General features: G+C 34.7%; 4 protein-coding genes across 4 annotated transcripts in view; all 4 read left to right on the forward strand.

Annotated features, from left to right (window-relative positions):
- Positions 1 to 8,219: 8,219 nt before the first annotated feature.
- Positions 8,220 to 10,848, forward strand: LOC133174393 (short-chain collagen C4-like). Its single transcript, XM_061309524.1, has 4 exons — positions 8,220 to 8,237; positions 8,469 to 8,617; positions 9,541 to 9,774; positions 10,561 to 10,848. Exons 2-4 carry the CDS (start codon positions 8,476 to 8,478, stop codon positions 10,803 to 10,805), a joined length of 621 nt encoding a protein of 206 aa, XP_061165508.1. The 5' UTR covers positions 8,220 to 8,237; positions 8,469 to 8,475; the 3' UTR covers positions 10,806 to 10,848.
- A 5,995-nt stretch (positions 10,849 to 16,843) lies between these two features.
- On the forward strand, positions 16,844 to 19,510 carry LOC133174068 (uncharacterized). Its single transcript, XM_061309109.1, has 3 exons — positions 16,844 to 16,988; positions 17,737 to 17,970; positions 19,242 to 19,510. Exons 1-3 carry the CDS (start codon positions 16,844 to 16,846, stop codon positions 19,508 to 19,510), a joined length of 648 nt encoding a protein of 215 aa, XP_061165093.1.
- A 2,959-nt stretch (positions 19,511 to 22,469) lies between these two features.
- Positions 22,470 to 39,057, forward strand: LOC133174183 (sodium/glucose cotransporter 4-like). Its single transcript, XM_061309247.1, has 15 exons — positions 22,470 to 22,826; positions 22,909 to 22,980; positions 23,226 to 23,330; positions 23,519 to 23,578; positions 23,867 to 23,971; positions 24,729 to 24,834; positions 30,973 to 31,053; positions 32,804 to 33,009; positions 33,109 to 33,244; positions 33,409 to 33,516; positions 33,988 to 34,138; positions 34,434 to 34,602; positions 36,476 to 36,691; positions 36,937 to 37,072; positions 38,517 to 39,057. Exons 1-15 carry the CDS (start codon positions 22,743 to 22,745, stop codon positions 38,747 to 38,749), a joined length of 1,968 nt encoding a protein of 655 aa, XP_061165231.1. The 5' UTR covers positions 22,470 to 22,742; the 3' UTR covers positions 38,750 to 39,057.
- A 12,166-nt stretch (positions 39,058 to 51,223) lies between these two features.
- The window catches only part of LOC133174252 (uncharacterized), a 22,138-nt gene continuing 1,272 nt past the window's right edge, over positions 51,224 to 72,089 (forward strand). Inside the window, exons 1-17 of the mRNA XM_061309332.1 lie at positions 51,224 to 51,311; positions 51,659 to 52,650; positions 53,405 to 53,537; positions 54,322 to 54,440; positions 55,578 to 55,773; positions 56,823 to 56,965; positions 57,951 to 58,104; positions 62,141 to 62,326; positions 62,582 to 62,710; positions 63,781 to 63,872; positions 66,242 to 66,429; positions 66,779 to 66,886; positions 67,122 to 67,355; positions 67,975 to 68,111; positions 68,490 to 68,624; positions 70,571 to 70,735; positions 71,088 to 71,246. Coding sequence (XP_061165316.1) covers positions 51,681 to 52,650; positions 53,405 to 53,537; positions 54,322 to 54,440; positions 55,578 to 55,773; positions 56,823 to 56,965; positions 57,951 to 58,104; positions 62,141 to 62,326; positions 62,582 to 62,710; positions 63,781 to 63,872; positions 66,242 to 66,429; positions 66,779 to 66,886; positions 67,122 to 67,355; positions 67,975 to 68,111; positions 68,490 to 68,624; positions 70,571 to 70,735; positions 71,088 to 71,246 — 3,248 coding nt within the window. The 5' untranslated portion in view covers positions 51,224 to 51,311; positions 51,659 to 51,680. The remainder of the gene's footprint in view (positions 51,312 to 51,658; positions 52,651 to 53,404; positions 53,538 to 54,321; positions 54,441 to 55,577; positions 55,774 to 56,822; positions 56,966 to 57,950; positions 58,105 to 62,140; positions 62,327 to 62,581; positions 62,711 to 63,780; positions 63,873 to 66,241; positions 66,430 to 66,778; positions 66,887 to 67,121; positions 67,356 to 67,974; positions 68,112 to 68,489; positions 68,625 to 70,570; positions 70,736 to 71,087; positions 71,247 to 72,089) is intronic.

The following is a 72,089-nucleotide window of genomic DNA, read 5'->3' on the forward strand; positions in this document are numbered from 1 at the left end:
TGGTAGAATATTTCCTGAAAAGATTAACTGAATTCTGGTATGGACTCCAGAACAGTGGGGGGGGGGGGGGTATGGATTTTAATTTTTTATTTCTCTCTCTTTCTCTCTCTTTATTTAATTCTTGTACTCGATTTGTTTTTTATTACCTGCTCGTTAATGTATTCATTTGCAGGTGGGGATCTGTGTCCCATTTTTGTTGTTGTGAATTTGTTTATTTTTTTCCAAAAATTATCTTTTTTTAAAGTGTCAATTTCCTGTTTCCTGAAGTTCACCATCAAAAGAAAAATCTTTTAACATGTCTGAAGCTCAAACTACCACATTTGATTCTGTTACCTATAAAATTAATACAGATGAAATATATGGAGATAACGAACAGTATTCAAGCTCAAAAGTCCATTATACAATACAAAATAGGAGCAGAGCAAACACGGACCTCCAAACATCAGAAGTGGGATCAGGTGCCATGGAGGAGTGAGTATCCCCTGCCGACCGGTCACACCCGCCGTGTGCTCCTTATCATGATCGGGAAATAACGGAAAAATCCGTCGACAATTCAGTGTGTAAATAATGGCCTAACAATTAGTATGAAAAACGTCAGTCAGCATTTGACTTAATGATAAATTGTATTTGCTGACAAGGTCATTGTATCGACCATAGAACTTACGAAATGATGACTTTAAACGAGACAGCTGATATTCTTGTTTCATCAACTTATTTGTCAATAATTTACCTCGTTTTAGAAATTGTACATACGAAGAGCATGCTCTTGCGTATCGAATCAACTGAGAGATATATACCCCGTATGCAGGTGATGAAGGTATGTTGCTGCATAAGTAAGGGAAGTTGACGATTGAAAAGTTAAAGTCATCACGTTTATCATAAAGCTTGGTTGTTAGATTACCATTAACGTCTTTTTCTAGTAAAATATCCAAATATGAAACAGATGTGTCAGACTCTGTGGTATCTTTTATCTCAAGTTCACCAGGATATATCGTATCGACATAAGAATGAAAATAGCCATTGTTAATTGACAATACGTCGTCGATATATCTAAATGTCGAGTTGAACGCCACAGCAAGTGTTTTCTTCTTTCCACGTACAAAGATTTTGGACAAATTCTGCTTCATATGAATATACAAAAAAAGGTCTGCTAATAACTGGGCGCAATTGGTACCCATAGGTATTCCAATAGATTGTTGGAAGACCTGGTCTCCAAAAACCACATAGATATTGTCAATCAGAAACTCAAGCATCTTTTTAATGTCAACTTCAGAGTACTTGTGTGTACAATCAGAATGTTTTTTAACAAAATAATTTTGCAAATGACCAATGACAAGGTAAGTATATTTACGAGTTCCATTTTTATTGAAAAAGCAGCTGTCAATGATATCAAAAAGCCTGGACTTTAATTTATCGTGGGGAATGGTTGTGTATAAAGTTGAAAAGTCTTAAGTTTTTAAGCTGTTGATTTTGGTAAAATCTTGTGATTTCAAATTTTCCAAAAGTTCCTTGGAATTTTTAAGTATCCACATCTGATTTACACCACTTCTCGAATATATTGTTGTACAGTACTCTTGAAGTTTCTCCTTCACCACTGTTAATATCTTAGTGAGGAGTAAAGATAGAGGCTTGGTTGAACATTTACTGGAACCCGCTATGTATCTTTGTTTGTAAGGATTTTTATCCAATATAAATATATATCCAATATAAATATGGTAATTCGAATTCATTTTGGTTGTTTGGAATATTAAAAATATTCAAAACTGACATATGATTTTGAAGAATTTCCTCCTTAGAAAGGGAACTATGAGTGTAAGTTGGATTACCACTTGTAGAATTAAATCCAAGTTCCTCTAAAATACATTTAATATAATGAGCCTTACAAACAAAGACAATGTTGTTACCTGCTTTGTCAGCAGGGACCAGTACGTACTGATCATGTAATCTATCTAATTCTTTTTTCACTTCTGGATTATTGAATACAGAAGGATAGATGGTTTTCATATTGCCTCTCAATATATTTCATTTGAACTTGAACAAACACTTCCCAGTTCCATCTATATATATACATGTGATACACTTTAACGGATCAAATATATAATTTTAAAAAGGTTTAGGATTTCTAATTTTTATTTAAGAAAGTACATTTAAAAACATGGAACAGAAAATTTATTCAGTCAGTTGGAACCCGTGGTGGATTACGATAGTGTATAAAGTCCAAAATCATATGAGAAAAACTAAGTTAAACAATGTATGATTGACAGAGAGGTAGCCGTTCAATCTACATGTACCAGTAAATAAATATACACAAATATATATTACATGTACCTATACAGTACTGCACATATTTATAATAAAGTTTTCTATACTATAAATAAATGTTCTCTTGACTTAAAAAAAAAACCCCAGCAAATACAGAATCCTCATTTGACATTACCCATGGTAATCCATGTAAAGAGGTCAATGTTGTTGAGCAGTGCTAAAAATACCTTTTTAAAGCTTCCATATATGATCCTTTTTATTGCGTGGTGGATAGGGATGTAAGAAAACATCAATTACTTGTGATACAAAAGGGATTCTTCCCAGAAGTGTGCTTGTTGTTAACAAGTTTTGTTTTTAAAAAATATAGTATTCACATAAACAATTGACTGAAATTTTAATATCTTTTATCGAGTTAAATTCGTTTTTCTTAAGAGACTATTTGAATCAGATTTAAAAAAAAAAAAAAAAATACTGAAATTGTGAAATCTACATTTAAAGTTAAAGTTTAGAAAATTTTTAATGAGAAACCAATTAATGTAAAAAAAAAAAAAAAAAAAAAAAAAAAAAAAAAAAAAAAAAAAGAAGAAGATATCTGATACATGCATTGCATTGCACAATTTTTCTCAGAAATTTTGCAAAACTAATACTTTTCTCAGGATACCCAGCCTTAGTGTCAGTCAGATGATCAGTTTCCAAGTGTCCTGATAACCCAGGAGGTAGATAATCTGTCTGTAGCCAAGTTCGTCATCTGGCGTGGTCCCTGACAATTGTCCTTATTTGTATTTAATGTCAAGACCATACACTGGGGGTAACTGATGAGTATTAAATGACTTGATGTTTCTATATCATTTGGTGTCTTTAAATGTGCATGTAGTCATGAAAAATAAAGAAATGATGCTCAGGAAAGTTTGTTTATTAATTTTTGGACAGATACAAACGTTTTAGAGTTCTAGGGCCTGGGTAGGTTGAATCCATGACTGGTCCACTGCACGTACTCTCTCTTTTCCCGTTATGCTATTTGATTTTGAGTGCTCTTGCTAGGCAACTCCTAATGAAACATCATAGTGTACTGTAAGTTTACCAGATACCCTGAAATTTCGTTATTTGGATGAAAAGTGTTTGAGGTAAAAGAATGTTTTGTTTTTTTTTAAAAGGACTAAGATCTTTGTTATGATTTTCTGACACTGATTACAATTACATTTTAACACTGATTTATCATTAAACAATAAAATATGGATATGTTCTCTTGCTGGCTCCGCCCTCACTAAAGGTTGCACCGTCTAACATATTATTTTCAAATAGACCAATTAGGTGCTTATAGCGAGCGCAGCCAGCGATGCGAAGCGCTGCTCCCCCTGCGACCTCTAACGACAACGCGTGGGAGAAGAGAAAATTCTGACTTTACCTATTGATCCAAATGATTTTTTTTTCCGCAGTTACCTCGAAACCAAATATGCAACTCGAATGCATCTCGCTTAATTAAAAATTCACAAAAAATAAACTCACCTTGAATTAATAGATATTGCATATACACGTAGATAATACATGTAATAGATTAAACATTCTTTGTTAGCATTATGCACTTTTCAAACTTCGTTTATAGAAATTATGCAGCTAACAATCGACGTCATGTGACGTCACAGATAAGACGCCCAAATGTCTCGTGCGGTTTAAAGAGGCGAAAGTTTATATATCCAGTATTACACAACTGCGCTCGCTCTAACTGTCGGCACTGTCAACATTTTAAATTATTAAAATTTGCAAATAAAATCCGAAACGCTTGTACCAGAGTTCTTAATTAAGCATCTAATATAATAAATTTAAGATGATGTCCGTAAACTATATTGAGATTTCAATTGCATATTAGTTATCACATTTGATTAAGTCGCCCGCGTGGCGCAGTGGTTAGAGCGTCTGCTCTAGAGTCGCGGAGTAAGGAGTTGATCCTTACGTTGTGGGTTCTAATCCCACTGCGGGACGTGGAGACCGGTCCTTCGGATGAGACAGTATAAACTGAGGTCCTGTGTCGCAGTAGGTGCTGGCACGAAAAAGATTCCTCACTGCTCAATGACCCTAAGTGCCGAGTATATGTCAAAATTTGTAAATTTCCACAGGCAAGTGATGGCGTCTCCATATGAGTGAAAAATTCTAGAGAGGGACGTTAAACAACAAACAAATTTGATTAAAATTATACTTTCGTTTTCGATAAACAACCCTGAAATAGTAAGATATGAAGTGCAGTGATGGTCACGATCGGCGGATCTAAGTTATTGGGAGTTAATAATGAAACTGACCACTAACAATCGTTTAATATTTGAACGAACGTCATAACCTATTAGTGAATGATTCAATTTAATCTTAATTTAAGGAATAATTAACTTGTAATAACTGATTAAAAAGCAAACTGTGCAAATCGTTTTCGTTAGTCCCCGATCTTTCAGGAGCGTCTAAAATAGAATCGAACCCGATGTTCAAAAGAAAATTTATCAGTCATTACATGTATATATAGCTTTAATGTAAATTGGCCTGAAAATAACATATAACATTGATAAAACTATAGATAGTGAAAATATGTATATATTGAAGGATTATTATTGAGTTGTCGTTATAAGATGGAAATGTAAACAGAGCATCATAGAAAAGAACCCGAAGAACAATATGTATACAAAAACAAGCATCAAAAATATAATTGGTTACATGTCAAGAGAAAATGCCAATAAATGAATATGTTATTGTTTCAAATATGTGCAGTAAAAGTCGTGTGCACATACCTCCATTCTCAATTTTAACATAGGTCTTACGGTGGGTGTGACCGGTCGACAGATTGCTTACTCCTCCTAGTACTGATCAGTTAGACGGAATATATTCCGTACTCAAATTAAGTATAAAACACAAGGCCTACAAGCAAGTATGAAATATGTCCAACAAAATACGACCCAATGATAGGTTGTATTTGCTAACAAGGTCTATTTTGACGACAATAGAAGTCAAGAAATGCCGACTGTAAACAAGGTTGTTTAAATCCCTGTAACATCAACTTTCAGTAGCCTGCCTCAATTTAAAAAATGATCGTACTCAGAGCATGCTCTTTATTATCAAATAAGTTGGGAGAAATAAAACCATATGCAGATGATGGCGAAATATTACTTCATTTATATGGAAAGTTGACTATGGAAAAAGCTGAAGCCATCTCGTTTGTCATACAGTTTAGTTATTACTTGGCCTTTATCGTCCATAGTCAGTAAAACATCCAAATATGAAAAAACAGATGTGGCAGATTCTGTGGTGTCTTTTATTTCGAGTTCACTGAGATATATCGAGATGACATATGAATGAAAGTAACTATTGTTAACTGATAAAACTTCTTCGATATATCTGAAGTCGAGTTGAAGGCCACAGCAAGTGATTTCTTCTTCTCGTGTGGAAGTTGTTGAATATATTCTTCTTCATATGAGTACAAGAACAGATCCTTGCATTTTATGAAGAATTTTAGTCTCGATTTTATTTTAAAAAATATGCAAAATGTATTTCTAATTTACACAGATGAAAACTTTAAATTATCGAACAGAAATCAAGATCAAAATCCCATAAACAATGCAAAATCAAGAGCAGGCCATATAGGGATCCCAGAAACACCAGATTTTGGATCAAGTGCCATTAAGTAGCAACCATTCCCTGTCCACCGGTCACACTCGCACTGAGCCACCTAAGCAGAATCAAGCGTAGAAAATTAGTACAAAAACAATGGTCCAACAGCTGTAGGAAAACGCCAATCAGCAGTCGATTCAATGACTTGTATTTGCTATAATGCCGCTGTAACGACCATAAAATTTGCGAAATACTCACTTTTACACAAACTTCTGTAACATAAGCTTTTTGTCAATCTCCTGCCACTGGTTAAAAATTGATCGTATTCAGTTCATGCTCTTTCGTATCGAAATCAACTAAGAGCTTGATTGAAAGAAAAAACACAATACATGGGCGATAATGGTACACTTCTACATAGATTAGGGAAGCTGACAATAGAAAAGTGAAGTCATACACCAATTTGAATTAGTTGACTGTAAAACCAATTACATGTAATATTGATATACTTACTTGTAAATCTAGGAATTGTTCAAAATTACAACAGCTAAAACTAACATGAAAGGGAAGAGAGGAATAGTTCACTTTTACTTACATGAAGTCTATATTGTTGTGGATGTGAAAGATTGAAAAATTGTTACTTTGGCCAGATTATATTGCATGCAGGAAACATTCAACATTATTTATAAACCGCTTCTTTTATTATTGGCGATTCTCTTTTGACAATTATAATGTTATAACTTTACTATGAGTTATTAAGTTCAAGTTTTCTTCTTAAAGTGTATGGTCCTTTGATTAACGTTGTTATTCGAGATCCACTGTATGAATAAAAAATCTTGAAAATATCCTAGAATTGTCAAAATCATTTAAACAAAAAACAAAAAAACAAAACAAAACAAAACAAAACAAAACAAAAAAAAACAAACAAAAAAAACAAAAAAAAAAACAATATAATTTCAAACAACCAGTCTCAAACTACAATAGCTACCAGTATTATCTCTCAGGATGATTTTTGGAGGTTTTTCCCTTTGGATAATTAAATTTCTAAAATAGAACCAGACTTTTTGACATTATAGGCAACTTTTTCTTCAATAATCATTCTGATTGTACACAAAAGAATCCTGAAATTAATATTAAAATACTAAATGGAGTTCCTAGTTGAAATATATATTAAATTCTTAGAATCCTACGATCTAGGAATTTATGATCCTTTATTCATCTACAATTTTTATTAAGAAAAATGTATTTGAGATGAAAAAAAACCTTGTAATAACTGTATGACATTTAGAAATAGCGAACACATTGTTTCAATTAACAATAGCCATTTTCATTTATATGTCGATTCGATATACATGTATGCCAGTAAATGCTAAATAAGATACACTACGAATATTCAAGATTCATTACTAACTATTGACGTTGATAAGAAATTAATTATATGTACAAACGAGATTACAAGCTTTTCCTCCTTCAACTTACCTTATTTATTTAGTAATAGTCCAGTATCTCCTTCATATGGTATTTATGTCATATCTGATTTGATAGCAAGAGCATGTCCCGAGTATTGGCCTGATACCATATATGAATGAAACACAACCATCAATTCATAGCTAAACATACACTTTCAAATAATTATTCTGTTTTAAGGTTAACATGCCGTATAAGCAGAAATTTTAGCGAGGATAAAATGTTGGCAATTAATTATTTTAGAGAGAGTGTTGAGATCGCTAAAATTAAATATCGCTAACAATTAATTACTCATTAGAAATTATCGTTATTTTTCTATGCACCACAAAATCGCTAAAATTAAATATTTAATTCTTAAAGAGAGTCGCTAAATTTGCGTCTCGCTAAAAATTCCACTTATACGATAACATATCCTTTGGTAATTTTGAATACATTTCTGTAGGAAATAACAAAATAATGCAAATGAGTAATTGACAGTAGAGCCGCTGAAGTGGCAGATTTTTTTTTTGGACATTGTTTATGAAACTGACGACACTGTACACCCAGAGCCACAAAACTTATGTTACAGGGTGGTTTAAAGATATTTTAATGGAGAATTTCTACCACTTCCATTGAGAGGTACACTGACGAACTATTTCAGGATGATTGTATTAAAAATTAAGAAGTTTCAGAACCTATTACTTTTAAACGATTATTACTTTCAACAAAGATGTAAATCATTTATAATAAAATTGGCATATTAATGAACATGTTAGTCAATTGATCACACAAAAAATTGAAATATTGCTTCATCTGTCAATTTATGATGTTTGAATATTAAAAAATACTGAGGCAACAAAATGTAACAGAAGGAGAAGTCTTGTCTATAAAAACAATTCCATTCTACCCTGGTCAACAAAGATCAAACTACACTGAAGCTGAAGGTAAGAATACTTGGATTAAAAAATCGTTTAGAAGTATTTTTATAATAGCATCAGTTAAAAAATTTTGTTCTTTCTTCAACACTTTACATCAATCAACTACTTTGATGTCAATAAAGCACTCTTGAATTTTTTTTATTATCTAAATGCTAATAATGTATAACTGAAAGTTATAACAGAAACACAATCTCTGTTATTGTAAAGATAAACCCATATTTGTTCATTTTTCATAAGCGTTAAGATGGTCTCCTCTTTTGGCGTGGTGTTGATCCTGTGTGTGGCCATTGTTCAACATGTAGACAGTTGTTTCTCGGCGGGGGGATCCGTGTATACTCGATGGGGTCACAACAAGTGCCCCAGAAGTGCCAGATTAATTTACGCAGGTAGATAGTATGTTCAGAATTGCTTGGAAACGCAACTAAACTGACAAATTATACTTTCCTACGTTTTTGTCATGACTTTGCCGGTGCAAGAAATCCACGGTATGCGTGATATCAAAATGTTAAACCGTTTCTTTACAAAACTCTATAATTAAGAATAAGGTACAGTTTCAATACAAATCTGGCCCTGTGATTTTCTTAAAAATGAAAGTGATGTAAAAAAAAAAAAAAATAAATAAAACTCATGCTTTTTGAATCATTGAATTTCCGTGCAGAAAGATCATATATAAATCATTTATCCCACATGACCTTCTAAATGCTGATTGTGACGTCATAAACTTGTATATTTTTCCCGTATTTTCTTAAAAAGTTCCAGAAGACACCAATTTTCAATGGAATTTTCTTTCAGATAGTATTGTCCACAGGCATCGCCCATAAAGATTTTGAAATATGTGATTTTTTAAAGAATTTTACACAACATATCCGAAAATCAAAGTGGGCGGCGACGGCTGCTGACCCTATTTTCTTGAGGAAAATAACCCTTGAAATTGGTCATTTTGAGGCTTTTTCTTTTTAAAATAGAGAAATGCATCAAATTAATGACGTCATATTTCCAGAATGGTACTCATTCATGCCATATTCTTTCCTGATTTATCACAGTCATATACTCAACTAATATTTAAGACAGTTTCAAAATTTTTGAAAGCATTAAATTTTTAGGGCACATTAAAGCTTAAACCATACCTTCTTCTTAAGCCATTTACATTGTTAGAGCAGAATCGAATTGAATGCTTTAATATTTTTTTTTTTTGCATCAAACTTATTAACCAAATACAGGAAGACGCCTTTCTGCCCATAATAACTAAACTTTCAATGCCCATTCCATAACAAATGATAATCTTTTCTTGTATTTAAATGTTTTGAAGGTCTTGTTGGGGGATCTCATTATTCACATCGTGGAGCTGCAGTGGAGCCACTCTGTTTACCTAAACACCCACAATGGGGACGCCATAACGGAAGAACAGATGCTCCTAGAGGATTCATCTATGGTGCTGAATACGAAGTTCATCGTGACGTCATCCATTCTCATCTTCACGACCAAGATGTGCCTTGTGCCGTCTGTGAGACTCGCAGAGGGAAAGGCATAATAGTTATTCCAGGTGAGTAAAGATGATTACATCAGTGGATATCGAAAGAATGCAGAATTTCATTTGCTTTTGCTCATATCTAATATAGTAAAATAAATGTCAATGTAAATGTATAAGTTTAAAAATATATGTATATGATCCGTTTTTCACAGCAACTTGAAATTTAAAATATTGAAATAATGATATTTTATTTCCATAAGCCAAAAGGAAACGTAGAAAGTATTACTGTATACTTATCGAAAGAAAATTTTCCAGGAAATTAAAAAAATAAACGATAAGAGATAAATCAATCAAGAATATCAGGTTTTGCAAGACGAATGTATCTATTTCTAGATCTTACCATTGTAATCCATATACATACATTAGCATTTTTTTTTATCCATATGATTCTGATACCCACCAAACACTCCTTTCTTTCCTGAAAAAAGGCGGTTATAGGATAGTTATCTATTCATTTTCCGTCCTTGTTTGTATTTTGACACATGTATTCGAAACTTTTTTTAAGAAAAACACCCGCAATTGCATTTGAGTTTTGTTATAAAGTAAAACTATTCAATTGTTTAGTGACCATCTATTTATTTTGATATAATTTATAGTCTCAACAGATAAGGCCACCATTTTTCATTTTTTGGTGACATTGGTAATGTTGTATTCACAGGATTCCTTTACTTACCATGCCTCATTCTATTTTTTCTCATAGAAGTTTTTTCGTTATTCGACATAGAATCAATACTCTGTCTTATAACCTCATTTTGCCTGTTTTCTTTTTTTTTATTATTATATTCCCTTAATTCAAAGCGAGAACATCCTGTTATCGGGGTTGGAGAAAAGAATACTCGGGTTACCTGATGACTGGTAGATATACTCACCCGGCTGCCTCCACCTACTCCTGTGTGGATCAACACGCCCAGCCTGCGGTGGGTGGACATCAAAACCATAACGGGTACCTGTTCTACCTGGTGGAAGCACGCTGTGGTAGCCTGAAATGTCCGCCGTACCACAACGGATGGGAGATTACCTGTGTTGTGTGTTCGAAAGCCTGAGACACTTTATCATTTAGCATTGCAATAAAAATATATCGAGCAATCTTTGTGTCAGACATTGTAAAAGAGTTGCTCATTATTTACATGTATGTTCACCATAAAAACAAGCAATATGAACAAGCATACTGAGAGTATTACATTAGCAATACTAGTCCCCTGCCGGCAAGTGTAATCTGCTTTCCATTAAAAATGCTGTAATTCCGTCAAGAAATCATTGAAGCGAAACATAATGCAAACTTGATCTGTAACTCATCAAGATACACTCACATACCAAAATTCAGCTCAATATCTGCAAGCATTTAGAAAAAAAAGTGCGGAAAACCCTTAAAAATAAAAAATTCCGTAATTCCCTCAAAAATCAATGACGCGGAACGAAATTCAAACTTGATCTGTAACTCATTAATATACACTTACATACCAAAACTTCCGCACTTTAGAAAAAAGTGCGGAAAACCAAGTGGGACAGACTGACAGACAGACCGGCGGACAGAATCAGGGGAAACCGGTAGGGGACTAATAAAATGAATGATAATGAACATGTTTCAAACATATGAACTTATTCGATCATTGTCCATAAAGTTCGTAGACAAATGCTACATATTTCTTATTAATGATCGCACTGCCCAACGTGTGCGATAAAATAGACTATTTAGATGTTTTAAATTATTAAAATTTGCAAATAAACTCCAAAAGGTTAAATTGCAGCAGAGTTCTTACATAATTCTCTGAATCCCACTGTGGGACGTGGAGACCGATCCTTCGGATGAGACCGTATAAACCGAGGTCCCGTATCGCAGTAGGTGCTGGCACGAAAAAGATCCCTCACTGCTCAATGGCCCTGAGTGCCGAGTATTTATTAAAAAAAATTGCAGCTCTCCATCGGCAAGTGGTGGCATCTCCATGTGAAAAATTCTCGAGAGGGACGTTAAACAACAAACAAACAAACATAATCCTCTAATATCACACTAGGTATAAGATGATGTCCGTAAAATTTAGATTATAGATCTCTTAAAATTTAGATTTTAGATATTCATTATCGCAAATTCAATGAAAATTCTACATTCGTTTTCAATAAACAACCATGAAATAGCGAAATAGAGAGTATGGTGGTGGTCACGAGTGGCGGATCCAAGTTACTGGCATTCATAATGAATCTGACTACTAACAATCGTTTAATATTCGAACAAACCCCTTGCTCATTACTGAATTATTCAATCTAAACTTAATTTAAAGATAGAGAATAATTAACTTGTGATAACTTATTAAAAAAGCAGAATGCAAAAAAAAAAAAAAAGCAAATCGTTTTCGTTAGTCCCGATCATTCCGGAGCATCATGAATGGGATCGAACCTGATGTTAAAAAGAAAAATAATCAATCATTACATGAATATAAATATAGCTTTAATGTAAATTGGAATGAAAATAATCATGTTATATTTGAAAAAATCATTGGGCAAAAAGGGATCCCAGAAACACCTGATGTGGAATCAGGTGCCATTAAGTAGCAACCATTCCCTGTGTACCGGTCACACCCGCAGTGAGCCACCCAAGCAGAGTCATGCGTAGAAAAATTGGTATGAAAACAATGGTCCAAAATCTTATGAAAAGCGCCAGTCAACATTCGATTCAATGACTTGTATTTGCTATAATGTTACTGTAACAACCACAGAATTTGCCAAACGCTCACATTTGATACAAAAATCTGTAACATAAGCTTTTTGTCAACCTTCTGCCTTTGAGTAGAAATTGATCGAATTCAGATCATGCTCCTGTGTATCGAATCAACTAAGAGATTGATTGAAAGACATAATGGTACACTGCTACATAGAAAAGGGAGGCTGAGAATAGGGAAGTGAAATACACCAATTTGAATATTTTGATGTAAAACCAATTAAATGTGATATTGATATACTTACTTGTAAATCTACGCAATTGTTTTAAATTACAACAGCTAAAACTAACATGAAAGTGCGTAGAGTATTAGTTAACTTTTGCATGTATGAAATCTATATTATTGTGAATGTTAAAAATTTAGAAATTGTTACTTTGGCCAGATATTACTAGTATATATATATATATATTATAGTGAATTAAAATTCACCATAAAATTACAGTGAATGGTGAAAGAGATATTACATTGCATGCAGTAAACATTCAGCATTATTTATCAACCACTACTTTTATTTTTGGCGATTCTTCTTGGACATTTATAATGTGTATGTATTTACTACAATCAAAGAATAACTTTCATTAGTCTTTTTCGCCAGAACACACTATGCTATGCGTTATTAGGTGCGATATTTGTTCTTAAAGTATATAGTTCTTTGATTAACGTTGTCAATCGAGATCCATAGTAAGAATTAAAAAATCTTGAAAATATATCCTCACATTGTCAACATCATTTAAACTAAAAGTACAATATAATAGCATACAATCAGTTAAAAACTACAATAACTATTATCTCTCCAGATGATCTTTGGAGGTCTTCCCTTTCAATAATTAAATTTATATGACATAATAATGAATTTTGAATGCTGTTTATATTCATTAATTAGATGTCTTGCCAAATTTCAATTTTTTCAGAAGAATTTTGATAGTAAAAACGCAATCAATGTGTAATGACATCTGTTTGATACTTAATTGATTTGACTTATGTTTGCTAAGCATACACAGTCATAGAACTACTTTCAGTTGCTTGTCAGCATTGGAATTTTTAACATAACGATGCAGCATATTTTTGAGTCTCCGGTAATCAGCTACTCTTTTTTTTATCTACTCGTTTTTACAAATACCGAGATATAAAAATCAATAATTTAGAACCTAGAAAATTGTCTGTATAGGTTTCCTAAAATATTACCATCATTTCATAATTTTTGGGGGTCTAGAAAGTCTCTCTTCATTTAGGAATTTTATATATCTCATAGAGTGTAGAAAATTCGAGTTAAAATAAGAGAAGAAGAATTATCTTTTGCCTTCTTAGAGACTCCCAGTTTAATGATACAAATACCACTCTGTTGTAATAGACTCTCAGTTTAGTGATACAAATATCACTCTTTTGTAATAGACTCTCAGTTTAATGATACAAATATCACTCTATTGTAATAGACTCTCAGTTTAGTGATACAAATATCACTCTTTTGTAATAGACTCTCAGTTTAATGATACAAATATCACTCTATTGTAATAGACTCTCAGTGTAATGATACAAATATACACTCTAGTGTAATAGACTCTCAGTGTAATGATACAAATATCACTGTATTGTAATAGACTTTCAGTTTAATGATACAAATATCACTGTATTGTAATAGACACTCAGTTTAATGATACAAATATCACTCTATTGTAATAGACTCAGTTTAGTGATACAAATTTCACTCTATTGTAATAGACTCAGTTTAGTGATACAAACATCACTCTATTGTAATAGACTCAGATTAATGATACAAATATCACTCTATTGTAATAGACTCAGTTTAATGATACAAATATCACTCTATTGTAATAGACTCTAATCTTAATGATACAAATATCACCCTATTGTAATAGACTATCAGTGTAATGATACAAATATACACTCTAGTGTAATAGACTCTAAGTTTAATAATACAAATATCACTCTATTGTTTGTTTGTTTTTATTGTTTAACGTCCCTCTCGATAATTTTTCACTCATATGGAGACGCCACCAGTTGCCGGTGGAGAGCTGCAAATTTTTGACTTAAACTCGGCACTCAGGGCCATTGAGCAGTGAGGGATCTTTTTCGTGCCAGCACCTACTGCAACACGGGACCTCAGTTTATACGGTCTCATCCGAAGGACCGGTCTCCACGTCCCAAAGTGGGATTCGAACCCGCGACTTAAAGATCAGCTCCTTTCTCCGCGACTCTAGAGCGAATACTCTAACCACTTCGCCGCGCGGGCGACTCACTCTATTCTAATAGACTCTCAGTTTAGTGATACAAATATCACTTTATTTTAATAGACTCTCAGTTTAATGAAACAACTATACACTTTACTGCAATTTGCAAGAATAAAAATCGTGTTATTTCTTAATTGCTTACTTCACCTGAATGCCACTTAAATTTCCATATCTTGTGATTGGTCATCAACAAAAAAAACAGTCAGATTCTACACAGAAGTACTCTTAAGTTCATATTAAAAGGATGCTGGAGTAGACTCAATATATCCCAGTGAACTCGAATTTAAAGACACCACAGAGTCTACCACATCTGTTTCATATTTTGATGTTTTATTGACTATAGACGATGAAGGCCTAATAACAAGTAAATTGTATGACAAACGAGATGACTTCGAATTTTTCATCGTCAACTTTCTTTATCAATATAGTAATATTCCGCTATCAACTGCATACGGTATTCATGTCAACCAACGTATTCGATACTCAAGAGCACGCTCTGAGTACGATTAATTTTCAAACCAAGACAAGCTACTGTCAGATAAATTGATGTTACAGGGGTTTTAACAACCTCGTTAAAGTCAGCATTTTCTAATTCTATGGTTTTTATAATAATCTTGTTATCCAAAGATAACCTATAATTGTGTCGTATTTTGGCTGATGTGTTTCATACCAAATGTGAAGCCTTTGATTTGAATACGGAATTTTCCGTCTATCTGATCAATACATCGGACTCACGGCGGGTGTGTCCGGTAGACAGAGAATGTCTCATCCTCCAAGGTACCTGATCCCACCTCTGGAATATATCCTGGAGTCATTCATTATATTCATTAATTAGATGTCTGTTTTATGCCCTGTTTTATGGCATATGATTTATGATTACTGTTTTATGCCCTGTTCCCAAATTTATATTGTTTGTAGATTCTTTAAGATCGATCTCTGTTCGTTATCCTCACCTTTTTCATTTCAAAAGAAAATACAAAAGAAACCTAGGAATGGCCTTTACCAAAAAAAAATTTAGCAATAGTTGGCACTACTGTGAAGTTCACTAAAAAGGCAGTTGATGTCAAAACAAAAAATAACATTTTTTTGGTATGAAAGGTTTGAGAAGAGTGTATGTATCATGTATCATACTGACAGTAGATGATTTTTGGAACCTATATCGACTATATTATTTTCATAAAATAAATAGTGTGATTTATTAAAATGGTGGTGAAAATATAAGACAATTATGCACACAAGGGAATCAATTCTAAATGCTCCGATTGTATTGAAATGTGTAAAATATGATAATGTTTGCAAAAATGACCGCAAAATTATCTTTAATGCAAGAAAATCAAAACACGCACAAAAAACCAAAACAATTTCAAGAACAGCACATATTAACTACGCAGTAGTAGTAGTGAGTTAATGAGACATCAGATAGACAGAACTGGTTTGGACTTCCATGCAAATATCATACGATTAACTTCCAGGTTTTCATATAGACAACCAAAGCACAGTTGTTGGGACCGCAATGAAACATCGAAAAGCACCCTTTTACAATGATGTTTATAATGACTGAGAACATCTACATGTATACATCTACATGTATACAAGCAATCTATACAGAAAAAAGAATTATCATAATGATTGATATTTGAGGATTCAACCGAGTACTTCATACTGATATAGTACTGCATGTACATATATATGTTATAGTGATATCATTCAATGAATATACCATTTGATCAATTAATCATGCAAGAAACGCTTTCGAAGGTACTCTATGTTGATTTACATGTCAAAATAAATATTTGAGTGTATTGAAATATTGGGTGACAGAAGGTACTCACTTTTATATAAAGTCTGGTCTTTGCCGAATTGGTGAAAACTCTTGTTGTTCTGAGATTTGAAGGTAAGGTTAAATTTCATTGTCCTTATGGTAGCTGGCTATTTTTATAAACATCATCACAACTTAAAAGTTTGCAGGTATGAACGTTTCTATGCTCTCGGGATCTTCTTCTTCAATAATTAACATTCTTTAAAAAGAATTGATGAAGTTTTCGAGAGCCTTTTTTTCTATAAGGATTGTTTATATGTGATCATTTCAGTGGATTTCTTCTATACACGTACTTTCAGATGACGGTCCTTTCCTTTTCGTGTGTTGTGTTGATCCTGGCAGTTGCCACAGTGCCAGAAGTAAAGTGTTTCTCGCCAGGGGGAGCTGTGTATACTCGCTGGGGTCACAAGAGGTGTCCAAGAACAGCCAGAATGGTCTACTCAGGTCAGTAATTATACACTGAGGTAAGGAATCAAAAACCTAGTTCTCATGTGAGGAAACATAAACCTAGTTCTCGGGTAAGTGGATTAGAAACCTGATTTTCAGGTTAGGAATTATACACATGGTTCTCTGGTAAGTGAATCATACTATGCATACACCTGATCCAAGGTAAGGGATCATACACCTGGTTCCCAAGTCATGTAAAGAATATGGTAAGGATTAATGCACCTGTAGTTTTTAATTCCTCCTCTGAGAACAAAGTGTATGAATCCCATCCTGCAAACCAGGTATGTGATTCCTTAGCTGGGAACCAGGTGTATTATTCCTTACCAGAGAACCAGGTGTATGATTCCTTACTTGAGAACCAGTTATGAAATTCCTTCCTTGAGAACCATTTGTATGCTTCTTCACTAGAGATCCAGGTGTATGATCCCTTACTAGAGATCCAGGTATATAATTCCTTACATGTACCAGAGAACCAGCTGTATTATTCCTTACCAGAGAACTAGGTGCATGATTCCTTACCTACAGGTGTTTAATTCCTTCTCTGAGAACTAGGTGTATGTAAACATTTTCAAAAGAACTATTTTCTTTGGTGGATACATCGACTGACACCTTTGTATCGTGCTTTGCTCGAAGCCATAAAAAACAGCTAATTTTGCACCTTACTTTTCACTTTCATGTTGTAAAATTAATTATAAAATTTGATCAACATTTCTTTTAAGCAATAAATTTGTACTTATTTGCTTAGGCTTTGCTGGTGGGTCGTATTACGGCCATCAGGGTGGTGCGGTAGAACCACTCTGTTTACCGAGAAACCCTCAGTGGGGACGACATGATAGCAGGATGAGCTCCTTCAGAGGATATATCTACGGAGCTGAATATGAACTTCCGACAAACATTATCCTCTCCAATCTCCATGACAACGACGTGCCTTGTGCTGTATGCGAGACTCGAAAAGGGAAGTCCGCCATTATTATTCCAGGTAACGAGATAATTTTGTTCATACTTTACGAGATGACATACTAGAATACTTCTGACTCATCTTTGTTCTGGTGCTGATTCTTAAGCACATTATCATACACTAGTCTCGATCATCAAGACGCTTCGACTATATCGCGATGTTAGCGTGATAAAGACAAGCATCTGAATGATCAAAACGACATATACACTTCTGGTTGTAAAGCGCCATTTGATTGGAAAGTAAATTCGTTTACACATTATGACTGGTGATGCTTTCGTCTTAACAAGTACAGCTTTTTCAAAAAAGCTTACCGTCTTTAGCAACAACCTCAAACAGTAAACTGACCTAAACCTATCAGGCCGTATAATTCTTGAAAATTTCTGGGCTTTGTATTTCTTCATCAGTTTTTTTCTGACATAAGCCCTACCAAGAGAAAAGTTAACAGATGCTCGGCTGTCTCCGGAAACTTTGACTCTGCTGCAGAGAGCATTCGGCAAACCTCGGCTGATTCTGTCACCTTTGTGATATGTAGATGAGGTACGAATCTGCCGAGGTGTTGCCGAGTGCTACCGAGATTAGAAAGACAGTGCAAAACAAAGGGGAAAAGAATACATACAAGCTGTAAAGCTTGTATGCAATAAAGATCAATTCTGTTAACGATGAAAATATAAAAACATTTTTAGTAATTGCTATAAAAAGCTAGCATGTTATTTCAAATAAATTACTGTCAATTTCCACTGTTCGTTTTGTCATATTTTTTTTTACGATTGAAAATCTTGAAAAATTGTTAAGTCGTACGAAAATTAGATCATCAGAAAATTATCTCCCTTGCCTTGAACAGCATTTCAACCAATGAAATAATTGAAAATTTTCTCATCATGCAATTTCTACCAATCACAAAAGAGAGGAAGTGCATAGTCCGAAGACTGTAAAATACTTCAACTCTGTATACCGTCTTCCAAGGAAGACGGTAATGAGTATCTATCTTCTTGACGTTACATTCAAAATTTGTACAATTTGAGGGTATTTTTGAAAGGAAATTTGTCTTCTTTTACATTATATAATACACGTAGAAAATTTTATTAAGAATAATTTAATAGCTACCCAGGTTATTACCTGGATTAGAACAGTTTATGGTTCTTTTATAAAACACTTCGGGGTATGAAAAGCGTAAACAGTCCAAACCCAGGTTATACGGTATAACTTCGTTCGAGAAAGACAGTTTTTTTTTCTTAACTTAAGGAAAAAACCGAGCGATCTTTAGAATTTAAAAGTTTTTTGATTATTTCTAGCGAGAACAACCTGTTTTAATGGTTGGAGAAAGGAGTACTCCGGGTATCTGATGACAGGAAGGTACTTGCATCCGGCGGCCTCCACTTACTCTTGTGTGGACCAGCACCCTCAGGCAATATTTGGTGGACGGCAGAACAATAATGGGTATCTGTTCTACCTAGTCGAGGGACGATGTGGAAGCCTGAAATGCCCCCCCCCCCCTATAGGAACGGATGGGAGTTTACATGTGTCGTCTGTTCTAAAAGATGAGACACAAACGTATTATTAGAATAAAAAGATACCACAGGAATCGTTTTTCCTCCTTTTTTCTGAGATAAGCTATGTTTTATTTAGTCTTTCACTCGTAGCGCAATATATACTAGACAGAAAGGATAATACATGTAATAGTAACGAGAATTTGGGAATCGTATTCAACAAGTCACTTAGGGAATTTCAAAATAAGGTATATTTTTAAGCAAATGGAAGTTTTTATTTCATTTAAAGATTATTGCTGAAACAATCAAGGTTCACTGAATCTCTGATAAGAGATACAACTTTCACTGGGATATTATTGATTATTATTCCCTTGAAAATACCGTTCACGGTAGCTCAGTCGGTAGAGCGCTCGCTCCGTGATCGGGAGGTCGTGAGTTCGAATCTCGGCCGCGACTGACCTAAGTCGATAAAAAAATGGGTAGTAACTGTTCCTTCGCCATGCGCTCGGCACTTTGAAGTGAAAGTTGCGGGTCCTTCGGATGAGACCTTAAAAACCGAGGCCCCGTGTCACGGCAGGCGTTGGCACGATAAAGATCCCTCACTGCTCAATGGCCCTGAGTGCCGAGTAAAGGTCAAAATTTGAAGCCCTTCACCGGTATATGGTGACGTCTCTATATGAGTGAAAAATTCTCGAATGGGACGTAAAACAACATACAATCAATCAATCCCTTGAAAATAAACTATATATGTACCGTAAGGTTCATTGTGTGCTGAAATTGTTCGGATTTCGAAGATTATTTATTTATTTCGAGCTTATTTTATTTATTTATTTTTTTTGAAAAATCGTGGTAATTAAGGAAAAAAACTTTACATAAGGAAAATGATCTTAAATTGTAGAGAAAAGGGAAAGCATGCTTTTACCTTTTTGTTTGCTTTTATGGTGTACACATAAAGGGATATCACGGTTGTCTGCACCCCGAACACTGTTCATTCTTTGTCAGGTCCTAAGCAACTGTTTGAGCACACATGACACAACATACAACTTTGGTTGCTTTGCAGATTCCTTAATTTTCTTAAATATCATACAAATAATTGAAGAGATTTTTCAAAATAAATAATTTGGGCCACCTTTAAAATAATGTCTTTTTGCCCTCTCCCGACTCAAGAAAAAAATGGGTCGGTAGATAGATGGGCAAAAATTTTCAAATCAATATACATGTACTGAATTTTCAAACCCTGTTAAAATTGAAGGTATTATACAATTAAAATATAGTTGATGACGGGATGAGAAAATTTTGGAATGAATAAAAAAAATATCGTTTACTAGAGGTTTAAAAAAGTTTTGAATCAGGCCATTTTTAGCTAGTCTGTCCAGAGAGGACAAACAGACAATTTTTTAAAGGTGGCCTTGTAATAAAGTATGTGGGCATGGTGTAGTATCAGACTTTCTTTATGAGAGTAAGATTTTTTTCACTCCTGAAATGAAAGTTACCCATATTTAGTAAATTACTGTTTCGAAAAAATACATTCATGTAAGGCTGGAATATCAGAAAAAAAAATACTTTTCTGTTTCAAATATTATTTTTCATGAAAAGTAGTGTTGTCAAATCGGTTGAAAATCATAATCGATTAATCGGCATTATCGGTTGACTCTAATCAACTGATCATCGGTCAATAATCGTATCGGTAACCATTGTATAACATAGGCACTAAATTTTATATAAAATAAAGTTAAATTTTATAATAATGTAAGTATTGTGTATTATACAGATTAAAATTTGCAGTTTGATTAACAATTTCAGTAATACAGATTTTTGCATGATTAGGATTTACTTGACCTTGGTAAAAAATTAAGTATTGACAGAGTTTTAATCAATATTTTATGGTTACCTAAAATATGGAATTAAATTTATTAACTGTTATTAGACATTTAAATTTGCAAATCCATGTGATTTCATACGACATGAAAGGTGATTTTCCCCAAACACTGATAACCAATATATTTTATTTTAATACATGCAGTTTTTAGTTTCTTCAGTTTAGATATACAAATTCCATTATTATCTTACAATCAATTTTTACAAATTCAAACACATAGTTGTACTTGTCTTATCTGTAAGGAAACCTACTTTCATTTTAAACCCTTTTTAGTATGTAAAAATGGTAAATGACAACACTTGGAAGATAAATATGGAAGAGATATATTTATAACAAGAACTTTTTCTTGAAATAAAAGTGAGAAAACAATAAAAAGATAAGTGCTGTAATATACCGATTATAATCGATTGTTTAATACTCCAATCGATTGTCTAAAATCGACCGCCTTTCCGATCGATTATCGATTATAAATCGATCATCGTGACAACACTAATGAAAAGGTTGAGAAGAAGTGAAAGTACATTTATACTTTCTGATGGCGTTACTCCATACATTTCCAATAATAAGTAAATTAAGTTTGTAATAAATTAGAATGAATGTATTGTCTTACCTTAAAAAATTAACCTTTTATCTATCAATTGAAAAAGATTTCTTTTCTATGCATTGGATAGTATTGAAACTTCATAGAACAAATAAAAGTGAATATTCTTAAATGGAAGGGAAGAAATGTTGTTAAACTTATTGAGATAAACATAAATCATTAGCCTTGAATGCTAAAAATTTTCTGTATATATATATATATATATATATATATATATATATATATATATATATATATATATATATATATATATATGACCCTCAATTAGATTCTTAATTCATTAATTCTATATTATTATAACTGTAATTCATGCAGATCTCTGTCACAAAAATAACTGATACTTGTATAACGCACCACTTTGATAAATAAATGCTCATCAACAAAAACTTACTTCATTAATTTCAATATACTTGTAACGCATCACTTTGATAAATAAATGCTTATCAACAAAACGTACTTACAATAATTTAAATGAATTCCTTAGTATCTATAGATAAATTCGTGAAGAGCTTGCCCAATATAAATAAAAAATGAAGGTAAACACAGCAGAGACGCGCGCGTTCATATACATGCCTTACTTATCTCTTTTTTTGCTGATTGTAAATTCAGATTTAAAACTAGAACACAACCCTGGCTCTTCTATCTACAAATGAATCTGCTCCAAATTTCACGGGTTTTGTGCCGATTGAAGTTCCTTCGGCTGCATCCAAGATAAGAGCTCATTTACACCAAGATAAACTTTCTCCGAGGTTAAACTAAACAATTAGTGATTGAGGTCAAATCATGTGCCGAGCTTTATAATACACTGGTCAGTGCTGAGCTAGTCATGGCGTCCCGAGGGTTGGACCACTGGTCGGATATTGTTGTGGTGATAATTTATTTTGTTGGTGTACTGGGAGTAGGACTATGGGTAAGTCAGACATTATTTTATAATTATGATTTTTTTTTCCGTGAGGGAAAGATAATTATTGAAATACGTCCTCTGTTTATAGACCGTTTTCCGAGGGAACAGGGGAAGTGTCAACAGCTACTTTTTGGCGGGAAGAAGTCTGACGTGGTTTCCGGTGAGTGCACGCATATATGATTATATTCATTTAATTAATTATCAAATCAGCCTGCAATGCTTACAGTTGTTCTCCAGACGTAATCTATGAGAAAAAAGTACTACAAGTTGTATTAAAATCCAACAAAGATATGTGTACTTTTCTCGGATATTTTTCATTTGTTTTCTAATCGTAGTAAATTAATTCAATAAAAATTATATATTTCAGTTATCAGTTAAAGTGATAATGCTTATTCTGAAAAACAGGTGGGGGCCTCCTTATTCTCGAGTAACATCGGCAGCGAGCACTTTGTGGGTTTGGCGGGGACAGGTGCTGCTGCAGGAATCGCCATGATATCGTATGAATGGGCGGTAATTATCCAACATATCTGATTACGCATAACTAAACAGCTAAAAGTGCCATGAATAAATCAGGAGAAAAAGCATTGTAAATTTTATGACATTGAAGTCTAGGTGTGATCTAGAGTTCCCATGTAAACTCTATACATTTTATATGTTTATGTTTACTTCTGTTTACTTTGTTATCGATTTGTTTACAGAGTATGCCTCTGGTGTTACTTTTAGCTTGGCTTTTCCTTCCGGTCTACATCTCTGCAGGAGTAAGATTTTTAACATTACAAAGATAAACCATAGATCTAAAGACGCAATGAACAAACATCTAAAAGACTAATGGAGGCGAAATATAGATAAAACACAGCTAACGTATGATATGTTGTCCTTAATATGAAGGGATTTTTACTTTGATTTCAATGTTTAATTTTTTTTAAAGCAAAAATATTTTACTCATTTAATATCTTTTCCTACTTATTTTTTTCTGATGAATACAGGAATACAACTGATTAATTTTCAACAATAATGACTGCATGTGTACTAACATTTCTTCTCAGGTATACACTTTACCCGAATACATGGAGAAGAGATTTGGCGGGCACCGGATTCGGATATACCTCAGTGTTCTGGCTCTTATACTCTATATCGTAACCAAACTGGCGGTAAATTTAAACTTTTGTATAAAAAAATTATAATTAAGCGGTTTTTAGACGCCCGTCTTAAGATGGGACGTATTATGGAATGGCGTTTACGTCTGTCCGTCTGTTAGCTTTTCCGTATCTGACTCATAATTTAAATGCTATGATTCCTATAATAATCAAACTTTGTCAGCTGGTACTTCTTTGGTAGAAGGCGTGTTGCACATTAAAAATGGGACACTATGGCCTTAAATTAAGATGATGTGGCCAAATATGAGAAAATCATGTCCAGCTCTTATGTTGAAAACTATTTCACCTCAGATCATCAAATAATGCATCTTAGGTTGAAGGCTACTATGACCTTTAATTAACTAAAGGTAATTATAAAAAACTATGTCTAAATAGAGATTGTCCTACTGCATGAACTGATGCTTAATTTGAAGTATTTGTTAACTGCAGCATAGCAGATGCACATCAAGCATTGTGAATGGATCTTTGAGAGATCTTTGTACTAAGATTGAAATGATTTGCTTCCATGCACAATCATTTGACGGCGTATCATGTGCCGTGGCGGTGAACTTTATCCATCCGTTTTGTCGACTCGTTGGTCTGCGTATTACACAGAAGACAGCTTGGAGCCAGTTCATTTTTAATTTTGAAATTCTTTGATTTGAACGATTTTGCATATTGCTCGTATATTTCCCATGCAAGATTTGTGTACTGGTTTATACTTTCATATGACAGAAACTCTATTAAGTTTATGATTTTTTATAATATTTAGGTGAGTATATTTGCTGGCGCTCTGTTTATACAGCTGGCACTCGGGTGGAATATGTACGTCTCTATCGTGGCTCTCCTAGTCACCACGGGTATATACACCATACTCGGTAAGTCTACTCGTTTCTTGATCTTTTATACAATGTCTTGTGCATGTAGAAAATGTAAGTCCATAAAGAAATTGTCTTCTGATGGAAGACATTATTTAGGCACTCTTTTGAAGATAATGTTTTATGTTTATAAACCTGTTCAGTTAAACTTGCATTAAAGTTATTTGATTTGAATAAACGTTATTAAATTATGGAGAATTGGTTGAGGCCACACTCGTTCTCGTTTAAACGCGCCTACATGGATAGGTTTAAACGCAGAACGAATTGTCGCCCTAACATTCTCCTTCTCCGCAGTTATCGCCTCTATATTCCTGTTTTGTAGCTATTTGTCATGTTCTAGATTCCACTCCTACTAATGTCATTGTGATTTAAATTCAAGACACGTGGTGTAGGTTGACCCATTCAAAGGTTATAGGGTAGATCCGGTTTAATAAATAAAATTGGTAGTAAACCGGAAATTGCTATAGTCTGTCTCTTTTAAAATCGTGTCCTATGAAAAACCCTTTCTGAAAAAATTTTCATGATTCTAAAAAGGAAGGGGGGGGGGGGGGATTACAATCTACCTAATCTTCGCTTTTATGAAAATTTACGGCGAAAGTTCGAGCTCAGTTGCGAATTTTTTTTTCTAAAATCGCCCATACGCAGATAGAAAAAAATCACCAACCTTTGTTTACCTTCTATGGCTATTTTTATTATTGCGCACAGCGGTTCATACCACGTTTACTTGACAACTACATGTTTACATTTTACTTCGAACACGTGGTTCAGGTCAATTTACGACCCGATATTAAATGGACTGCAAAAACCAATTGAAAAAGAATATTGTTTTTATGAAAACAAAACAAAACAAAGATTAGAAACTAAGAAAGATGTCAGGGGCATTTGTAATTTGTTAATCCGTTGTTAACTAGAAAATGAACATTTCCGTGAATAATTTACCTTATCTCGCTGTAGTCTCGCTATCTCTCGTCAGAGCTACTGCGATTTCATCGGGTATTAAAATTTGCAGAACACCGAAAATAAAAGATTCCAAACTCATTAGTAGGGGGTGGATTCGTTAATCGTTAGCCTCGCGTTTTCGTTTTTAGACGGTGGCTATTTATAGCCACAGGCTATTGCTGCTGGTCTGGGCGATGAATAAACAACAGTGTAAAATCACGGGGACCCTAGCGGCGATTTTTGCAGAGACAAAATAATGAAAGTGGGGTCGTTTCGATGTTCGAAAATAAAATGTACATGGTTCTCAAGTTATTTCAATGACATTTTGTTGATGGGCGCAAAGTTTAATTCCTGATATTTGCCGTTATAATATTTCTCGCCTCATGAATATTCATTAAATTACGCCGACTTAATGTTAATTCGTACAAAAACTGATTCGTACATATGAAGTCAATTCGTATGCAAACTACAGAAGTCAACTCGTACATAAAGTTTGCTGAACATGAAACAAATGCAGAAAGTCAGTTCGGCCTTTTTTACGTTGTGTAAATGTAAAATTTCCATAAAATTTATTAAAAGTAAAAAAAAAAATCTGGGGGAAAATATTTATGGATAATGGTTTCACATTACACCTTACCATCTTAGGAAATAAAATATTTATTGTTAAACCAACACACTCTCGGCGGTTTCTTCGCTGTTGGATGTGAGACAAACGCTTATTACGAGATGTTTCCCAATTTGGTATTCCCTAATTACGAGATACTCCATGCTTGGAAAGCGTCGATCCCCAAATTTCTCCATTTCCGAAAATTCAGTTAACATGATTCGAGGACTGCGTATTCCTTGCTGCAGAACTGCATGAAATTTATTAACGCACACAATTAAACTAAAATTGTCTCCTTTATTCAAACATATTTTTAAAAAAGAATTGAACTAAAGGAATCAGTCTACATAAACAATTTTAGCATGTTTTATTTCATAAATTTGACGATCAACATTTCGATTGACCAACACCCGAAGTTAAACTATGTCTTAGGTAAACATTTACAGGTAATATACAGGTAACATCCTGCGTATATAGGTAGGTATACACAAGCCAGCTTGGTTCCCTCGGGGCTTCACAGCCGTTTCAATTAAGCTCCACCCCACAACAAACTTACCTGAGGAAAACCGACGGGTTGAAAACCTCGGCCTTTAAATGTTTTATTTGAGACGTTTTGTGGAATTTTTATACAATAATACTTATACAGTTTATTGAAATTTTACGTGTCTTTTGATTATTTGAATTTCTAGTATCTGTTGACGATACCTATTAGAAAACGATCTATTTTCGGAATGGAAAAAAAAATCACGTCCTCTTAAAGTTTACATAAAAGAGGGTTGTTGAAGGCAGATACGATGCCATTTTGCAAAGTTTATTACGGTTCTATCTAAAACCAAAAGTCATTGCCTAATTATCTCGGACACAGAAACTACTGAAAGGATGCTAATTTATCAAAGCTGTAATTATAGGACTGTGACGAACAAAAGTTACCCATATATTTCATTTGTATTTGAAAATTCTATCGTGCCTCGAATAAAATTTACCCTTTAAAAAGTGTAAGAAAAAAGCTACACAATACATGTACATGAAATATTAGGATTTTCTTGCGAATTCAGTTGACTTAATATGGGGCAGTCTTCTCCTACATGTGTTTTCAAAACTTGACTAGCGGGGTCAGTGCATATTAAGATATTAAGAGAAATAGAGGGTGAAAGATATTTTGTTATTCTGTTCTTTTTTTTTTCGAACAGTATATATATATCAAACAAAAAGGTAAAACTACTGTACAATTCTCGAAGTCTCTCAACCTTACAGAAATAAGTAAATTACTGGAAATTTGGCAAAAATGGGGATCCAAAGATAAAGTCTATTTCATTATCTTTCAGCATATGATTTATGTCGCACAATCTACAGTACAATGCCAAAAGTGATTCATCATTTCCCTTTTCACCATATATTTTAAGAAAAGTTAGTTTTTGTTTAAAAAAAAATATTGTGAGTTCAATTTTATTCCAGATAAGCAAAATTTGATAATTAACCACTGAGTATAAGATTTTATATGATAAAATCACAATTTCTAACTTCAAAACACCACGATTTCATGACACTTTTTGTTGTAAAATTTAACTTTTTCATTTGATACTTGATATCGCTGAAATGTACGCATGATAATTTTTTTTAATTAAATTATGCGAAGAAAGTACAATGAATTCGGAATTTACTGATACTCGCTCATATCTGCAACTCACAATAGGTTTATTAATTGTTCCTCAAATATCTCAAACAAATTTCTGCTAAAAATGCACATCTAACTTGGAAGAGCTCCTAAATGGAACCACACATGCATGTATAGAAAGCTATCTTAAAATAAATATGATCGGTCACCACATGAATATATTACAACCTTTGATTCCCTTAATTTAACATTTAGGGTAAAATGAATTGTTTTAAGGATTAATTAATGGAAAAAAAAATTGAAATGATCAAGCTTTCGTTTCTGGCATTTCAGCGCATTTTTTTTCTTCAAACATTATTTTATAATAAAACTAAATAAATGTAGAAAAATTCATGCAATAAATTGTTTAACAACTTCAATTAATACATGTCCTCATCATACTGATGCAAATATAAAAATGTTAATTTTACCAGAAACTCAACGAGTACACCCAAATATCTCATTTGGGAACACAATGAATTGTATTTCTCAGAATCAAAGTCACTGTCATCTAGGGTTGACATTACAGTCTAATGGGGGGTGGTCCGAACATATTACAACAATTTATGAGAAAGCTTGCTTACGACTAAATATATTGCGTACACTTAAATATGAATTAAAAAGGGACTTGTTAATCAAAATATATCTATCATGTAGAATATGGGAATGTGATATGGGATAATTGCACTGAAGAACAATCCAAATTACTGGAAAGTGTTCAGGTGGAAGCTGCAAGAATAATTACAGGCATTAGGTGCAATACATCCAAAACTAACCTATATTATGAGTTGGGATGGGAAACCTTAAGTTCAAGAAGGGAAAAGCATAAGCTCACACTGACGTATAAAATCCTTAATAATCTTACCCCTGAATACATGTATAATATGCTTGAAGGATGTATGCCAATTCAGCATAATTATAATTTACGCAACCCAAACTCATATCGTATCCCAATCACTCGAACAGTGTCTTACTATAATAGTTTTGTACCATCCACAATATCTTTATGGAATAATTTACCTGATGATTGTAGAACTTCCCCTACATTGCAAAATTTCAAAAAAGATTAACCTACACCAATCTCATCCAGAAAAATAAAGTCAAGTTGTACAATTATGGGAATAGAATTGAAAATATACTAAATTGTCAGTTAAGAAATAAATGTAGTAATCTTAATGCTGATCTTTTTAAAGACCACCTTAATGATTCACCAAAATGTACAAATTGTGGATACCAAACTAAAGATTCATTACATTTTTTCATGTATTGCCCACAATATGTTCTTCAAAGACAGATGCTGATTAAATATATGAATGAAAATGGCATACCAATTAATATAGATAATATACTATATGGTGCTGAATCCTTATGTTTAGAAGACAACTTTTCATTTTTCAATCATGTACATAACTTTATAAGAAACTCAAACAGGTTTTCACTGAAATCTTAGTTTATCATGATATGCTAGGAAGAATATTATCTCATTTTAGGTATGTTAAGGAAATTTTTCCACTCTGAGTCAACTTTATTATGTGTGTGTTGTTTTTTTTTATTTATTTATTTATTTTTATTTAATATGGTCTTTCTCTCTCTCTATTTAATCTTTCTCTCTCACCCTCTGTGCATTCACTTTATACATGTACCAATTAATGGTTTATTTTACATACTGCTTTTCAATATGTTAAATGTACTTTATTATGTTTTTTTCTCTTTATTTTACTCTCTCTTTCTCTGGATTCACCTTATATATGTACCAATTAATGATCTATCTATTTTACATATTGTTTTTCAATGTTAAATGTATCAATAATTGTTATATATATGTACCTTGACCTATGGAGAGAACGATTATAGGCATTATGCCTGCTGTTCAATCCGTTTCATTTGTAATGAATAAATATATTTTAAACTAATATAAAATAACTCATCAAATACATGTATTGTGAAAAATTGCAACAAACTTTCATAATTTGCATATCATTTTACAGATTCTCATATCATTTTATTTAATTTAATTCATTCATGCCAGTGGCCAGTAATTAGAGCGTTTGGCCTAGAGTCAAGGAGTAAGGAGTCGATCCTTAGGTAGCGGGTTCGAATCCCACTGCGGGACGTGGAGACCGGTCCTTCGGATGAGACGTCCCGTGTCGCAGTAAGTGCTTGCCAGAAAAAAAGATCCCTCACTGCACAATGGCCCCGAGTGCTGAGTATAGATATAAAATTTGTAGCCCACCAATGGCAATGGTGGCGTCTCATTATGAGTGAAAAATTCCCGAGAGGGACGTTTTAATTAAAACAAACAACAATCAAACAAAATCATTCATGCCACCGTCTATCAGTACTCACAGTACTTTGATTACCTTTGCGATCTCACAAATCGAGCGTTTTGCCTATTGCTCAGTCATCATGTCGACCTTGCGTTTATGATTGATTGATTGTATATTGTTTTACGTCCCATTCGAGAATTTTTCACTCATTTAGAGACGTCACCATATACCGGTGAAGGGCTTCAAATTTTGACCTTTACTCGGCACTCAGGGCCATTGAGCAGTGAGGGATCTTTATCGTGCCAACGCCTGCCGTGACACGGGGCCTCGGTTTTTAAGGTCTCATCCGAAGGACCCGCAACTTTCACTTCAAAGTGCCGAGCGCATGGCGAAGGAACAGTTGCTACCTATTTTTTAGGTCTGTCGCGGCCGAGATGCGAACTCACGACCTCCCGATCACGGAGCGAGCGCTCTACCGACTGAGCTACTGTGAACGGTACCTTGCGTTTATAATTGCCTTATAGGAAAAGAATGGAGGCGATTTATATTGAAACCTTGCAATAGGTTTCTTTATTTTTCCAAAAATTCGAAATGCGCATGAACAAATCCAAATCTCCAATGCAAACCATGCAATTCTGAAAGTTAGATGGATAATCTACTCTTTTTATCACTAGGTGGACTGAAAGCAGTCATCTACACGGATACTCTACAAACAGTCGTTATGACGCTGGGATCGTTTGCTTTGGTCGGAATCAGTAAGTGACATCTGTGTTTATAAACTTGAGGACGAAAATAATTTCCGGAAGTATGGCATAATTGCTGAGTGTAAGTCAACTATGTTTAATTTCATGTTCAGCGTAGGAGGCACATGCCCTCTTTTGACAGCAGATCATAAGTGCAAGCATTACTATATATGCTACGTAATATATACTGAAAATATCTGGAGATGTTAAGTATTATATGTATGAGGCAACATGGCCGTGGCCATTTTAACATCATTTTTACCTCCTGACAAACAAGAGTTTTCTTGACTACATAGATATAATAATTATGGTGTGGGATTATAAAATTCAATACTGTAATATTATGACGAGTTATGTTCTCAGGTTATGCTCAGATTCTTTTAACAAGAGGTCCATGGGCCAAATCGCTCACCTGAGCACATTGGCTAGGCAAAAGCACAAATCAGTTCAGTATTGAAATGATTACCGGGGGGGGGGGGGGGGGGGCTTGAATTTTAAACTTCCTGATGATGCTTCCATGTCATTGTAACAAATGGCTTTATTGTACTTGAGAAGATTTTTAAAAAATTTTTTCCATATATTCCTTTGTAAAAATTTGATCCCCCATTGTGGCTCCTCCCTATCCCAGGGGTCATCATTTGAACAAACTTACACTACCTGAGGATGCTTCCATATCAATATGACTAAACATAGCTTTTCTGTTCTTGAGAAGAAATATTTTTTCTATATGTTCTTATGTAAAACTTTTGATCCCCCATTGTGGCCCCGCCCTACCCCTGGGGTCATGATTTGAACAAATTTGAATCTACACTACCTGAGGATGCATATAATTACGACTAATCATGGCTTTGCTGTTCTTAAGAAGAAGATTTTTAAAGATTTTTCCTATATATTTCTATGTAAAACTTTGATCCTCCATTGTGGCCCCACCCTACCCCCGGGGGTCATGATTTGAACAAACTTGAATCTACACTACCTGAGGATGCTTCCACATCAATATGACTTATCATGGCTTTACTGTTCTTGAGAAGAAGATTTTTAAAGATTTTTCCTATATATTTCTATGTAAAACTTTGATCCTCCATTGTGGCCCCGCCCTACCCCCGGGGGTCATGATTTGAACAAACTTGAATCTACACTACCTGCGGATGCTTCCTATATAAATATGACATCATGGCTTTGCTGTTCTTGAGAAGAAGATTTTTAAAGATTTTTCCTATATATTTCTATGTAAAACTTTGATCCTCCATTGTGGCCCCGCCCTACCCCCAGGGGTCATGATTTGAACAAATTTAAATCTACACTACCTGAGGATGCTTCCACATGTGTTTCATCTTTCCTGGCCCTGTGGTTCTTGAGAAGAAGATATTTAAAAGATGCTATTAATTTTTCACTAATTCTTTATTATCTCCCCTTGAAAGAGGGCGTGCCCCTTCATTTGAACAAACTAGAATCCCCTTCACCCAAGGATACTTTGTGGCAAGTTTGGTTGAAATTGGACCAGTGGGTCTTGAGAAGAAGTCAAAAATGTTAAAAGTTTACAGACAGACGGACAGACAGACGGACGCCGGACAAAAAGTGATCAGAAAAGCTCACTTGAGCCTTCGGCTCAGGTTAGCTAAAAATGTAGGATCGGTGTTGCCCTCACCCTCTCCAAAGGATGTGCCTTCTAAACACCCCCCTTACGAAAAAAAAATGCCTTCGCCTCTAGCCTGTAAGCTTTTAACAAACAGATAGTATATACGTCTGAATGGACTTGTAGGTTTTTATAAAATCGGTGGATACAACAATCTACAACAGAGATACATGGAGGCTATACCATCCATCAGGAATTCTAACAGTACCTGCGGATTTCCCAGGAGCGATGCTTTTCACATCTTTCGAGACGCAGAAACGGGAGATAACCCTTGGCCAGGACTTATTCTACAATCCAGCCTTGGGTGTCTCTGGTACTGGTGTTGTGATCAGGTGATGTGAGATGAATACATGGAGAAACAAAAATATCTGAATAAATGCAGATATAAAGGTACAGTGTAGTTATATGATCGACAACAAACTGTATTTCAGGTGATAGTTCAGCGGTCTTTAGGTGCTAGGAATTTGTCCCACGCTAAGGGTGCCTCTATACTGGCGGGCTATCTCAAACTGCTGCCACTCTTTATGATGATCTTTCCAGGGATGATCAGTAGAGCCTTATTTCCAGGTAAGGGACACCCGGATCTAAAATGAGAAGGCAAAACAAACAAAGAAATTATGTACTTCATTACTTGTATTGCTTTTCTGGCTCATCTTTATCACAGAGAAGACTAATTTGCCATAAAAGCAATAAAAACTGCTTCACGTATCTCGTATTTGTTTTGTTTTCAGATGAAGTAGCCTGTGTTGATCCAGAAGAATGCAAGAAATTTTGTGACAATCCAGTAGGCTGCTCCAACATCGCCTACCCTAAATTGGTTCTAGAGCTACTTCCCTATGGTATGTAAACATTAATCTGGTTTTGGGATTGCTTTTCTATGATAACATGTAAACATTAGACTGGATCTAATACTACTTCCCTATGGTATGTAAATATTAAACTGGATCTGACACTACTTTCCTGCGTCGCGGGTTCGAATCCCACTGCCTACCGTATAAATGGAGGTCCCGTGTCGCAGTAGGTAGCTGGCACGAAAAAGATCCCTCACTGCTCAATGGCCGTAAGTTCCGAGTAAAGGTCTAAATCTGCAGCCCTCCGCCTGTATGTGGTGGCGTTTCTGTATGAGTGAAAAATTCTCAATGGGACTGTTAAAAAACAAACACTATTTCCATATGGTATGTAAACACTGGACCACAGTAGAAGTTTTGGGGAAAGACATACAAGAATTACATGCTCTTAATACAATTTTATTGTCACATTTCATAGTAAAGGCAAGCTACAAACTGTCTTCTGTTTCTTTGAACATCTAGGTGTCCGTGGTTTGTTAATGGCGGTGATGCTGTCAGCTATCATGAGTTCGCTGACCTCAATTTTTAACAGTTCTAGCACAATCTTTACAATGGACCTCTGGAGACGCATGCGCCCACATGCCCATGAACGAGAATTACTCATTGTTGGAAGGTATTTTCTGAGCTCAATTCAGAAACTCTTAGTATTTTGTTTGCCTCATTGTTCGAGACTTTTCACCAATTATAACCCAGAACTTCTGGAATCGGAGGACCGTTTACTGACATTCCAAAAACGGCTCTATAGATTCAATACTTTTAATGTATGCCTTAAATTTTTAGGACTATCTAGAATGAAAATGCTTCATGATAGAAGTTTCCAAAGAAATTCAGTAATAAGAGTAGTACAATAGTATGTCGCTCTTTGAATGCGGTCTCAGTTATTATCTTTTCTTTCACATTTTATGTAGGATTTTCATCGTGTTTCTTTGTGGTGTAAGTATTCTCTGGATCCCTCTCGTGCGATCTTCTCAAGGGGGACAACTTTTTAATTACATCCAGGCCGTGCAGGGTTACCTGGGAACGCCGATAGGGGCGCTCTTCTTCATCGGTGTTATGTGGAAAAGGATGACGGAACACGTAAGTATGATCAAGTAGTTAAAACACTACATCATTTTTTTTTGATAAATGTTTAAGCGAAAGGCTAAATAAAGCTTTTCAAATACAACATCATTCGAGATATCTAGTATTGAATGTGTGCAAAATTGTTGTAACGATTTTCTGATCGTTTTTCAAAATAATTAAATTGATAAGCTTTAGTTCTTGCTATTCTTCAAGTATTTATTGTTATTAACATGGCAGGCAATAAACATTGATCATGACCTGTTTAAAAAATATCAAGTTGACTAAGCGAAGGATACAAATCAATGGAGAAATTTCCCAATCCGGAAAACATTACTTTAGAGAGTAAAATAATTCAAATAAATGTTTTACATTAATGTCTCTAGTTCGTAAAGGAAAAATGAATTTTTAAATGTGTATGGTACTTAGATAACCGATAACATTTCAGGTCATAAGATGTATGAAATTGTTGTGTTTGATTTTAAATACAAGACTCACGGGTTTTTATTCTATATCCCTACCGGGAGTTGATGTATCTTCTGTAAAGTCTTAAAATGTGTTGAGACAATTTCCGAGGGTTAAATGAGCGATTACCAATAAAGAAGATCGACGAAGGACATCTAGAATGATTTATTAGAAAAGAAAATAGTCTCTTGAAGTGAACAATGTCATGTTAGAGTTAGTTAATGATTGATAAATTAAAGAAGTGGAGGTGCCTTATATTGAATTAGTTACTTTGTGAAAAGAGAAAGTAGGGGTTCTAGTGCCTGTGCTCTGTAGTATAGTTTTTTAATATTAAGTATTTTGACCAATTATTACTTATTAACAAGGTAAGGTCTTTTATGTATCCCAAAATCACCGGTTATCGATAACGATGCCAAAAGGGACATAGTTCCAATACACGTTCACTGATACTTGCTCATGGCATCTGTCGATGGTCCTGTTCAAGTCTTCTTTTTTAAATACATGTCTAATGGTAAAAATCCATTGAACGTGTAGACAAACCATTTCTTTTGTTTTGGGGATATAAGAATTTTAGATAATCTTTCCCTTTAAACAGAGGGGCTTGGACACAGATTTGAAGCTCATATTTTCTAAAAATTTCAATATCATGTTATAAATGACTTTTATGTAAAAAATATGAAAACTATAATCCAGAAAATTCAGAGTAGAAATGCGAGAGAGCAGAACCAACTCACCAGTATTGTCAGTCCGTGCTCAGTGATGTGTGCTGATTAAACAAATTGAACACATCCGTTAAAACGTAAAAACTAACAATAACAGAATTTGTGCCCTGTTAACAAACACCGATGTTTGACTTGATGTTATTTAAACACTAAAATGCCCTCTTTGGTCGTTAGTATGGGAATTAATGTTGCAGCTGTTGCAGAAAAAATGCATAACGCGTTAGCGAGTTATGTAATTCTTTTTTCTGCAATAGCTGCAACGTTAATTCCTGTACTATCAAACAAAGAAAGACATTTCATTGTTTATATTTATATCTGTAAAAATAATGATTTGAAGTAGGATTTAGTAGATGAAATAGTGTATTATTGATATGTACGTCATTGTACGTTTCATTGATGGAACAGCCTCTGCTTAAGAAATCTGTAGAGGTTATATTCTTAGTAGTGTTTATTGATTGATAAACGGCAGTGGTTTTCTAAAGAAATAAAGGCGATAATATTCAGTGGATGTAAATTTGAGGAATGTCGTTGTCGTTGAGTTCTAAGAATATTTATTTAGCCTAATTTCAAATCATTCAGCTGAACTTATTTTTTCAATAAAAATAGAAATTTAAATTGTAAACAATGCAACTTTGCCTAGGCCCCTTTAATCAAGGCTGAATGATTTATAGATATACATGCAACTTGCATCCTATGTTATTCAGGGTGCATTCTGGGGGATAGCTATTGGCCACACGTGCGGTATCATAAGGATGGGTATAGATTTAGCGTATCCCGCGCCCGACTGTGGAGAACCAGAGACCCGACCAGGTATATTACTGAATGTTCACTACACCTACTTCGGAGCATTGATGATCGTCATTACTTCAACTGCCATTATTATCATAAGCCTTCTGACGACACCCCGCACCGAAGAACAAGTGAGTTCACTATCCATGTACGTAAAACATGAAAAATGTTATTGCAAGTGGTTTTAAAGTTGACCATTATAAGTAAGTAAAATTTGATTGAAGTTGGTGAATACATACATTTAGTCTAAGCTTTAATTTTAAATGGTAGAGTTTAATTCAGAATGTTAATTTGAGGTTTTCCAATGTAATCCTGAAAAGTGTCAAAGAGTATAATACATGTAGTTATGAATAATAAGTAAATTTAATCGTTGTAGTTGAAAGGTGTTACATGGTTTACAAGAATACGAGTTGAAGAATCCAGTAGGAATGACGTGGAAATGACGAAATCCGAGGAAAAGAAAGAATCTGAAGCTATTGAGAACGTGAACAAAAACGAGGAAAATCCGACAGGTGTTAATAAAAATAATACTGAAAAGAAAAAAAAATCAAAATATTACACAACGAAAAAGAGAGCAAGAGGTTGATCGCAAACTGCAGTGAGAAACTTCTGATGATTTTATCCCAGTGCATAAAATTGTTATGTAATAAACTAAGAAAATACTATGAAGGTAAAGTATACTTTGTTTAAATGATTTTTCTTTTAAAATTGTCCTTAAATGGAATATCGAAAAAATTTCTTCTTCGACTTTTCATAAACGAACATGAAGAAACATCAAATCTTGAAGTACCTCTTTCAAGCTTTAAAAGAGAAATTTAATATCAAGTAACATGTTTTTTTAAGGATACACCAAAGGCTTTTTTCAAGATTTTCAACAATTTTGAGATTTTTGGCTAAGAAAAAGAAGTTAATCACTGCTTTATAATGCATGTAAAATTTTTGGTAATTATGAAATGGTTTTCTAATTATTTAACAATAATGAAACATAAACACTACCACATGTGAATGTTCCGTTATTGAAGCTTCTGATTTGATCTGTGACTGCCTGCTCATGAAAGACGCAATAAATCACTGTGACCACTTGGGGAATTCTTCACTAGCCACACAGAGGTTATCAGTAATTAAACTACAGGGACTCTAGATTTAGAGAAGATCTAACAGATCACTGATGACCATAAAATAGGAGGTGGAGCTTAGCTCTTGCCATTTTGCCGGGAAATCTTTCTGATTCAGAATTGAACCTATTTTACTTAATTAAAAGCATCTAAATACAGAAAGAACCTCCCATTCTTGTGAATATGCATGGAAAATATGGCTAAGTGACAGGTATCCAAAGCTGAATCTCCAAGGTGTCATATATTCCTAGCTTTGGCAGATTTTGTTGTGTAATGGGTTTTTGCCCTCTACTGTAAAGTAAGATCAGACAGTTTGTGGTATTATTTCAAAAGATTCAGCTCCCTTATTTAGTGACCAATTTCTCTGAAAATTGGATGGGTTACTTCTCAAATGTGTGTTCACAAAACCGTATCTCAGATTTTTGATATCTAGCTTAGTTTTGGAATTATTGAGGGGAATGTTAAATTAGGCTAATAAATTGTTAACATTGAAGGACAAATGGCTGTAACTTTTGAATTAGAAGATTTATAAAAAATCTGAGATACTGTTTTTAAGTTCAATCTTTAATTTACCTTGAGGCAAAATTACCACTTTAAGGGGTTAAATACAAAAAAGTTGATTTATAAAATATTTATTCACTACAATTTACATTAATATTTAAATAATTTTTAAATGAGTTATTAATTAAAGTTTAAATTAGGATAATTAAATAGTAAATTTAACAAGCTTTCAAATGATATATACTTTTATTATGTTATCTTTGATAATGAAAGAATTACATGCAAATTAAATTCTGGCATTTGGAAACCTTTGGTGTATCCTTAAATCCCTTCATTCCAGATGATGCAATTGATGTCATACACGACGCAAGTGATGATCGACCCTTGTGGAGACGTTGGGTGGATCAGATCTGTGGTATGCCTACCAAAAGTCACAGCGAGGACGATCCTCACATTGGCCCGGAAATGACGCGCATGTATCTAAAAGAATCTCCAAAATGGCGGACCGTCCTTAATATGAACGCTGCTGCAGGTCTCATTCTGACTGCATTTTTGTACGGGTTTTATCATTGAGTGTTTTTACGTATTGATGTGTAAAAACAAGCACATATCAGCATACCATCTATCACTGTATCTAAGATAACTTGTAATTTGTGCAATACTGGAATGTCCTATATTGAAGGAAATTCAAAATTAATAGAAATTAATAATGATTCAAGCTCATTTGATATGTAGGGTAGCTTTTGGTTATTCTGAATTTGTTTTTATGTACTTGTGCATGGACGCTTTACAATTATAATTACATGTTTTAGATATCCATTACTGGTACTTTGCTGTATCTAAAGATTTATAAATAGCATAAATCAAGAGTTCATACAACAGCTAGTGTATCTTTTGATTCTTTACAAGATGCGAAATATTACAACTGCAGTTTTCGTATCCGAGTTAGGATGGAAGTTACTTTATGTTGTAAATTTCACTTATACTGACCTTCATAAGAATCGCACTCAAAAGTTATATTCTTAGATACTATTTTGATGGCGTCGAGCAGAGAGCTCTTGAAAGCCGTACAAGTTTTGAATTTAATTAAAATTCACTGATTTTTTTTTTTTTTTTTTTTTTTTGAAAGCAGGTTTAAAGGAACAGTTTTCGTTTGTTATTCAAAAACCGACTTCTTGCTTGTGTAATCTAATATCGAGTGCAATCACTTTCATCAATTTGGGTTTATGAAAGAAACAGGTAAGCTTTTCAAAAAGAAAATCAGTGAACACTCCTGCTCTGTGCGGTGCACTGTTTTCATGCAGCGTGCAAAAAACTCGCTTTTCCATCAACGAGCACCACAAGCTCTTGATAACCAGTGTGAGATGCCGCAGACTCGTTCCATTTCCATCACAGCACTATTGTATACCTCAGATAAAGGTTTTTAATTACAAAATGTCTGTGATCGTCGACGAGCAGGTTATTGAAAGGTTACTACAATCCAACAAGATCGCAACATCCAATTGCAACAGATACCTGACCGGCTCAAAACAACCAACTAAACAGATATAGAAACTCTGGTTTACATAATCAGCCCATCAACAGTCCGGCGCTGTTTGAGTGAAAATGGTCTTTGCAAGGCCCTATTTTCACGCAATGCCATTGCATGTTACGTTTAGCGTAAATAAAAACTCATCTAACATTGCTGAGAGTATTGTTTTCAGGTGAATCTCGATTCTGTGTTGCTTATGCGGAGGATCGAATAAGTTTGGAGACGGATAATGGACTCTATGCCAGCTTCTGTATCCAGGAAGAAGACAGACAGGATGGAGCACATCTTATGGTTTAGGCTGCTGTTTCATTTCTCTATAAATTTCTACTTCCATGACCAGCCCTTATGGCTCAGCATTATAGAGATAAAATTATGACTGCCCATGTTGCTTAAATGTTCCAGACACGTCATGACTCTATTAAGGATACTCCAGTAGGATAAAGTGTGTCTGCATACTAGTAGATGGTATTCTTACATGAGCAATATCAATTGCATGCCTTGGCCTTCTCTTTCAAATGATTCGGCAGCACTGGAGCATGTTTGAGATGCTTGAAGACACGTTTTCAATCAAGTCACCGGAGCACCATCTTCCCATGTCATCGGAGAGATGAACATCCATTATGACGAACTGGACATGTCCAACTCCGAACCGATTCAGGATATAGTGGCTGGCCTAGACCTCAGACAACATGAAGAGGACCCCACTCATGCAGCTGGCTGGACACACTCTGGACTTGGTGTTCACAAGGGATGACCCTATGTACCCACTAGTGAAGTCAGTCTGTGTGATTGATATAGGGATCTCAGATCATTATGTTGTTACATGCCAACTCTACACATGCCCATTACATCTGGCAAATAAAACTCGGCTAGCTAGGCCATTGAAGCGCATCCCTGTGGAAATATTGGCACAGCGGGTTGGAGAATCGCTGACTTCCATCAAAGAGGGGAGCAATGTCAATGATCTGCTGTCAGCTCTCGACTCTATAGCAAAAGAGGTTCTATAGGCAACATAGCACCCCTTTGTACCATCACCATCAAAGGCGACTCCCTCAAACCGTGGTACAATGACTCAATCCATGAAGACAACGGAGAAGACAGTTGGAGCGTAAGGCCTGGAAGTGCATAGATAGATGCTTGCAGAGCACAGCCGAGCTGTGGTGCATATGGTCAACTCCTTCAAGTCCAGCTATTATGAAGAAAAGCTCAACACAGCGGACGGTAAAGAGACTTTTAGAGTTAGTATTAGTCTAATGAATTTTAATGCAGGGGGACTCCCTTACCACTGGCTACCAGTGACCAGACCCTTGCCGACAATTTTGTACAGTTCTTCTACAAGAAAGTTCATCAGATTAGGCAGAGTCTTGATGATACAGATCTCCATGACAATACAACTTCTCCAGACATGTACAGATCAGTGCCTCAACATGGAAGTTAACAAGGTCATCAATAGCTGTACAAATAAGACCTGCTCACTGGATGCCATCCCCACTGCGCTCTTGAAGAACAGTACTGTTCTCTCTGTGGTGCTGCCGACCATTACTGAGCTGATGAATACATCACTTTCAGCCGGGGTCTTTCCAAATAAGCTGAAACGTGCACTAGTTAAATGGTCTGCATGATGACTTGCGGTCAGCTTATAAGACCGGTACCAGCACTGAGATAGTCATCCTGCAAATAAAAGCAGACGTAGAAGCAGTAATGAAGGTGACGCCATGCTTCTGGTCCTTCTTGACCTTAGTGCAGCATTTGACACCATTGATCATACCCTCTTGCTGGAGAGAGTACATGAGGAATTTGGACTGACGGATACAGCACTCCGTTGGGTATACTCTTACCTGAGTGGTCGCACTCAAGCAGTAAGGATCGACACCAGTGTGTCCTCAGATGTGCCATTGTCCATCGGAGTGCCCCTAGGGTCTGTCCTCGGCCCCCTTCTCTTCCTGGTATACCTTCTCCCACTCAGTAGAGTCATCGAACAGTATGCCATAAACCGTCATGGATTCGCAGATAACACTCAACTGTTCAACCGTCTGAGTGTAAAAACACTGCCATGCGTACCGCACAAGTCAACATTATGGAGTAGTGATTAGCGACTGTCCGAACCTGGATGAATGTGAACAAAGTCAAACTAAATGATGCTAAAATTGAGATAATGGTGGTTGCAAGTGCCCATAACCAGTACCGTGTGAATGATTGGTGAGGCAATAGTGACACCTAAGTCTACTGTGAAAAAAACCTCGGTGATGCCCTGGACGTCGCATTGTCAATGGAAACACAAGTCAGCTACATGGTAAGAAAGATGTACTTCAACAATAGGAGAATCTCCAAGGTGAAACAACATCTCACCAAGGAAGCATGTGCAAAGGTATTCAACTCCAAAGTCATATCCCACCTTGACTATCACAATGCCCTTCTGCTTGGCATAACCGATCGAACCATGCACCGGTTACAAGTGGCTCAGAACAACGCTGCACGTTGTCTCACAAGAACATGTTATTTCGCCGGTACTTCAACAACTACACTGGCTGCCTTTAAAACAACATGTTGTGTTTAAAGTGCTGACAACCATACATAAATCACTACACTCCTCCTCAGCACCAGCATACATGAGAGAGTTATGACCTGTTTACCAACTACATAGGACCTTGAGATCATCATCTGACAAATGGAAACTAGTAGTGAAGAAATCATTAAACAAATAAGGTGCAAGAGCCATAAACACACTAGGTGCACAATTTAAAATACACTGCCATTGGAACTTAGAGAGCTTGAAGCACATGGAGCATTCCGCAAGAACCTAAAACACTCTTGTTCAAGCGTGAATATGCCCTATGAATGTAAATTCCAGTACAACACCAATTAAGCACCCCGTTTCTCGTCTCTCATTAAATGAAGTGTCTGGAACAAATACTAGTAACCTCAACATTCTTGATCTGTTTCTTTAACAATATTATCCAACTTGGAAAACCAGTTTTCAGTAAAATTGAGTGCAATTACATGTAAAACTTTCAATTTCAATAACTAATTTAGATTTACAATTTTGTTATTGATTAAAATTTTCTTGTATCCATTTTTAAGATTTTTTATGGGGCTGCATATGAAAAAGGTGAAGATAACGAATATTGATCGATCTCAAAAAACTACAAACAATACAAATCTGTAAACAGGGCATACAACACGGACCCCCGGAAATTCCAGAGCTAAGATCAGGTGCCTAGGAGGAGTAAGAATCCCCTGTCGACCGGTCACCCGCCGTGAGCCCTATGTACTGGTCAGGTAGACGGAATATTCTGTAGTTAAATTATAATGAAAACAGAGGTCTAGCAATTGGTATGAAGTATACCAGTCAAAATACGACCTATCGATAGGATATATTTGCTAACAAGGTCATTATAACGACCATAGAATTTTCGAAGTGCTGACATCAAACAGGGTTTTTTAAAATCACTTTAACATCAACTTATTTGTTAGTAGCCTCGGTTTAAAAATTGATCGTACTCAGATCAAGCTCTTCAGTATGGAATTAGTCGGGGAAAATATGCATAATTTAAAGTCTAAAATTGGGTTGTAAGTTATAATCACATATTTTCCTTCCTTGATTTTTTGTCAAAAATATTTTACAATTTGACTCTTAGAGACGTTACGAGCGATGTTGATGCCATTTTACAATTTTTGTACCTGACCTATTAAACTCATCGGTGATTTTATAAAATACTCGCAATATGGGTGATTTTGGTATGAATGGATAGGTTTTGAATAGAACTACCCGATTCCAGTCAGAAAATAACATTTAAATAATTTTAAGCAAAATATAGAATTTTTACAGCGCGCTAAAGGGTATTTTAAGCGTGTAACGTGTTACATTTTTTAAGCAGGGATCGCGCATTTTTCTTGTGTAGAGTGTTCAAAAATGAATCTAGAGTTTTCATTTTCCTCACAAAACAAGAGCAAATAATGTCGTTTATGACTTCATTAGTGATTCTACATTCAATGTTGGCAAGAAAAAGAAAGCGATATTTTTTTTAGGATAAGAATCTGTAACGCTATTAATTAAAAACGTGCATATGAATATAAACATTAAATTTACTCATTTACAAGAAAGTTTAAATAGAAACAATTTATATCAAAATAATGTACTATTCTTATATATTTTAAATATTTCATTAATGTTGACATTAAGCTGCATGCTTTGTAGCTAATAAATGAATCAGAAGTTCAACAGAAATGTCCAGCGTCTAAAATGACGTGCAAAAATAAGATCAAACCGTTTTTCGAGGGTTTAAATTCTTATATTTTTGTATCGATTATAAAAATAATTATAAGTTTATAATGTGATAATCTAAACAATCAGAATGAATGTCAGATTGATAAATTTACTTTATTAATTAATATTTTACGCAACATTAAGGAGGTTTAACATATTTGTCCGGTGGACGTTCTTGACGCGTAATTCGTCTTGCTTCAACGTAATACACAAAAATGCGTTTGAGAGTGCTTTGAGTAATTAACAAACTTTATCAAAGCACCCTTTTTGTTCATTAGTTTAATTACAAGTAGCCTATATATTTTTTTACTCATATTTCAAGTACAAAGACAAAGCGATATGGTACCAGTCAAGCTAGTAACACTATTACATTGTAGAAGCATTACGTCTATTTTTCCGTAGCGCTATGAAAGCGTAACGTCAAACGTCACCAACATCACGCGTAACGTCATAAGATTTCTTTTTTTAAAGTTTTGACACTTAAAAGATTAAAGTAATAGCGAGCGGCGCGAAGCGCCGCTCGTCACTGCGAGCTCTTAAAGCAACCCCTGGGCGAAGAGAAAATTCGGACTTTGCACATTGATCCAAGTGAATTTTTTTCCGCAGTTACCTGTGGTCCCATAATGCTTAGCGAATTGCATCTCGCCACAAACCACGTTCTCGCGGTAGCAACAAAAATTCAACAAAATATAAAATCACCTTGATTTAATGGATATATAGCAGACAGATAGTAGATTAAACGTTTTTGATTAAAAATAGCACTGTTCAGACTTCTTTTTGGTAATGCAACATACATACGACCTCATATGACGTCAGAGTCAAGACGTAGCAAATGTCACGTGCGGTTTGACGAGCCCGATCTAAATTAAAACTGAAAGGTATCAGCGCTCGCCCTAACGGTCGTACCGTCAACATATTAGAGTTAGAGAAAAACTTGGAACTAATGGTAACTCGCGAATGCTATGAAACCTATTTTTCAATTCCATTTTTGAGAAGATTGATCATGGTCATTGGTTGTTGCACACTGAGCAAGGATGCATGATTAGCTAAGCATGTAAAACATAAGATTTACACTCCGCACACCTCGGCCGATTCGTACCTCATCTAACCTCGGCTGTATCATGTAAACTTCCATTGAACCGGAGCTACTTTATACACAATATGGCTGCGCCCTACATTTACACGTACACAACTCGTTAACAAACATGTGATTATGTAAAGATACTAAGTGCTTGTTTCTTGGTAAGTGTTATTCTTAGTGCTACCTAAATGCTTTTGAAAAATGTTAAAGTATATATCAGATGCATGTTTATTATCGTTTTCAAAGCGTTACGTTTTCCCAAAGCGGTAAACAGGCAGCCTTATCACAAATGTTAAGCGGAGACGCATATCAAGTTTCCTCGTACAGCCGAGGTTTGATGAAGGTGACGGAATCAGTCGAGGTTTGCCGAATGATAAGATTTACTGAATAACGAACAGACGCTCACCTAAGTAACCCTGACTCTGTTGTTCTTCATCATCAGATTTTCCTATTCCCATGAAAAATGTTGACCCATATTGTCCCCCCACACCAGCTTCAGTGAGCCATGATTTAATCAAACTTGCTGTTTTGGGTGGAATTTTTTCCTGTACACATGATTACTGTACAATTTGATCCTTAATTTTAACCCGACCCTAATCCTAGAATCCATTATTTCAACAACAACAACAAAAGGAAAAAAGAGGTTCAAGGGCATTAACTCTCATCTGAGTAGAATACAACACTAGCTGTAATGGATCTATAGAATTTTAAAATAAAACAAAATGATAGAAAAAGATATGTTGACCAAAAGGAAAAGAAATATGATAATCAGGGATCAACAAAATAGTTAGTCTTTCACTCAATAACAAATAAAGAATAGATCTGCAATCACAATCCCACTTGTCACTATCACGATACAGACTACTCAAAAAAGTGCTGTCCATCATATTCCCTCTCACTTTTGCCTATCTAGGTCTTTGAAGAACATTTATTGTTCAAAAATAAGGTAATATCTTTTTTCTCATTTTATTTTCCTTTATTTATCATTCTACTTGACCAATATAAGTATTTTTTGTATTACACATTAAAAATTCTATTATAATTCTTTTATTCAATAAAAACTTAATTAAGCGTCCAAATTCTGGAATTTGCCAATGTTCGACCTTACTGCAACAAAAAGTAGTGGGGGGGGGGGGCAGCATATAAAGAAAAATTTACTATAGTTTACTATATAAAGCAAAAGCAAAATACTATACTCGGAAAAAGTGGAGGGGGCATCCCCCCGGCCCCCCGCGTTCTACGGGCCTGTATTGTGCAATAAAATAAAATTAAGGGTGATAGACAAACTCAACCTTAAAAAAGAAAAACTTTTACAGACTGTACACGAGCATAAATTATACGGTTTTTTTAATATTAACATGGCCCTGCGTAAAACTTACTAAAAGTTTCTTATTAAAAACTAAATAGCTATGTTGTAGACTGCGTGTTATTTTGAATTTGTCTTGCTCTTTGGCAGTGTAGGGTCAAATTCTTTATAAATCCCGGATTTTCAAGTTTCTGGGGTTGTTTCGTTTACATACAGTATGGGAGGAGTGGCTATTTTTCAGTATTTTCTCGTCTGATGTATACGAGTTTGACTCCTAGCCACCAATTTCCTCACTGATCATGAGATATGAATTCAGCTAGTTTGGTCATGTATGGCTGTCTTGCGTGATGTGGAATAGGACATTTTAATATAAAGTGTAGTCTATTCTCTGTACTCTCTATTCACTTCATGCTCATTAAACTTGTTCGTATTGGTTTGTGACCGATAATTAAGTATTCGTTACGAGTAAAACCTTTACAATGGCTTTCCTGGAAGCATATTAAGGTAATGTACACATGACTGTCATATAGTAGATAAGGATGTCCATAGGAATTTTTCTCTAGCTTGAGATAGTGAAGAGAAGCTTTTCCTGAGATTTCAATTTCATTTTTAATTTGCCAGTCATTTTTGTCCCCCGCTTTCACTGAAAGTGGGGGATATTAATTTGGGTCCGTCCGTCCGTCTGTATTTCTATCTGTCGATCTGTAACACTTTCGTTTCCGCGCGATATCTCGAGAACCCCTTGAGCTTTTGCAATGAAATTATGCATAGCAACTCCCTATGGCCTAAAAAAGAACCCTATTGATTTTGAGGTCAAAGGTCAAGGTCATAAATTCTGTCTGATTTAACACTTTCGTTTCCGCGCGATATCTCGAGAAGCCTTTGAGCTTTTGCAATGAAATTTTACATAACAACTCCCTGTGGCCTAAGGAAGAACCCTATTGATTTTGAGGTCAAAAGGTCAAAGGTCATCATTTCTGTCTGTATTAAAACTTTCGTTTCAGGGCGATATCTCAAGAAGCTTTGAGCTTTTGCAATGGAATTTTATACCATAACTCCCTATGGCCTTTCTCGCCCCTCTCAAAGTGTCCCGCCCAATTTTTTTTTATTTATTGTATTAAAAGTCGCTTGGCACTATTCTTAGCACAAGGGCATGTGGAGAGTTATTGCATATAATACAGGTTATATTCTAATTACGTCCATTAGAACTGTTTAAAAAAAGCTAAATTAGGAACCATGTATTGTGTAAAATTTTGACAATATCGAACGTGAATATAAACATTATATGTGACCTAATGTTTGCATTTAATTTAATATATTATAATGTGCCTCTGTGGTCTAGGGGTATGATTCTTGCTTAGCAAGTGAGAGGTCCGGGTTCAAATTCCAGACGATGCCTTTTTCTTTTCTTTTTTTTTTTGAATTTTTTTTTATGCCCCTGGATCGAAAGATCCTGGGGTATATTATTTTTGTCCTGTCTGTCTGTTTGTCTGTCTGTCTGTTGTCAACTTTAACCTTGCACATAACTTTTGATTGGTTGGAGCTATGACTTTCATATGTGTATTCCTTGTGACAAGGCCTTTCTTTGGGTACCATCATATTTGACCTTTTGACCTTGAACTTGGAGTTTGACCCACTTTTGCAAAGTTTTATGAGACTTTAACCTTGGCCATAACTTCTGAACAGTTGGTGCTTGGAATTTCAAACTTCACATGTGTATTCTTTGTGACAAGGCCTTTCTTTGGATACCAACAACTTTGACCTTTTGACCTTGACCTTGGAGTTTGACCTACTTTTGAAAAACTTTCACTTGACCATAACTTTTGAACAGTTGGTGCTTAGGGTTTCAAACTTCACATGTGTATTCCTTGTGACAAGACCTTCCTCTGGATATCAACCTCTTTGACCCTTTGACCTTGACCTAGGAGTTTGACCTACTTTTGAAAAACTTTAACCTTGGCCATAACTTTTGAACGGTTGGAGCTAGGGCTTTCATACTTCACATATGTAATCCTTGTGACAAGACCTTCCTTTGGATACCAACCACTTTGACCCTTTGACCTTGACATAGGAGTTTGACCTACTTTCAAAAAACTAATCTTGGCCATAACTTTTGAATGGTTGGTGCTAGGGCTTTCATACTTCACATATGTAATCCTTGTGACAAGACCTTCCTTTGGATACCAACAACTTTGATCTTGACCTTGACGTTTTACTTACTTTTAAAAAACTTTAACCTTCGCCATAACTTTAGAACAGTTGCAGCTAGGGCTTTCAAATTTCACAGGTATATTCCTCAAGACAAGACCTTTCTTTGGGTACCAACATTTTTTATCTTTTGGCCTGGATTTTACTTGCATTTGAGAAACTTTAACCTTCGCCATAAGCTGCCATACGGGGGCATCAGTGTTTCACAAACACATCTTTTTTTTTTGTTGTTGTTGTTGTTGTTGTTTTTTTTTTTTTTTTTTTTTTTTTTTTTTTTTTTTTTTTTTTTTTTGATTTACTAAATGATAGTATTCAACATATGAAATGAAAAAGTTATGACGTCTGGCGTGTACAAACTCATAAAATCATTATTACAGTGTGATAAATATTCTATATAAAAAGAATCTTCTAAACACATATTAAAGAATAAGCAATCAAATCTTTATATCTATATTGGCATTTTTTATTTGCTTCAATATACATGTATACATTTAATAATTCTACAAATCCAAGGGGGGGGGGGGGCTCCGACATCCCCCTAGAACTGTGCATGTTCTTCTTTTTTCCTTAAGCGGGGGACACAAATTCACTGAATTAGCTTGTTTCTTTTTTGAGCCAGTTTATATGTTTTCATGCCAGTCGAGGACAGATTATTTATTTTCAAGATGATCAAAGAAAAATTATTTATTTTCTTCTTAAGGTCAGACGACGTGTTCCTCGAACATCTGTTTTATATCTCTTCATAATATATTGAAAATTATTCATAATTATATACCAATATCTTGTGATTCTTAAACTGTTTTCAAAATGTCTGGAAAAAAGATACACCAAAAATTGTGATATTCAATGTTTGACAATTCAAGAGATTTCCAGTAAGATTATATAGAGAACTCCATCATCTGGTATCTTGCACTAATGCCTGGTAAGGTTCCTCAATTTTTTGTGAGGAAACTTGTTTAAGAGCCCTCTATACACTGCACAATAGAGAGTTCTGATTTTGTGGTATTTTTATGGAAATATAGAGTGATCTGCCCTTTGATCAAGAATAAAATAAATTGAATGTACAGTTTATTACTTAATTTGTGATCATATCAAATATTCATAACACTTTAATAGGCCAAGATGAATAGATAGAACACTTCATTTGTAGATATTTTGCCCACTTAAGTAAACAACAGTGATTTATGTTCATCAGTACTTCATTGTCTTTAAACAATTTTTCCTGGGAGTAAATGCAAGGCTGGAACGCCATAGCTGCCTTATGTGGTTATTTCATGAGAAGATGGTGCTTATTTATGTTATGCTGTGGTTATTTCATGTGAAGATGGTGCTTTTTTATGTTATGCTGTGGTTATTTCATGTGAAGATGGTGCTTTATTATGCTATGCTGTGGTTATTTCATGAGAAGATGGTGCTTATTTATGTTATGCTGTGGTTATTTCATGTGAAGATGGCGCTTTTTTATGTTATGCTGTGGTTATTTCATGTGAAGATGGTGCTTTATTATGCTATGCTGTGGTTATTTCATGTGAAGATGGTGCTTTATTATGTTATGCTGTGGTTATTTCATGTGAAGGTGGTGCTTTTTAATGTTATGCTGTGGTTATTTCTTGTGAAGGTGGTTTTTTATGTGAAGGTGGTTTTTCATGTGAAGGTGGTTTTTCATGTGAAGGTGGTTTTTCATGTGAAGATGGTTTTTTATGTGAAGGTGGCTTTTTTTATGTTATGTTGATGTTTTTTTTATGTGAAGGTGGTTTTTATATTTAATGAGAAGGTTGTCACTCAAAATTCCTCACAAACAAATAGTCGATGTAATTAAAATCATTTTAATACTCCATTGCTAGTATCCTCTTTCTTCCATAGGCCTTTGGTTTCAGGATTGTGTATTTTGTGTATCATGTTTTTTTTTCTAGGTGTTTCTGAATACACTCGATAACATAAAAATAAAAAAAATCACTGAAATTAGCACGTTTTAAAAATGTCATATTACTGTATATAATAAAATGTGAATGTGTGGGGCGTGCCCCCCCCAATAATTTTGCCGATATATAATTACTATAGTAAACATAGATACTATATGCTTGTGCCCCCTCAATAAAAACGTCTGATGACCTTTCTTTTTTTTTTTTTTTTTTTTTTTTTTTTTTGCTTGTCAGGAAGTTTTTGGTAGTGCCAACTGAAAAATGTATGGCTGCCCTCCCCCCCCCCCCCCCCAAACTGAACTGAAACTGCTTCCTATGGGCCTGTGTTTCGTATACGGGGCATCCCTACTTATTTTCACGTGGTAAAAATAAGTAGGAGTGCCCCGTATACGAAACAAGTGCCTGTGACTAGAGTAGATAATTTGGCACCCTGTCACCTTGTTCCAATTTTATTTTCTCTGATAAGCTTTCGTTCCACTTTACAAGATTATTGTATAAGATTCAGTATTTAGAGATTTCACTAAGTTCCAGAGGTCACTATGACCAGGAATTGTTAATATTGTATGTATATGGCTGTAAATATTATTAACATTGAGAAAAAAACTTCTCTGCGGGGTCCGAATATGTTAGTGAACGAAATACCATCGGCGTTGCTATAATGAAAGTAAAAGTAACACTGTTTGAGTGTTTCTATGTGTTGTGAAATCGGCTGTCTTGCAGAATAAGTGGCTGATATTAAAGTTAAGGAAATGTCAGTACATGATAACTTGGCCAATCAGTGATCATTTGGACTCTTCGGATATATCTCTGCATAAAAGGGGTTAAATCTATTTTTTAAAACCGTTTAAAATTAAAGGATTTATGCTTGCTGTACCTGTACCAGTGTACGGATACCATGTTAGGATACATGAGCTGTTTATTTTGACTGTCAACTGTTTTTGCTTTTTATTGGATTATTTGTATTTTCAAATTATTAAGATCTATGTTAGCATGTAATTTTGAGAGTTCAGTCAATGGTATAATAAGAATAATCTTGCTGTGCCTCGGGGCAAGCTCTCACTATCATTTTAACAATAGAATGTTCTATGTAAGTCAATAGCTATGCTTTATTAAATAATGTCATGAAAATATTAATTCTTGCATTGATTTCTTTATGTTGTTGTTTAGCCTAAGGAGACCACTAATCAAGATGGAAGAAGATAAAACCGGGCTTAAAATATTGATTACACAAAGAAGACATCGTCCATCCTACACGAGGGTAATATCGCAGGAATTCAGTCAGAAAACTGAAATAGTAGGCAAGTCTAGAAGAAGAAGGAAAAGTCAGCAAAATGCCTGTAAATCCTTGTCAGACTTGTCTGATTCCTTCAGCTCATCTAACAGTGATACAAACGACATATATCAGGAATTCAGAAAGCCTTCTGATGAGTGTAGCACTCTCAGTGAAAATGACCAATCAGATGAGAGTGAATATTTCTCTGCAGAGGAAAATCTTGTCGCAGTGCATGATGTTAACCAAGATAATAATGCTACATTGCTATCAAACACATGTTCATCCAAAAAAGATGAAGACGTTGAAACAGTGCTGCAAGAAGTTCATGTATATGAAAATGATTTTAGTTTTTTTACTACAGAAGATAAAAATAGGAATGGCATATATAAAAGAGCACCTAGTAAAAAACAAAAAAGGAAAAGAAGACAGTTTCAATGCAACTCCTCTGTCTTTAAAGAACTTCCATTTTATGACAGTGATATTCTAGAAGATCCTGTAACAATATATGTTCACAAAGAAATTCCATCTCTGTACTCTCTTTGTGTGAAATTGTTAAGTAGAAATAAAAAACTGAGGAGACATTGTATGATTCCAGTCAGTTTTAGAAAGGATATTAACAAAGAAGCTGAGATTCACAATGAAAAAGTAACCTGGTTGAATTCAATTCTATCTAAATATGAAGAAGAGCTTAAATTGGATATGCATACAGGTGTTTATGAACTGAGTGTTCTCGTACGAAACGTGTGGAATATTGACCCTCACAGTCATATTCCTGGAAGATATGTCAGACCTCTCTTAGGGGACAGAAAAATCAGCTGTTTACCTGTAACTCAACTCTACTCTTTTTACTCATCTAGGTCTTATTTCTCCAACAAACTGATGTTAGGTAAGCTTGAGACTTCAATTACTGTACGTGTACATAAATTGGCATATTCAAAATTTAGTGCAGTCACTGGGTATGGAGTTGTTGGCGAAATCATGAATTAGCGCTCTACATGTCCATGCCATATATTGTATTAATAAATGATTTCTTAGCGGTATTCATGAATTAGCGCATAGTTGTCTGCACCAAAGCTGCTAAAATATGAAGCCCGCTTTTTTAAGTACACATACAGTACTTGATAATGCAGTGTTGTTAGTCTAAAGTTATCTAAGAATATCAGCAATAAACACGTAACCTTTAATTTTGCATAGAAATGATGTTCAAATGAAGTTCCTGCAGTAAAATGACCCAACAGTAACCAAAAAATGCACCAGACTATGCGTGTACATGGGGGCATAATTACATATTCTGTTTGTTTGTATGTTGTTTAACTTCCCTCTCGAGAATTTTTCACTCATATGGAGATGCCACCACTTGCCGATGGAGAGCTGCAAATTTTGTCCTATACTTGGCACTTACGGCCATTGAGCAGTGAGGGATCTTTTTCGTGCCAGCACCTACTGCGACAAGGGACCTTTGTTTATATGGTCTCATCCAAAGGACCGGTCTCCACGTCCCACAGTGGGATTCAAACCCGCGACTTAAGGATATTACATATTCTGAATGAATATCTGCTTATACCTGCTGACTTTTTACATATGTAAACCTTTTTAATAAAAATTATTTCTTTATTGCTTTGTTGATTCCTTTTCTGTAGTCCTCGGAAGCTTCTTGCATTTGACGTTGCCCCTCCCAGACCCTCACAAAGGAAACCCTAAACTGAAGGCGAGAGATGGCTCCGCCCCATATGACAGAGCAGTAGATAATGTTGTTACGACACTCAAAACAAGGTAAAACACATATACTGGAGAAAGAATGCAAGCACTGCCAAATTCCAGTAGCTGGTGTTAGTGAATTTTGTGATTTGATGTAATACTTACGTTTCGTATCATGTTATAAATAGATAAATTTTGATAAATGTTTTCAGTTTCACAACAGGAGGAATACATATAACATTATTATCTTCAAGCCTTTTGTTTTGTTTTGATTTTTTCAAAAAACAAAGATTTAAAACTTGAATTAAAAAACTCAGTTTTAAGAAACTTGTACAGGTTATGGAACATACATGTATGTCTTGAGTTTTTTGAACAATGAGTTAAGTAGTAAAGATTCCATCTCTATTATAACACAATAAATGAAAGGTCCAATGAAACATAAGCCAAAAATTAATTTAAACAATAAAATGCTTTCTTTGGTTGTTAGTACGGGAATTAATGTTGCAGCTGTTGCAGAAAAAAATACATAACCCTCGTAAGCGGGTTATGTGAATTTTTTCTGCAATAGCTGCGACGTTAATTCCCATACTAACAAACAAAGAAAGACATTTTATTGTTTATATTTATATCTATATAAAAAAAAAACATTCAAAGTAAATTAAATATGTTAAATGTGTATGTCATTGTATGCATAATTGATGGAACAGCTGTTGCTGAAGAAATCTATGCAAGTGGCTTGCTTAGTGTAGGTTATGGACTGATTAACGGCAATGGTTTTTATAAGAAATAAAGGAAATAATATTAAGTGGATGTAAATATGTATACAACATGAGTATCAAGAATTTTGTTTGACTTTCAGATACCCTATTGTTATGGGAGCATTCTATGACAAAGTCCTGCCGTACATATTCTGGGCAAGAGGAGACATTGTCAGGGCCAGAGAAGGCTTCCATCATCTGATTCATACAAACAAAAAATGTAGGAAACTCAAAATTAACAAAAAATTCTTTTCATAGAGCTAATATAAATGTATAAGATCAGGGTTTTTTTTTTCATATGTATAATCCAGATGAAACACTGAATGCTAGACAGTTTATCTTAGTATATATGCACTGGTACATACATATACTGGTGGTTTCTGTTTCAGCAACATACAAGCCTCTTTATTTTGATGAGATAGGAAATGTATATATATATATATATATATATATATATATATATATATATATACATATATATATATATATATATATATATATATATATATATATATATATATATATATATAGTGTGTGTGTTGTTTATTTCAGCGAGACAAAAAGTGTTGTGTTTGTATAAAGTTATATGACAGTATTGTGCTTTGCATGCACTATGACTAAATACTAGTTAGGGGCGGAGAGGAGTGCTCAGTGCTATTGTTATTATTATGCTGACTGTTGTATAAAAACGACAATATTTTTTTCCATTTCCAATGTTTCATCACCTATTAACATATGTTAGTACACCCTTATTATGATGTCACATTGCGATACAATTACGTCATAATTTTTTTGAGTGTTTCATGCAGTTGGGTATAATGTACAGATAGTTTCAAAGAATTTTAGCTGAGTAAAGGGAAAAAAAGTTGCAAGAAACTATTTTTGAAAAATTATTTTGCTTATTTTTTCTTTAAGTGTCAAGTATTTGAAACTATGTTTATATACATTAAAATACAGTAACTATGTTTGATAACGGTGTCTGTGGCTGAATCGGTAGTGTGTCCAACTGACAATCTCGGGGTTGCGAGATCAATCCCCAGAGTGAGTGCTATCAGATTTTCTTCAGAAAAAGAAGCTGTGCACTATTTTGGCATAGTATGCTTACGCTATGTAAATCCTTAGAACACTATGCCAAAATACTTGGGTATTGATTATATAGAGACAAACTGACAGGAAGCATAATAAATCACAGTATTTCACTGTTGAAAATGTAACAGTGTAATGTTTATTTCAGCGAGATATAAAGGAGCTGTATTTGCATTAGATGATCATGATATACATATAATATGGTTTATTTTCAGACACAAGGTGCTGTGTTTTCTACGAGATAGTAAATATATAATGTTGTTCATTTCAGCAAGATACAAGGCGCTGTATTTGTACGAGATAGGCAGAATGTTGCACTTTTTTGATGACCCAGCTCTGTTGTCCTTTGACAGTATGGCTGACATATCGGAGGTTTTCGCATCCAAGCCGTACTATTGTCAAAATGAAGTGGCCCAGCAGGTCTCCAAACAAATCTCACTCTTAAAGGCTAATCTTTGTGACCAAGGGTCAGTCTTATTGACCATATATTTTTATATCTGTTTACAGGGTTATTTTTTCCTGTGTTATTTTCACTCTTGCAAACACTATTCACCCAGATTCAGTTTGGTGTCATATTTAATTCACCTTATTTTAAATTTGTCCACTTGGGATATAGACCCAAAGAGACAGAAATAAAACTGGGACAAAAATTTCCTTGTATACACTGTCAGTATGAATACTGAACTATTCCAATGATTTGAGTTTTTATGTGCCAATAATTAAAAGTTTACAAGATTTAAGAGTAACACAGCATTCTTGTGAGATTATTATTGTTCATGTTATTTTAGTCTCTACCAGTCTAATAATGCCTTTGTATAAAAAAAATATCTCATTTGATTTTAGGTCACCTGATTCACTCAGATGACCTATTGCAATCTGTTTTCATCAGATGTTGGGTGTTGTCAGTCGTCTATTTTTACATTTGAACATTTTCACTTTTTCTTTGGAACCCGTTATCCAATTTGATAGATAGCAACTATTGGCAAATGGAGAAAAAAAATATGAATTTCATGGTCCCATGTATTATACTCAGGTGACCTTAAGGCCCTTTGGTCTCTTTTTCTTTAAATTGATAAATAAATATGGGATTGAAGTTTTGGTGACCTACTCCCTGCAGTCACATAATGGCTAGAACAAATTTATAAAAGACACTTACTTTCTAGGGCTAGTAGATATTTGGCAGGGCTGACAACTTTTACTACATGTACCAGTCAGTCCTGCATGTCTGGCTAATTTTACGGTGAGTTTCAAACACTGCATAATCTATAATAACTTTTCCATTTCAACACATAAGTATTTTTAGATTTTTAACAAAAAATTGTAAAAGGCTAAAATTTTGCCCCTAGTAACAAAAGTTAATGTGACATTTTAACTGTTAGTCTATTGAGGGAAGATTTGCCCAGTAATTTCGACATCAAAATTATGTGAAGGTGAAGGGAAAACTTGTATCCTCACTTATAATGCTAATGTAAAGTACTACAGAGGAAAAGGAATTATTATTGTTTGACCTTGACAGAGTAATGACCTTTGAGAAAGCCCGAATGGCAGCTGATAAGTGGATCCACTGTGTCCATGCATTACCTGCCTGGGGAAAAGACAGCCTGGAATATATCTTCTACATGGATTCACTTCTGTGTTACCACAGCAACTCACGCTTTGGTAGGTTTGTCTAGTAATCCTAACTCAAGTCAAGACTGTGGATAGATGTAGATTATTTGAGCACACATGAAGTTATATTTTACAACGTGTTGGTCAGGTACTACTTTGTGGCAGTCATGCAGGCTCAGGTAATACAGTGTACTTTGTGGCAGTCAGGCAAGTTGAATTGCCAGTGGCATAAATTGCACTTTTAAAGTTGTAAATCACCTGATTAGTGATTCAGGAGGCCTGGGTTTGAATATTGGTTTTAGTCTTTCACGTTTTACTCCTTTTCTGTTACATTTGGTGCCATGTCTTATATCCCTGAAAGCATCTACAGAGAAAAAAGTGACAGGTGAAAAGAGGAAAGTGACAGGTGAAAAATCTGTCAGAAAAGTGCCTGGGTTGGTGTCCTCAGAAGAGAGGACCTTTAAAGAGGGAGAATTTGGTTGTATGGTTGTTTAACATCCCTTCAAGAATTTTTCACTCATATTGAGATGCCAACACTCACATGTACCAGTGAAGAGTAGCAAATTTAGACCTGTACGTGGCAATTAGGGCATTTGACCAGTGAAGGATCTTTTCTTTCTAGCACCTACTGCCAGCTAGTGGCCATCTTTGGCACCAGATAGCTAGCTTACTTGGTAGATAGCCTGACTAGTGATTCAGGAGGCATGGATTGGGATCCTGGTCTGTTGCATTTTTCCCTCCCCAGTTACAACTTGATACACTTTTAAAGTAGAAATAACACAAGGCATTTAACTGTATTGGTTTAAGAGTCTTATGTATTCTTTTGCAGAATATGCAATTGTATGTACTGCTCTTATTGTTGTATAAGATCATGTTTGTTCTATCATTTGGATCCTCCTCCTTTTTTGTAAAACTTTGTAAATCTTTGTTGCTGCTCAAGGGGCCAAATGGACCAATATTTTTAAAAATCTTGTATATTCAGTCTAGAAAAAGCTTGTTATGAAAATTAAATGTCATGTGATGTAAATCTTGTCAGAAATGGGAGTTGATTGGTTAGAAGATGCCAAAGTGAGGCTGAAACCCCTTTGTGGTGTATACCCAGAGCTATATGTTTTTGTATCCATGCTGTATGCCATCCAGAAAAACAGAAAAAGAGTACAAGCTACGTACCAATTGTTCCGACAGCAAGAGTAAGTGCCTTTTGATACATTGCTATTTTTTGTAGCTCTTCTGAGCGAAAGGCTCAAAGAGCAATGCTATGGCCATTTGTGTGGTATGCATGAACTTTTTAGAATATGGACCATATCTCAAGAACCCCTTGGCCAATTTTTGTCAAATTTGTCACAGAGTACTAGTATCCTTGGCCCAAGGGCTCTCGTTGATGCTAAAACTAGGGATGTGACCTTTGAACAGGGGAGGTAATTAGGAAAATAAAAACAGAAGTACTGGTTGCTAAAAAATTTTCTTCTCAAGAACCACTGGGTAGATTATCATCAAATTTACATACAAAGATGAAGATATGTTCTAAATTACAAATTGTTCAAGGCATCACCCTTGGGCAAAGGGCGTGGTCTCAAGGTCACTTCAAAACTGAGCAAAAATTATGTTATTTTAAAACTGATAATTTGCTTACTATAAGGACTAGGATCATCAAATCTTGTCAGATGATGCATCTTCGGACCTCATATTACATTGACTCCATTTTGAAGCCTATGATCATCAAAACTTGTCAGTTTATGTATTAAGGGGCCTTGAAGTGTGTCAATCTAAAAGTAGGTCGTTTTGACCTACTTTTTAAATTTATGGCTAATCATTTTCAAAACATTTAAAGTCATTATTTCGGATACTGAGAGGTTTAGAATCATCAAACTTAGTTAATTGATGCATCTTGTGGCCTTTAAACATATCAAAAAGTATGTCACAGTGACATACTTTGAAATTGTTTCAGAGGCATATTTTGGACACTTTGAAGCCTATGATCATCAAACCTTGTCAGTTGATGCAACATAAGGCCTCAAGGTATTTCAACCAAAAAGTAGGTCACGGTGACTTACTTTTAGAATTTTATGGCTATATTTAAATATTTCAGATACTAATTGGCTTAGAATCATCAATCTTAGTCAGTTGATGCATCTTGGGCCTGAAAGTGTGTCAACTGAAAAGGAGGTCACTGTGACCTACTTATGGAAATTTAAGGCTATATTTAAGTAATGCAGATACTAATTGGCATAGAATCATAAACATTGTCAGTTTATGCATCTCGGGTCCTTGAGTGTGTCAACTGAAAAATAGGTCATAGTAACCTACTTTTGGGATTTTATGGCTATATTTAAATATTTCAGATACTAATTTGCTTTTAATCATTTTAACTTTGTGAGTTGATGTATGTTGGGTCCTCAAAATGTGTCACAGTGACGTACTTTGGGAATTTTAGGGCAATATCTAAAACTTTCAAATAATAAGAGACTTAAAATCATCAAACTTTGTCAGTTGATGCATTTTGGGGTCTGGGAGTATGTTTACCAAAAAGTAGGTTACCGTGACAGATTCACATACCACTCTAGTTTTTAGAGTTATAGATTCTAATCCCAGTGTGATTTCTGGCACTTTCCTGTTTCCTGCTACTTTTGGTGCTGTGCCATGCCATGAAAATGACAGAAAAAATCCTGATAGGGATTTTGATGAGCTTAGGTTTTGGGGGCAAATATGTTTGAATGTAAGGAGGGTAGAGTCTGGCAGTTTGACAGGTTTGTGTGTCAAAGGCCATGCAGAAAGCTCTGTTGCATCCATGTAGAGTTCAGGATCCAGGATTGAAATCCTGGCCCATGGCATGTGTACCTTTCCTATTACATGTGGTTTAGGATATTGCAAATGAATGTTGAATTTTTTTACTTTTGTCATTTGATACAAGTATCTTCCTCGCAGCCCAATTCAATGTATTAACAACAATGACCTATGGTTTGATACAACTGTTACACAAATCTCAAAAAGTTTAGATGAAAATTGGTGCAAATCTTGGGATCCAGGACTATGGTAGGTCATAACAGGGGTGGGTTGGGTGGGGTTTTGGACTGGGTAGGAAGAAATCTTTACATAATTTTTATACCCCCACTCTGAAGGAGAGGGGGTATACTGTTTTACCCTTGTGTATCTGTCTGTCTGTGTTTCTGTCTGTAACAAATTTTTGTTGACATTTTCTCAACAACTACTCATAGTAGATGCTTAAAATTTTTGCACACTCTTTGTCTATAGGCATCCCATATGGTGAAATTCATTTTTGTAGGAATCTGATGTCAACTTCCTGTTAATCTATGTGTCTTTCAATTAAAAATTTTGTCGTGGTTCTCCCAGCAACTACTCATCGTATATGCTTGAAATTGTAGTACACTTTCTGCCTAGGCATACCATATGGTTGGATTCAATTTTGTACAAATCTGATGTCAACTTCCTGTTTATCCATGCATCTGCCCGTAGCAAATTACTGTTGCAGTTTTCTCAGCAACTTCTCATTGCAGATGCTTGAAATTTTAGCACACCCTTTGTCTGGGCATGCCATATATAGAGATTTATTTTTGTGTGAATCTGATGTCAACTTCATGTTTATCCTTACGTCTGTCTATACCAAAATTACCGTTGCAGCTTTCTATATAAGCAACTACTCATTGCATATGCTTGAAATTTTAGCACACTCTTTGTCTTGGCATGCCATATATTGAAATATATTTTTGTTCGAATCTGATGTCAACTTCATGTTTATCCTTACATCTGTCCATACCAAAATTACCGTTGCAGCTTTCTAAGCAACTACTCATTACATATGCTTGAAATTTTAGCACACCCTTTGTCTAGGCATGCCATACTGTAGATTCCTAATAAATATACGCGTGGAATTAATTATCGTGTAATTATGCGAGAAGAACCACTCGCGAAATAAAATTACTCGCTTTAATTTTAAATTTATGGTGCTGAAATCCATGAAAAAACTCTTGCTCAAGTGTCCATTTGCGAATTATACTTCTCATGATTTGACATCTTAGGGCCATTTTGCTATAATAAGTACTCGCGTAAAATAAGGAATCTACAGTATATATTAGAGATTTATTTTTGTACGAATCTGATGTCAACTTCATGTTTATCCTTACATCTGTCCGTACCAAAATTACCGTTGCAGCTTTCTAAGCAACTACTCATTGCATATGCTTGAAATTTTAGCACACCCTTTGTCTAGGCATGCCATATATAGAGATTTATTTTTGTACGAATCTGATGTCAACTTCATGTTTTTATCCTTACATCTGTCCGTACCAAAATTACCGTTGCAGTTTTCTAAGCAACTACTCATTGCATATGCTTGAAATTTTAGCACACTCTTTGTCTAAGGCATCCCATATAGTGGTATTCATGAGAGCATATATTCACATCAGAGCAGGGGTATTACTAGTGAGCATTGGCTCATAGACTTCTTGTTGTTGGAAGTACAGCAGGACCACAGTTACTGATATTAATTAATGTGCAAGTTTAGCAAGAAAAAAGAAAAATGCAAAGGATCAGACCGGAATTTGAACTGGGCCCCCTGAATCTCCAGTCAGGTGCTCTACCAACTGAGCTTTCTGGCCACTGGGGATTAAACCCATCTGACAGCTACATTCCTCCCTCGTTAAAGGTATTTGGTCCCCAATAGACATCAACGCAGGCTCTTCCCTGTCATTTCCAGGGCATGGCACGGCACCAAATGTAATGGTAAAGGAGAAAAATACGACAAACCAGACTGTGATTTGAAACTGGGCCCTCTGAATTCCAAGGAAGGTGCTCTACCAACTGAGCTATTCGGCCACTGGCGATCGAACTTGTCTAACTTGTCAGTAGTTTTAAAAACATTGTTTTTCTAAGGGAATAACTCAGAAGGAAACTATATGTCATCCAAAATCTATCTGTAGTGTAGATACATATTTGTTCAAATCATGGCCCTTCATTTGGTCAAAGGTGAATCCAGAACTTTGTAACATGTGTAATTTATGGGGACTTCTTTTTCTTCTTTTACGTATGTATTTACATATGTAGAACAGTGTTTACTTTTGGTACAAAACATTGAAAGATGTTCCTGCCTTATCCACATCAATGGTGCTTAAAAAAATGTTTTCTTTTGGAAACATATCAGGTTCCTTCTGTGTCAGTGAGAGTCGTGTTATAATGATTATTGTGTCACACATTCTACTCTTTCTGCAGGACCATCTTTACTTGCGAGAAATACAAGGAGTGTCCCTGGGAGGCCCTGACAGAGGCCGTGGAGCGATCCCCCTCAGTTAAACCCCTCAAAGTCCTATGGAGAACCCAACTGAACCCCCCAAGATTCTTCTCCCTAAAGTCTGAAGACAACCATTGGAACTTTGATTGGACATACAGTTTTAAGAGGTCTGTACCACTACAGAAAATGGTAGGGTTAGGGGTAAAGTACAAATAAAGTAATGGAGAAAGAAAAGTACCAATACTAGTAAAATTTAAAGATGTAATTTACATGTAAATACTGGACCATTTAATAAGGAAAATACTAGTAGTACAAAGCTATTGGCATATACTATACTCTTCATAGCTATTTTGTCATTACTCTGTTTGAATGATGGTACCAAACTTTGTGTACAATAGGACATTATGATTTTGATAATTCAGTGAGCCAACAGAGGCAGATATAAGTTGTCGTGACCTTAACCTACATTTGACCCCTGAAGGTCACCTGACAGGAGATCTCCAAATGTCCCTCCCACCTCTTCAGTCAGTTCTACTTAACCCCTACACTGGGTAAGCTGTCTTGTGTCATCATTCTACTTAACCCCTACACTGGGTAAGCTGTCTTAAATGTATCATCTTATTGTTCTACTTAACCCTTAGTATGAAATTTACTAACCAGATATCATCCCGTACCCAGTCACTACAATACTTGTCAGTGTTTCTTGCTGTTTTGAAGACTTTCAGTAAAAGGAGAAAAAGGTTCCAGAATTGGTTCTCATTACTTAAGTTACAATGAAGCGCATTGAAGTGGTAAAATTTTCTGTTTGAATGGAACGTTTTGAGCTTTCCTTAGAACGTTGATTGTCATTTAATAACACGTCTATTTCTTTAGAAAGGAAAAACAACGCTCAAATGGTTCATTCGAATACCTGTAAGAACAGATATTCCATAAAATAATATAATAGCCAATCAAATTGACAGTCTACACAACACCAAGTAAACAAGTGTTCAACCGATACATGTGTTTTGGTAACTCCAATAAACAGGAAAAATTCATAATTATGTACATGTTCATTGCAATACGTCTTTTACAGAAGCGGGGTCTCTAACTCTCTCTTCTTACTTTATAAAATCTCCATTTCAGTGTAATTCATGTTACTAGTCGCAGAGAGTGGGGCTACCTAAAGCATTATTACGACGAATATTTCTTTCTCATTTCTAAAGAAATGGGCGTGTCATTCTGTACCAATTGACGTGCGAGAAGAAACACCCAAACTTTCCACTCAAACAAAAAATTGTACCACTTCAATGCGCTTCATTGTAGTTAACTTTTTACTTGTGAACAGAAACTTGGTAAACATCAAAACAATTAAGGAACTCGAGTTGTTCTAAGTGTTACAAAAGAACAATAATTCTGTGTCAACCATGTAGTGATATCAAGTGACTGTGTATATGTCTTACACCTCCTTCACTTGACAGACTTCAACCTATTGTAATCAAGTATCAAAAAATCATAGGAGGTGGGGTAAACATAGTTTTAAGTTCTTATATAGTTGCTTGAATTCAGCTTTTAGAAGTGATATCAAGGATTTTTTTTTTTTTTGCTCATTCATTACAATATTTTTTTTTTTCTATTTTAGTGCCATACATCTCCCTGTATCCCAGACAACCATGACTTTGAGGAGCATTCCCTCTGTTTATTGTAATTATATAAATAATCAAAGACATCTCTGTAAGTGTCACTCAGAAAATTATAAAATTCATTATTTGAGCAAACATTGACCATTGACATATCTGCTTATTAAAATGATGAAGGAAATATTTTGTTTTTTCTGAATCAGCTAGAATTCTTTAAATATTAAACCTTTGATCTAAGTTCTCTCTCTTCTCTCTCTCACACATGTAATAAATGTAATGGGAATTAGAAATAATACTACCATAATGGTAATCATTACTGTATTTTGGGGGCATTTTTGTCCTCTCCCCCCTATAAATTCCCATTAAGCTCTCTTCCTTTATAGTTTAATTTTAACAAGGTGTCAGTCACATATTTAAACAAATTACCATCAATTTAAAGTAGAAATTGACACTGTCATATATAAACATGAAAAAGAAATGGTTTTGATAATACAGGGTGAAAATCAAAAGGAAGAAAGATGGGTAAATCTCATTGTGAAAATCAGTACCAGACAAGATAAAGTTATTGGGTGTAGAATAATATCTGTAAGGTGGGATCCACATGTTGGGCATCATCACCTGTGGCCATAAAAATTATATCTAAATTTAAGGATTCCAATCATGCTATACGAGGGTTGTCCCAAAATTCTGTAGACTGAGCCCATAACTTTTACAAAAATGAATGTACCTCTGTAAAATTATCTTGGTGGATGAAGTGTGTTTACTTATTGGTTGGTAAATTACGAAGTTTTAACATGATTGTTTGAAAACAATTCGTGTAATTACAATTTCAGTATTACCGTTCCTTTACACCCGGAGCAATCTACGACGTCAGAAAAGATACACTTAACATGCTTAACGTCACCATTTTTTATTGGGGTAGATACACTTATTACAAGACTCAAATTCTATAATTTAACATAAAGATTATAGAAATAAATGAAAAATATCTTAACAGCTATGATATAATTTAACATTAAAAAATACAACAAATTATGCAGCCACATGTATATGTATCCAATTATAATGATTTTAAAAGCCCAGGTATGTTTCCAAGGGTTTTTCCTCCGTCTTCACAAATGGAGTTAAAATTGTCACTTTGACAACGATTTCTTGCCCCTCTCTTCGGCTCGTCTCTCTTTTTTTTCACTTTTTTCACATACTTAGACAATTTTGATATAACAAGGACCGGAATACATTTCCATTTATGACTTCTGCATTTCTGTAGGGGTGAATTCAAGTTAGAACATTTGATCACAGTTCGGTGTGCCGCCCTCGTTAACACAACAGTCAACAGTCAATTTTCGACAAGTCAGAATTGAAACCGGTGTATATGAAACGTAATAAAAATAATATAAATTAAGTCATATGCCACAAAATTGGAGGAAAGGTAGTTAATAATGCAATATCAATAATTTTTATTTCTATTTTCAAAATTTAAATATTAAATACCTTTTCGTAAAATTTTGAATATCATATATCGATTTTTAATAGCAATATATGGGTATTTAAATGCTCTGCCTTCTTGTACCAGACACTGAAATATTGTATTTAAATAGGGTTCAAATGTGTAATTGCTCAATATATGTCCATAAATTTATAAGATATTATTAGTTTTATGTATGTACAAAGTTTCACATGACATCGGTGTTCCTACGAAACCACGCTTGTCTACGGAATTTTGGGACAACCCTCGTACATGCTATATATTATGGAAATTCATAAAAACAATTGTAGTCAATGAAAATTGTCTATAGCAGTCAAGAGAATACCTGAAGACTATTAGGACACCTTTAAAATAATGTTTGTTTGCCCTCTCCCGACTCAGGATGAAAAAAAATGGGTCGTTAGGTAGGTAAGAATTTTTTTTTCAGAAAATTTCAATTTCAATCTAAATTTTTAAAATCTATTGTCCAGAATACATAAAAAATAATTGCTTCCAGGAGGTAAAAAAAGTTTTATCGGACCATTTTTAGCCAGTCAGTTGGGAGAGGGCAATCAAACAATTTTAGAGATTGCCCTATTTTAATCTTTTTTTTTAATTTTGAAAACCACTCATGTTCAAAGAAAATCTAAAAGTAACATGGAAATATGGTGCTTGTTTACATTGAATTTTATGCCATGAATTAATTTACTTCTTTTTCTAATGCAGTTTTTTCCCCACAAATAAATGTAACCACATTTTTCTTGTTCAATATATAATATTAATCTTTTAATCTAAATAAAGATATCCATTATATTCAGGCCCATAGGAAGCATTTTCAGTTTAGGGGGGGGGGGGGGGGAGGCACAACCATAAATTTTCAGTTGGGAGGGCACTATCAACTACTTGACAAGCAAAAAAAAAAGTCATCAGACCTTATTATTGAGGGGGCACAAGCATATAGTAGCTATGTTTTCTATAGTATTCTATATATTTAACAGTTTCACCACCAGTCTTAATACCAATGGAGATATATCGAGGTCAGAATGGCTGTGTTGTACAGATGATAATGCCAGGAAACTTTGATCAGAGGCCAGCCAAGCCTGTATTCAAACTCTACTGGCAAGGGCCTAATGGAGAGAGAGCAAGGGTCAACCTGGCCTGTATACTCAGGGACTTTGTCTATCAGGTAACGATATATAGATATTCAAAATCAGTATGGCCTAGTGCCTGCTTAGGAGCTATGTCTATTCAGGATAAATCTGGCCTCTGTGCTCAGAGTAAATTTTATCAGATAAGGATATATACAGTCTGGCCAGTCTGTCTATATGTCTGTTACTAGGTAAGATTAACAGAATAAATCTGCTTGCCTTGTCCTGGAGGTACCATATTCCAGGTTTCTTTAGCAGTTGTAAAATTTGACGTTTAGTTCCTTAGGTTTGTGAAACTTTTATTTTGCAAAAGAAAGGAAGTGCATCTTCTAGATAACTTTTCAATATGTTTAATATGAATTAAGTGAATATTGTGTGTTTATTCAGAGGGCACGGGACACAGTGAAAGGTTTAAATACAGAGGAACCAGTAAAAAGGTGTATGTTGGAAGTACTGAGGTTATGTTATGTCCAGGGCTGCAGGATTCCACAGTCGGTAATTATAAACGTAAAAGTGTTCCATTCAATTGGGCCAAAAAAAGTATAGGTGATGTATATATTTCTGCTAGATGTGTAGCAGGAATTTGAATTTTGTATTTCTGTTGAAAGAAAAATATCTTTTTTATTTCATCCTAGTCAAGTTTATTTTAAGTGCACTGATTAAGCAATTTATTTCTTTCAAATTTAACTTACTAGAATTATTTTAGCTGGCATACTTTCTGTAAATTTAGGACATTACCAGTCCATTATTTACCAGTGCTAAGGCCGCCCACAACAAAACTCAAAAACTGAGAGGACGGTTTAACAAGTGGGACAAAGGGACAGAACTCAATGCTGAGAAAATTTTCCAGGAAGAATTCAAATATTATGCCTCTCTGGAACTGGTAAAACCCCCTCTTGTGTTTGGCGAGGACATATTTTTCAGATGTAAAGTTAGCTATGAAGATAACCATGAACTGTTTGTGGTAAGGACTCTTTATGATAGGAATTAAGTATGTACATAGAGGATTCTAGGTCTCCTCAGTCACCCATATGATCTTTTCTTATTTGTTTTTGTCCTTTACCTATAAACTTTAGGTAATTAAGAAAAATGAAAATAGGGTGGAATCTTTTAAAGATCTCAAGAACCACATCTGTCTACTGAAAGTATGTGTACCAGTCAAAAAAGGAAAGCAAAAACATAAAAAAATTCTTATGGCACATTTCTAGAAATCAGAAATCACAATCTAGCATCCTTAATAGTTTCCTGACTTCAGATTTCGTCATTTCTTTGACTGCAGACACTGACAAAATTTCATTTTAATCTGCCATAAATCTGGAATTTTATGCTTTTTGATTTTATACTGGAATTACATTTTACAAAATTTGAAGCAAAAAGGAAGAAATAGAATGTTAAAATGTCTTGTTAGAGATTTCATATAAAACACTAAGTCTACATGTACAGCTGTAGAATAAAAAAGGTTCTTTCACTATAAAGATTGAAGACCCGTTAACAATACGATAGTTTAAAGGCAATCTTCTTCATTTGGACTCTCAATTAAGTTTTATAAGGAAAAAGTAATTCTTATTTTTGCTAATTTTCAGGTTATACACACACAAAGTCGGAGGGAATTCAAAAATCCATCAATATCGGAGAAACATATAGGCCCTGATGCTGTACAGTGCACAAGTGGGATCTCAAAATCCGCAGAGGGAGTCTGTTTCATACTTTATAACAAAGAGTAAGTGCTAGCTGTACAAAAGTGCAGGAAAAATAAGCTAAAGGCATTCATTTCTACAAGAAAAAAGTTATATTTCAATGAGCCTTGAATTATATATGTTTTGTTAAAAACAAAATTGACCTTTTATGAAATAAAATAATAAAAATATCAAATATATTTAGAGTTTAAATATTCTAAAAATTCTATTTTAAGTTCAATAAAAAATTCCTAAAAATTACAACTTAAGGTATTTTAGTTATGAATAGGTATTGTAAAATAAAAGAAATTGCTGTTGAAATAGTAATACATGAAGTTTTCATTTAACAATTTTAATCAATGTTTATTAATCACAATACAATGTATATATGGTTGTTTGGCATAATATAAAATTTCTTTTAGCCGCTTGCAGTTAGTGGTATTTAACAGACGGCTACATAAGACAGACACTGTTGATTTGTCTATACTACAGTCACATGAGGAAATCGTACCTATTATCATCAAAAATTCAGTATTCGCCATCAGCGCTTCACAATGGTAAATACAGTTAAACTTGTTGAATCTGGATGTTGTGCATTCTGGCATGTTGTTCAGTCCGGCGTAATATTTAAGTCCCTTGAATTTTCTTTATAATTTATGTTTAAGAAATGTTGTTCAATCCGGATCTTGCCTATTCTGTAGACCGGCCGCTATTTAAAGAACCAACTGCTCATAATTAGTACAAATTATCTCCTCTAATCCGGCCACTTATTTTTACCTGTGCCCACTGGTCATTAGAGAAGTCTCACGTGGGGTAATTATTCTCCCGTTAATGATCTATCCTGTATCAACAGTTTAGATTTTAACAAACTTGATAAAAAAATCATCAGTGGCTCAAGTAAGGCGAAGAAACTCGCAAAAGAAAGAGTAATAGTGATGGTTACATGTAGCATGTCTGAAGAAAAATTTGGAGACTTATTCATGACCTCCTTTCTACTTTCGTTTTGCGTGCACGACTTGCAATTTGAATTACTTACCTTTGTGTCGCTAGTTTACAACCACCATAACGACAGAAGATTTTGGTCCAATATTCATTATAACATTTGAAATTAACAAATACTGTGTCTAAATATTAAAACATATTAATTTTAAAAGAAAGAAATTAATAAGGAATTCGTCCATAACAAAATAATATTTACAGCTACGATGAGGTTTTGAAGTTTGTTTAAAACATTTAACGATTTTCAATAATGAATGACCAAGAGATATAAAACTTAAACAGAAATGAAAATTCTTAAGAACAGAGTTCAAAACAAACGAAATAGACGATTTTTTCAAGTGAAACGTAAAAAATGACACATTTGATCAAGTACTGTAAACCAACTTTTATTCGCATGTGAGAAATTTTCGCGAGGTTCGCGAGAGCCTCGTCATCACGAATATTTCTCGCCGCGAACCGGTCCTTAAAGTCTCTCTTTCTATTAACAACAGATCCAAAAAAGGATTGATCGCGAAAATTAATCATCGCAAACTAGTTTACCCCCGGTAAATCGCGAAATAAAGTTGTCGCGAATAAAAGTTGGTTTACAGTATTTGTTTACCACTCTTTGTTTATATCTATGTAATTTTTAAGTTGCTATAATGGTTCAATTTTCTCCAATCCAGATGTTGTCTAATCCGGCCAAAAATTTTGGAACCACTGATCGCCGGATTAGACAAGTTTTACTGTAATTCTTCAGACACCATTTAGTGTATGCTTTACAGTTGTATGTGAATAAAATGATTATCAAGGAAAGAGGGGGTTTGGAAGGGGTGGGAAGGGATGGGGAGCTATGTAGCACTCTAATACCAAAATTTTCACCAACTCTCTCATTTTGGCATTATTAGCTCACCTGAGCTGAGGCTCAAATGAACTTTTCTGATCAAAGAGTGTCCGGCTTTCGTCTTTCTGTAAACTTTTCACATTTTCGAATTCTTCTCAAGAACAACTTGGCCAATTTCAACCAATCTTGCCACAAAGCATCCTTGGTCATAGAAAAATGACCAAGGATGTAAATTAGTAATTTGTTTAACAAATTGATACTTTGCTTTAACAAATTGATAATTTGTTTGAACAAATTACTAAAAGATACTGCTGCAGCCCTATATGCTTGCATAGTAAATTATAGGACAGTGTATGTGGGCTTATTTTATTATATTTTAGACTCTGCTAAAAATACATGTATATACAATCTTCATGCAGTATTATCTTCAGTGTCTGTTTATAATTAGTGGAATGCTTTGATGGTCTATAGAATAAAAATACAATCTGTTTCAAAGTTGAATATGCTGCAAGAGAATGAAACGGATAATAATGGAATGTATTGGGGGGGGGGGGGGGGGGCTGTATAGCCAAACTTTGTGAAGGGCACAGGGAATTGCATTTTTAATCCTTGAACCCTACTAGTCAGATCTCCTGTCCTTTCAGCCTACAGGACCAGTAATCGGGTCTACATTTTTTACAGCCTGTATAGGACCAGTAATCGGGTCGAGACTTTTGCTGAACATCTGGATCTGATCCATCGCCTGGCTTTCCTGGGGGATATGTTAGTTATGGTCACAGTCACTGGATATTTGCTTTTTGTGGAATGTGTGTCTTTGCTTCCAATTAAAACAATTGTTCACCCACAGTAAGCATTTACTTCTATATATTTTGTATTTTTTCAAGGCTGCAGTTTTAATCCAAATGAATTTTTAAAAAAAAATCCATACACTATCACTAAGAGGCAGATTTTCAAGTCAAATTGCCACAGGTCAAAAGTGAAGATTATTCATATGACCATTTTGGTGCAATAGCATTTACTAGAAACTGAATATTTACTAGAATGGTAGAAAGTGCTTGAGATTGCTTGTGAAATAGTAAAGACTGCTGACTAATTATAAGCTCCCTTTCAGCCATAGGACTTTGTCTCCTTTTGTTAACCTTATCTTTATTAACTATAGTTTTGCAATCTGGAGCTCTTAATTGTTTCTGGTTTACAGAGCCTTTGCGCTGATGTTGGAGAATCAATACATCTATGAAGTCTGCAGTTGTCTCAAAGTTCTTGGAGAAAAGTCATTCCAGGATGCCAGCAATCAGGAATTTGTCAGGGCAGCCATTGCTATGGATAACAAACTTATCATCATCAAAACACAGTCAAAGTATGCCTCTTTAGTCTTAACAATCAGTACAAAACGCAGTCAAAGTATGCCTTGTAGCAACCGCCAATGATAAAACGCCGCTTAAAACGTTGCTGCAGTGCAATGCTTAATGTCATAAATTATTGCATTAATAGTTGACATTCTCAACCACTTAATGATATAATTAATCATTAAGTGGGGATTTAACATTAGCGCTTGAGAGTGTCAACTATTATATAAATGCAATAATTTATGGCATTCAGTGTTGCAGTTATCATTAGCAGTTGCTACAATGCCTCTTTGCAATCAATACAAAACACAGTCAAAGTATGCCTGTTTACAATCACAGTACAAAACACAGTCATAGTATGCCTATTTACAAAAAACATAGTCCAAATATGCCTCTTTTACAATCCTTACAAAACACAATTCAAGCTGCCAAAGAAGAAATTATATTCAAGGGAATGAATGGAAGTCTATTATCCTTATAAGTACCTAGTCTAAGGAAACCAGCACTTTGTCCCTGTAAAATTTGCATTACAAAGGGTAGCTAGGCAGCCTTATGATTAAGAATATTTACTGAATGATTCTATTTTTAATTGACAATTACAAAAAAAAAAAAAAAAAACCTCAAAATCTCTGTTTTAGGCTACAAGAGGTATTTCCATTGCAAGTCTTGGGTAAAAAAAATTCTTAAATAATAGAAAATTGAGCATTGATGACAATTAAATGAAGATTGAGAAGCATTCTTTTTTCACAAATGGAGATGAATTTGCCTCTAGTGCTTGTCCTTGATAGCAATTCTTTCCTCTAAATTTCATAAAATGCAAGAATTTTATATGATTGTATGATTTTCAGTTTATA

This window comes from Saccostrea echinata, unplaced genomic scaffold, assembly GCF_033153115.1.
Source record: "Saccostrea echinata isolate AGI-Se365-2 ecotype Australia unplaced genomic scaffold, CSIRO_AGI_Sech_v1 ptg000057l, whole genome shotgun sequence".
NCBI classification, from domain to species: domain Eukaryota; kingdom Metazoa; phylum Mollusca; class Bivalvia; order Ostreida; family Ostreidae; genus Saccostrea; species Saccostrea echinata.

Bases quoted from the DNA above. Each gene is read 5' to 3' on its own strand.
- LOC133174393 (XM_061309524.1), top strand. From the start codon at position 8,476: ATGGTCTCCTCTTTTGGCGTGGTGTTGATCCTGTGTGTGGCCATTGTT. The intron at 8,618-9,540 runs GTAGATAGTATG...AATGTTTTGAAG, and splicing joins TGCCAGATTAATTTACGCAG to GTCTTGTTGGGGGATCTCAT. The intron at 9,775-10,560 runs GTGAGTAAAGAT...CTTAATTCAAAG, and splicing joins AGGCATAATAGTTATTCCAG to CGAGAACATCCTGTTATCGG.
- LOC133174068 (XM_061309109.1), top strand. From the start codon at position 16,844: ATGACGGTCCTTTCCTTTTCGTGTGTTGTGTTGATCCTGGCAGTTGCC. The intron at 16,989-17,736 runs GTCAGTAATTAT...TTATTTGCTTAG, and splicing joins AGCCAGAATGGTCTACTCAG to GCTTTGCTGGTGGGTCGTAT. The intron at 17,971-19,241 runs GTAACGAGATAA...GATTATTTCTAG, and splicing joins GTCCGCCATTATTATTCCAG to CGAGAACAACCTGTTTTAAT.
- LOC133174183 (XM_061309247.1), top strand. From the start codon at position 22,743: ATGGCGTCCCGAGGGTTGGACCACTGGTCGGATATTGTTGTGGTGATA. The intron at 23,972-24,728 runs GTAAATTTAAAC...TATAATATTTAG, and splicing joins ATATCGTAACCAAACTGGCG to GTGAGTATATTTGCTGGCGC. The intron at 33,010-33,108 runs GTGATGTGAGAT...ACTGTATTTCAG, and splicing joins GGTACTGGTGTTGTGATCAG to GTGATAGTTCAGCGGTCTTT.